Consider the following 71,196-nt stretch of genomic DNA (forward strand, 5'->3'; position numbering starts at 1 on the left):
AAGCTATAATAATAAAGACACTTGGGCACAGGGAAAAGGAAATAGATCAATGGAACAGATTCAGAGAGCCCAGAACAAACCCACACTATAAAGAAACTATAGATGTTGAGGTGGCAATGCAGAGAAAAGGGTAGTATATTCAATAAATGGGGCTGGGACAATTTTTTATATGCACAGAAAAAAAACCAAAATTGGATCTCCTTTTTTTTTTTTTTTTTAAAGATCTATTCATTTATTTATTTGAAAGAGAGAGAATACAGAAAGGGAAGGTCAGAGGGAGAAGCAGACTCCCGGCTGAGCCGGGAACCTGATGCAGGACTTGATCCTGGGACTCCAGGATCATGACCTGAGCCAAAGGCAGTCACTTAACCAACTGGATTGCCATCTTAAACCAAACAATCTCTTCTGGTGCATTTAAGATCTAAATGAGAAAGCCAAAAGCTAAAATTTTTAGAAGAAAATATAACAGAATATTTTTGTAACCTCATGATAAAGCAAAAATTTTTAAGCAAATTACAAAAACACAAGTTCTAAAGGAAAATATTTATGAATTTGATTTCATTAAAATAAGAAATACCACTTCTGATCACTGAAAAACATAAATATATTGAAAATACAGTTTCTCATAACCCGCAACTGTCAGAGGAGAGGTATCTAGAATATACTAGTAGGTGAGGGAAGTAATTTGGGAGTGGGCTTTCCTGTTTTTCAAATCCTGTTCGTGTACAGGTTTCTTATTGCTACTATTCTGCTTGAGTCTCTACCCAGAGAATTCCTTTGCTCTTTGGGAAACATAAAAGCTTGAACATGGTCTGCCAAATCCTGTCACTTCTCGGGGTCATCACAATCCATTCTTCAGGCTCTGCTCTTGGGGACTCTGTCCTGGAGCCCAAACGGTTGGCCTTCTCAGAGAAAGCGGTGTTTGTCCTGGTCAAGAGTGTAGTCCAGAAAAGTTCATAGAAAAGCCAAGTTCTGCAGTACACCCTTCCGCCCTCAAGTTTGAGAGCCAAGCTTGGAAGGCGCCTCTTTTCAAAGATGCTAGGTCTTTGCAGCCCCCAAACCTAACCCAGGCCTGTGCATTCCTGCCTTGGACTGTCTTCCTGCCTTGGCACTGCGTGGACCTCGAAAGAGAGGCGACCAGTCGGATGGGGTGTGCGCCGAGGGTCGGACCGGGAGGCGGGGAGGAAGCGGGTGAGACGGTGTGCTCCCGGGACCACAGCGCTCACGGGACGAGGCCGCCGCGGCGGGGAGAGCCAGCGCCGAGGAGCGAGGAAGCCAGCTCGGCCCCGTGAGCGCTGCCCGCACCCTGTGGCGCGCGGGGGACACAGACTGCCCGGCTGGCCCCTCGGGGCGAGGCTGGCTGGGGCGGGGCGGAGAGGGGCGGGGCGGGGCGCGGTGCCTGCGGCCCCGGCGCTCGGCAAGCTCTGAGTGTCCAACTTGGGAGCGCAGTGCACGGCGGCACCATGCGGTCCCACAATTTGGAGCCGATTTTTGACCGCGTGGGGCACTTCGGCAGGTAGGGAGCTGGGGGTGGGGAGGAGGAGGGACGACTGGCGGAGGGGAGCGGGAGCCACGTGGAGGAGGCGCCGGTGGGGTCTGTTTCTTTCCGTTGCGGTGGGGTTCTCGCGCGGCGCTAGCGATCCGAAAACCTGTCCCCCTGCTCTCGTGGGGAAGTCGGAACACCCGCGTCCAGACTGCTGACTCTGACCTGGCCTTGTCCTCTCGGGCTCTGGCGCGGAGACCTCCTCTACAGTGAGCAGAGGGGCCCCGGGGCTGGCCCTGCGGGTGGTGAGTGCGGCCCCGGCCGGCCCGCCTGCTGTGACAGGTGGGACCCGGGGCGCGTCGTCTGTGGGAGCCGGAGTCCCCAGGCCCGGCCGGAGACGCCCGGTCACCCTAGTAGAGGAGTGCCTGCCGGTCCCTGGCGGCCGGTTTCTCTGGTCCGCCAAACCGGCTCCTCTTTCACTTTCCCAGACAAGTGGCTGTCCAGCTCAGCCCTATAGGGTCTCCCTCTGTGCCTGGCAGGGAGTGCCCCAGGAACAACCGTTAGTCAGATTTTGTTGCCATTTATAGAAACCTAACAAGTGCCACGTACATTGTGTCGGGTGGTTGCACACAGTGCTTCATCTGATGCCCTTGCAGAGAAAATGTTTGCATCCTTAATGATTGGGAAACTGAGGCTGGTCCGGCCAGGGACCCACAGACACCCTACACTGGGACCCACATGGAGCCACTTGACAACCTCCTTTCATTTGTAAAATTGATTAAGACATTAAAATATTTCATTCACCCGTTCATGGAGAAACGCTCCTCTGTCTGACCCAGAAAGTTTTGGGGAGGAGAGGCAGCCTGGTCCGCGGCCATACAGCTTGATCATCCGAGATTGGAGCGGAGTCCAAATCCTGGCCTGCCTCTTACCTCTAATATGATTCTGGGAATACTGTGCCTCAGTTTCCTATCCCCAGAACAGGAATCACAGTCATTCCTGCCTTACCTCCCTCCCGGGCTTGTAGTGAGGAGATGATGCAGTGCTGCTCTCCAAGTTGGATGCTGCACAGAATTTGGTTATTCTTCTGTGTCCAGCCCCCAGAAAGGGGGTTGAGCGGTGAGCGGAGGGGCAAGAGGCCCCAGTTGTCCTCTGCTTCCTCCTGTTCTGCTGTGTCAGAAGCTCTTTGCACCTGTTACCTGCAGTCTTCACTACAGCTCCCTGAGATTGGTGGCATCCTTCATTTTACACAGGAGAAAGCTGGGGCTTGTGCCTCCCTCTTGGATCTGGTAATCCGAGGGTAGGGTTGGATGTCACCAGATGTCCATCAGTTTCCACAGCCCACGCTGTGAACTGTGATGCTCTCCTGAGCACTACAGATACCAACCCCAGGGCTCTACAGGGTCTTTATACATTATCTTGTTTTATCTTTCTTGAAGCAGAACAGCAGGGGGGTTACAAGATCGGCTCTGGGGTTGGATGTCTGAATTCCAGGCCTAGCTCTACCACATGCTAACTCTCTGGCTGTGAGCATTTTACTAACTATGTCCTCACCTGTAGAATGGGGATAATAATAGCACTCTAGGTATTAATTTCAAGGGTTCCACGGGCAGCCTCTCATTCATCCTTATAGTAGCCCTATGAGGTAAGAGGGACTAATACCATTCTCTCCCTCTGTATTTTAGGGATTAACTTGGGTCATTATATCAGTTGGTGTTTGGCTACCAAAGAGACCCCTCAGTTGGAAGTTTGTCCCTCTCCAGTAACTGTTCAGGGTAGGTTCTGTCCCATGGGATCATCCAGGGACCCAAGTGGCTGAGGCAGGTCTGTCGTCCACAGCATGGGGGCTCTCCCTCTGTGCTTGAAGCATCTGCCCTCATTGTCCTCACCCACGTGGGTCAGATGAAGGTCTGCATGGTGGGAGAAGAGGAGAATGGATTGGGGGAGACAACTCTTAGCCGGCCACGGTCATGTACATCAAAGTTTTAATATTCAGGATGTTCTCAGTAAGGCATGGCTGTTACTGTTACCTGGGTCCTCATCCTGGTGGGAACAGTTGGCTTGTGAAAGCAGCATGTAGCAAGGTAAGGGTAACAAGCTTACGGAAGAAGGTAAAAAAAAAAAACAAAACAGTGTGACCAGAGCACAGGACACCCCGTTTTCTCTGATATTTGCTCTAATTGTACTCTTTATTGTTTATAAATAGAAAGGGAAGTCATTGTGTTTTGTTATTAGCCTTCTTTTAAGGAAACCTAGTGACAATGTTAAGTAGAGAACCCTAATTATCTTTCATTTCTCATTAGTCATTTCTAGGGTGAGGAAGCACTATCCTAATCACCTTTAAGAGAGGAAAGCAGGGCACTTAAGAATTAAAAAGCCATTCCAGGTCTTGTCCTGCAGCCGTTAACTGAAGTTGCATAAATTTTGACTTCTGGCCCCTGTGAGAGGGAATTGAGGAATCACACTCAGGCATCTATGCTGGGATAGACGGAGAACGTGGACGCCCAAGTTGTCTTGATTTAAGGAGAGAAAGGATTTGACATATCAGAGTGGGAATGTGGAGTCTATAGCTGATTTACATCTATGGACATAGGTAGTTTTGTTTTGCTTTTTTTTTTTCTTCTTTTTCTTTTTCAGTATCTGAAGCTGTTTACGTTCTTCCCTTTTGACTTTGCCTTAGGAACATCATAGTTAGCTCTTCTATGCACTGACAGCATGCCATAATGCTGTACACGTATTAACTGTCTTCAGTCCCAGAACAACCCATTTTTCAGATAAGAAAACCGAGGCAGAGAAAGTTTAATGAGTAAGCTTAAGGAGTTTGTAAGTAACAGACACAAGATTCAAATCTTGGCAGTCTGGCTCTGAAGTCCCTACTCTTTTTTTTTTTTTTTTTTTTAAAGATTTTATTTATTTATTTGACAGACAGAAACCACAAGTAGGCAGAGAGGCAGGCAGAGAGAGAGGAGGAAGCAGGTTCCCTGCTGAGCAGAGAGCCTGATGTGGGGCTCGATCCCAGGACCCTGGGACCATGACCTGAGCCGAAGACAGAGGCTTTAACCCACTGAGCCACCCAGGCGCCCTGGAGTCCCTACTCTTAACCACACTGGGCTGGCACCCATTAGGCTTCTTTGTACAGAATAATATAAATCTAGGACTGACAGTCATTTCTTCACCTGTCACCAAAGTTATAGAGGTCCATTTTCTAAGGGTTCTGGTCATCTTTGTTATCCTTTGCTTCTGGGTTTTCTGCCCATTGTGTCTGTATGATTGTTTTTCCATTAGTGTGTCTCTCTAGCTGCGAACATGGTGGTGTGTTGTATCTGTTAGTATTATCCTGCAGGGGCCTTAGGTTGGGCCCATGGGTAACACCTGATGCACAACAGTCTTTGTAAGGGTGACAGTGATATGTCACAATGCTAGATGCCTAGGGAAGTAGGGTCTTGTTTTTTTTAAGAAGTTCTTCTTGCAACAGGGAAAGGGAAGTTTGAATTGAAAGGATACTCTGGATCTTTCTGGCACATAGAATGCATAGTTATGTGAACTAGCTTGGACTGTTCAGAGACTCCTAGGTGGTTTATTATTTCTGGATTAGGAAGTATGAGGCTGAGAGAAGGAAGGGGAGAGGTAAGCTCACAGTCATCCCCAAGAACGTTTTTGTGTGGCATGCTATGGAGTTCAGGTGTTAGGAAGGTCACCTTGCAGAATAGACAGTGCGTTGGAAGGGTGGGAGTTTGGGCAGAGCCCAGAGAAGACCTAGGGAAGAGCCCAGGGGAGATAAGGAGGGTCTGGACCGAGGCGGGGATGGGGGGATGTGAACAGGGAGGACTAGAAAGTCTTAACAGGTGGAATTGACAGGACCTCCTGCTTATGGAGGAGAAGTGGGAAGGCCCTCTTGGCCTTCCACCCCATGCCCCATATTTCTGCTTTGTGTAGATGATGGTGTCTGAAACTCAGAAACAGTTACACACTCCAGCTGGAGCAGGCTTGGGGCTGGGATCTATTTGAGAGTGTTCTGAGTTCCGCATGGGATTTCTGGGTTGAGACATTTAATAGGCATTTGGATAAATAATATATTGCTCAACAAGACGCCTCCTTGTCAGCATGGATTGGGTGGCCATTCAGGGCTGAAATCCAGCTGGTAGGCACCAGGTGGACAGACTGGGTGTGACTTGGTACCCATTCCAATCGTGCCTCGGCAGGGCGTTGGTGACTCCTTTTCCCGCTCTCTGGGGCTTGTAGATATAAAATGTTTAAGTTGATATATTACATATACACAGAAAAGTATACACTGTAATCTACAACCTGATGAATTACCATGAAGTACCACTGCTAGACCACCCATTCTCACACCCTTTCCCAAGCACTTCCCCCGCCCCCACTCACTACTGTCCTCATATCTGCTGCCATAGGCGAGTTTTGCCTGATTCTAAAGATTTTATTTATTTACTTGAGAGAGAGAGAGAGAGAGAGAGCATGAGCACAGATGGAGAGGGAGAGGCAGGGAGCCTGATGTGAGGCTCAATCCCAGAACACTGGGTTCATGACCTGAGCTGAAGGCAGATACTTAACCAGCTGAGGCACCCAGGTACCCCTAGTTTTACCTGTTTCCAAATATTATATAAATAGAGTAAAAAATCAGGTACTTTTGGTCTGGCTTCTTTTGTTCAACATCATATATGGAAGATTCACCCATACTGTATGTCACAGTACTTTGTTGATTTCCACTGGTGGACAGTGTGTCATGGCACGGATATTCCATGATTTATTCATCTGCTGTTAATAGACATCTAGATTGTCTCCAGGTTTGGCTTATCACATGTAGTTTGTCTTGTCTACATCGTTTAAGGTGTAGTATGAGGGTGAGAGAAGGAAGGGGAGACATAAGCTCACAATCATCCCCAAGAACGTTTTTTTATGGCATGCTAAGGAGTTCAGATATTAGGGAGGTCACTCTGCAGAACAGAAGGTGCGTTGTAAGGGCAGGAGTTTGTACCCACATTCTGTTGGGTGCCTACTGGGGAGAGGAATCACTCTGTTGCTGAGTGTGCCTGTGGTCAGCTGCCAAACAGAATCGCAAAGTAGTTATAACACATTATGCCTCACAGGCTGTTTGTGAGAGTTCCAGTGGCTCCACAACAGTTGTTAAGTATTTCAGATGTCAAACCTTGGATCAACAGATTGTTCAGCCAGAGAATTTGATTTCCTAGGGTAGTGTTTCTCATCCATATCAGGATCTCTTAGGAAACTTTTTAATCTTTATATAGAGTTCTGGATCCTACCTCAGACCTCCTGAAATACAGTCACTAGGGGTGGGAGAAGACAAATCCTAACTTCAGAGGCCTGCCAGGGTGGGTGGTATATGTGTGTGTGTGTGTGTGTGTGTGTGTGTGTGTGTGTGTGTGTGTGTGTAGGGAGTTTGAGTGTTGACTGTGGGGTTCAGGCTGCCAGGGGAAGGAGTTCAAACCAGGAAGGCAGCAATGAACTAGAGAAGCTGGTGGGATCCGAAGACCGGGCACCTGGTTGGTGCTGGGAATGGGGTCAACGGGAAGGACTAGAGGAGCTGGGAAGGGGGGAGGTGATGGTCAGTGGAATGTGAACTTTTCAATGGTGGAACCATTCGAGGGGATGAAACTATTTAGGTACCAACCCAGGTGCTAAAGTGCGTGAGCCAACACCCAGTGACCAGGACAAGGCCGAATAAAGTGTTATGCACATAGCGAGCTACAGGTGTAAACGGGGGGAGGGAAACGGGAAACCTCTGCTGTGCAAGAACAGGCCCATCTAGAATCTGCCTGACAGAAGCAGAACCACTCAGATGGGATTCTCGAATAGGCCCCTTCTAGCTAGTGATCAACCTTAACAGGCTGGGAAATGCTTCCTGAGAGATTGCCAGGGAGGGAAGAAAAACCTCCTGAATTCATCAGCCTGTTGCCTGGGGGCCGGTGACCTACCAGCCTTGCCAGGTGCTCACAGGCCAAGGGCAGAGCCTTGACCCTGGGACTCTACGTGACATCTAGGAACCTGTGCCTGGGGGTTAGTGACCTGGAGGGCTGGGGGGCTCCCACACTACCCTTTCAAGCTGTGGTCTTAGCCTCTCGGGATCTTTTGAGTCTCAACAAGTCAGGCTTGTCTTTCCAGCCTGCTGTTCCTATCCAGTCCCTCTATGTGGACTCAGTGAGGCGGATTTCTGATAGTCTTTCTTTGGGCAGGGGCACGTTTTCTGGAAAAACAGAGTTGGCTTCCCTCTAGCCCCAAGGACTCAAGCTTCGCTCTAGGCTCTTCTCTTGGTTGCCCATCCCCCAGAGACCCTGAGAATAGTATCTGTGTGTTCTCCCTCCCTTTCTGCTGCTAGAAAAAAGTCACTTGATTCTGGCTTACTTTTAGCTTTGTGTTTTTCTCTTCTGAACTAGCTGCCGGGGCCAGTGCCAGGTCCAGAGTTGAATTTTGAAATTGTGGCCAGCTCCGGCGTGTGGCGTCCTGATAGCTACAGCCCACTAAGTTGATTCCATTTTACTTTTTTTTTTTTTTTTAATCTACGCGGGGTTCTATGAGAAGTGAGGATGCCACGTACCATCTTGGCAGTGGTCCCTGAGGACTTGGGGGGTTGCCTGCTTGCTGACTTCACATCACCACTTCTGCGACTTTGCTTAGCCTTGCCAACTTGTGATAGCCTTCAGAGTGGGGTGTGTCCATCTCGTGGTGGGCCAAGATGATCTTTTGGAGAACCACAGAAAACACCCATTTTACATATGAACGTGTGTATACAAGTAAGTATATATGTGAAATTTTATTTCAATATGCATAAGGTGTTAATTCAGTATATAAATATTATATATCCATATATGTTCATTTTATACATCTCTGCACACACATACACACACTTTTTTTTTTTCTAATGGAGAACCCAGCCAAAAAAATACTTTCTCAAAATTCTTTATACACTGGCCTCTTGAGCACCTCTCTTTACCAGAGGCATTGAGGACACATTAACCTCAGTGCTGTTCACTTGAACCCTGAGGGATTCTGGGACATTCTACAGACACCGCACTACACACCAGGCAAGGTGCTATAGGAGATTCGAAAGTGGCTTCATTACAGTTTCTACCTTTATGGGACTTTCTTTCAACCTATTATGGGCCTTTTATTGTTATTGATTTGGTAGAGAAATAGAAAACATTCACCTGGTGTTCTCTAAAAACTCAACAGAAAGAACAGGAGTGCACTTGAGCTGTCTGTTGTGACCAGAGAAGAGAAAGCCATGGGAGAGAACATGAGTAAATGAATGACAGGTGTTTCATTTTAGGGGGATGAGAAGAGTGGAGAGAAAATACCGTAGGGGGAACAGGCAAGGCCAGCAATTCTCACAATGTGCCCTGTGCCATCTCGGGGTCTGCAAGGTCCAAACCACTGTCATGGTAACACAGAGACATTAGTTGCCATCTTTACTCTCATTTTTCATGAAGATACAGTAGACTTCCAGAGGCTAGCTGAAGTGTAAAAATGTATCAGATGGAATGCAGACACTGACTGGAGAAACTAGGGGTCTTCTTTTAATCTAAGTGGTGTGTGTATGTAGGGGGGTGTTGAAGATTTTATTTTTAAGCAACTTCCACACCCAATGTGTCTCAAACTCACAACCCCAAGATCCAGAGTCACACGTTCCACTGACTAAGCCAGCCAGGTGCCCCATTTTTATAAGTTTTAAATGCAAAATGCCACCATTCTTACTAATTTTGTTTCATTTTGTTTTGAAAACTATAGCTGTATGTTCTTTAATGTTAACATGTTTGAGCGGATGAATAAATATATAAAGTGTTCTCCATTTTAATTTCTAACACATACTGGCAACTCACATAAAGACAAAGCCCTTGGGATCCTCAAGATTTCTAAGAATATAAGGCCTCCTGAGAACAAAAAGTTTGAGAACAAGGGAGCTAAAGGATGGTTGGAAGCGCCTTCTAGGGAGGGGGAGCTCCAGGACCAGGTTGGGCAGCTCTGAGAAGTAGGCAGGGAGATGAAGATCATGGATGTCAACAGCGCCATTTGGCTTCGAAGTGCTCTGACGGCAGCAGTCTTTGTTTCCAGTTCAGTGGAATCGTTGTGTCTCCTGGTGGAAACATTCTTCCCTCTGGAGCTAAGATCTTTGGCTAGCAGAGCATAAGGATGTGGGAACAAGAAGCAACAATTTTGTTAACGGGTCCTTCGGTGTGACAGTGAGTGGTATAACTCCCATTTCCACCCCTTGATTCCTAGACTCATGGGTGCGAGAAATAGCACCATATATCGGAGCCTGATTCAGAGCATACACAGCTTTCTAGAGAATCTCTTCCTAGCCCTGCATGTTGTTGCCACCTAGCTGGCTTTGTAATTGAGTCTTCAAAAGGCTAGTCCACCATTCTCTCAAATCAACTGCTTCAGGATAGTAGGGAATGTGGTAACATCAGTAAGTGGTATGAGCAGGTTCCCGCTGCCGTTATTTCTTCTGCTGTGAAGTGAGTTTCTTCATCATAAGCAATGCTGTGTGGGATACCGCAGTGGTGGATAGAGCATTCTGTAAGTCTCGTAGTTTTGGCCGAAGCATTGTGCAGGGAAGGCAAGTCTATACCCAGTGTCTGTTCTAGTCAGGACGAAGTGTTGCCCACATGGTCTGCACAGTAAGCAGACACTCACCCCAGCCGTGGTGCCATATTGGGGCTCAGTGTTGGTCTCTGCTGCTGGCAGATGTGGTTCTCAGTGGTGTCTGAGCCAGATCAGCTCACCGAGATGCGGAGCCCATGCATGACCTGTGTCCCTGCCACCATAACCACTTTGTTCATGAGCCCAATGGGCAATGACAGGGTGGCTTGGGAAAGAGGCCAGCTAGTACCCGCAGGATGGATCATGCTATCTGCTGAGGAGGATTTTAATAATCCCTTTGGTGAGCATTCACATGGGACACCAATATCTTCACATTTCTTGCCTCTTCCTAGAGGTCTGCCCGCATACCTCCTCTTCAAATTTCTTTGACGCCCATTTTCTGGTCGTGTGCCCTCCAAGTCCTGACCATCCAGCCAAACCATCTGCCACAGCTTACATGTTGATATATGATCACATGTCTGGCTATTTCTCCTTCCAAGCAAAGTGTAACTAGGTGCATTGCTCGAAGTTCTGTTCACTGGGAGGGTTTCCTTTCACGACTGTCCTTCAGGCCTGTACCAGGGAGGGGCTGTCGTGCTTCAGCTGTCCACTTCCGGGCAGTGCCTGCATATGGTGTGGAACCATCTGTAAAATCAGGCCCAAGTCTTTTACTCCATCCTCTGACTTTAGGAGCTCCCATGAGTTGCACCATTGGTGCAAGCTGGGAGAGAGAAGGCCAAATATGCGAATAGTCAGTAGGTGTATGAAAAAGCTCCCTTTATCATTAATCACCAGGGAAATGCAAATCAAAAGCACAATGAGATATCACCTTATACCTGTCAGGGTGGTTATTATTAAAAAACAAACAAACAAAGGACAACACGTGTTGGTGAGGATGTGGAGAAGTTGGAACACTTGCGTGCTGCCAGTGGGAATGCAAACTGGTGTAGCCGCCAAGGAAAACAGTATGGAGGTTCCACAAAAAATTAAAAAATAGAACCACCATATGATCCAGCAATCCCACTTCTGGGTATATGTTTAAAAGAATTGAAAACAGGATCTCAAAGAGATATTAGCCCTTCCATGTTTATGGGTATCCCATGGGCAGCCCTAGTCACAATAGCTAAGATGTGGAAAGAACCTCCGTGTGTATCCACAAATGAGTGGGTAAGGAAAATGTGGTGTGTACCCTACAGTGGAATACTATTCAGCCTTAAGAGAAAGAAGGAAATTCTGCAATACACAGCAATATGGATGAACCTTGAGGACATTTTGCTAAGTAAAATTAGCCAGACACAAAAAGAATAACTATTGCATGACTCCAGTCATAGGAGGCATCTAAGATAGTAAAATTCATATAAAAAATATTTATGTATGTATGTATGTATGTATGTATTTAGTTGAAAGAGAGAGAGAGAGAGAGAGAGAGAAAGAGAGAGCATGAGAAGGGGGAGAGGCAAAGGGAAAAGCAGACTCCCTGCAGAGCAGGGAGCTTGATCTAGGACTCAGTCCTGGGTCTCCAGGATCATGACCTGAGCCAAAGGCAGTTGCTTAACCAACTTAGCTACCCAGGTTGTCCCCAGAAAGTTCATTCTTTAAATTCTATTCTGTTTAAAACTATGTTTAGTACCAAAATCTGTATTCATCAAGGTCCCCTAGAGAAACAGGACAAATAGGATATAGAGAGAGATACAGATGAGAGATGTATTATAGGAATTGACTTACACAGTTATGGAGTCACACAATGTGCTCTCTGGAGGCTGGGATCTAGGATAGCCGGTGTTGTACTTGTGAGGTCCAACTGAAGGCCTGAAAATCGGGGGGCTGATGATGTAAGTCGTGGTCTAGTTGCTACCAGGCTGGGTCTGAGGACCCCCAAGGGGTCCCGCAGGACCGGCCAAGAGAGTCCTTGACTGTGCACAGGATAGAAATCAAACCTGAGCCAGTGGGAGGGGAAAGCAGAGTTTATTTATTGAAAGTATAGAGAGAGTATAGACAGAACTTCTGGGAGATTCAGAAAGGAAAGGAGGAAATCTCGTCTTTGGTCAGGGTTCGGGGGTTTTTACTGAGGTTCGTGGTCTGGTGTACGTGTCCTCTTAGGCATCCAGGAACAAGTTAGTATGGAGACGAAAGGTGTTATTCCTTAGAGGCAGGGACCTTGGCGTTGAGATGGATGTCTAGCACCGGTGGTCTGAAATATGCCTATAACAGCTTCATCCGGTTGGTCGTTCTCACCTGGTTCTTCCTTGGATATTATCTGTTCTAAAGAAACCATTAACTCTGTGTTCCTTACAAGGAGGACCTACTGTCTGCCTTCTGAGGCATGTATAAAGTAGGCCCTAGCAAGAATAGAAGCAAGGGGGCACTTGGGTGGCTCAGTGGGTTGGGCCTCTGCCTTCGGCTCAGGTATGATATCAGGGTCCTGGGATGAAGCCCCACATTGGGCTTTCTGCTCAGCTGGGAGCCTGCATCCCCCCTCTCTCTCTGCCTGCCTCTGTGCCTACTTGTGATCTCTCTCCCTCTGTCAAATAAATGAATAAAATCTTAAAAAAAAAAAAAAGGAATAGAAGCAGGAAAAGGAGCAAAAGGCAGGTTTTTATGGAGTCCTTCACTTTCCCCGTTTGGGTCTGAGTCCAAAACCCTGAGAACCAAGAATTCCAATGTTCAAGGGTAGGAGAAGATGGATGTCTCAGCCCCAGCAGAGAGAATGAATTTGCCCTTCCCCCACCTTTTGCTATAGTCAGGCCCTCAGTGGGATCAGCATGCCCACCCACCAGTGAGAGTAATCTCCTTTACTCCATCTACCCATTCAAATGTTAATTTCACAGACACATCCAGAAATAATGTTTACCAGGTATCTGGGCTTAGCCCATTCTTGTTGACACATAAAATTAAACAAAACATCATAGACTTGTAGATTTATTTTACACCTTGGGATATACCATGCTATTTATTTCGTTGCTCAAATCGTGAGCTTTTTCAGATGGATTCCTGTGTCCCTGTGACATGCCCCCAACCTTTTGTATTTTTACATGCCTCTTTACTTTCTGATTCTATAAGATGCTTTAGCCATACTTTTAATTTTTCCTGTTCTGTCCTCAAATTAGCCATTTTTCCTGGTTCCTTTTAATGAAGAAATGGTATTTAGAAAACAAAATCTGGGCACTGGGTGTGCGTGCTGCTATTGGGATGTTGATGCGGATTGGCCAGGTTTGAGAACCCAGAGGATGTCCTGCAGGATCAACCAGGAGAGTCCTTGGCTTTGTGCAGTCTAGAAACCAAATGTGAGCCAAGAGGAAATGAGAGCAAGGTTTATTGAAGACATAGAGAGAGCAGATATAGACAGAGTCTCTGGGAAAGTCGGAAAGGAAAGGAGAATGAGTTTCATCTTTGCTTGGAGTCTGGGGTTTTTATTGGGGATTGTCTGGTGCAGCATCTTCTCAGGTATCTGGGAACAAAGATGAGTGTTTAGTTGTCCCCCATAAGTCACTTATGCCTTGCAGCCAGGGGTCTTGATGAGTTCGTGGTCTTGGAAAACATTCTTTATGACTCCACCTGGTCACTCCTTAGATGCTATCTACTATACTGGAAGTCTCCAAAGAAATCATGAACTCCTTGGCCTTTATAAGGAGGACATACATTATCTGTTCTGTAAGGCGTGTGTAAGGGGTGGGGTGTAGGTCCTAGGAAGACTAGAAGCAGGAAAAGTAGTTTTTCATGGGGTCCCTTTAGTTCCCCGTCTCAATGTCATTACTTGTGGGTTCACCTAACATAGTTATGTATATATGATAACAAATAACACATATATGTATGGAAACATCTAATTATTTCTGTATTTATCCATCTGTATATATATTAAGCTAAATGTGATGAATACCCTTCATATTTACTTATAGTCTTTTTGAACCTGTAGGCCAGATATAGTAACTTGCTTTTTTTCTCTTTGCAGATTTCAGAAATTCCTCTATTTTATATGTGCCTTCCAGAACATCTCTTGTGGTATCCACTACTTGGCATCTGTGTTCCTGACAGTGTCCCCCTACCATACTTGCAGGCCTCCAGGCAATGTGAGTCAGGTTCTTTTCGGCAATATCTCTATTTGGAGGTTGGAGGACATCTGGATCCTGTTTTTCACAGGCCGTAAAGATCAGATTATAGTGCAGCTGCAGAATGGTGAGGTCTGGGAGCTGACAAGTTGTCACCGATTCCGGAGGGATGACAAGTCTGCTTTGAACTCTGATTATAATGGCCAGAAGAGTAGCTTTCCTTGTTTGGATGGCTACATCTATGACAAGAGCAAGTGGGACAGCACCGTGGTGACTCAGTGGGATCTGGTCTGTAACCGAGAATGGTATGCAAGGATGGTCCAGCCCGTATTTATGGTGGGAGTCCTGCTGGGAGCGATGATTTTTGGCCACTTTTCTGACAGGTAAAATGCAGTATTTCGGTTTGTTGCATCAGTGTAAGGCTCATTTTCCTATCTGATTTTCTTAGAGGTCAGGAAATTATGTTGAAAATTTTAGTCATATTCACACCTCCTATCTAGATACCTACCTCTTTGCTGATCTGTTATTTAGGGACACACAAAAAACCTAGTAGTTAGAGCATGCGTTCTGATGATAGCCGACCTGGGTTCAGATCCTGGTTCTACCTTACTAGCCATGAGCCCTGGGAAAATTGTATGACCTGTGTTTCAGAAACTAGTTTGTAAGCTGGTGATGAAAATAATAGCACTCACTTCAAAGGGTTATTGCAAAATTAATGCAGAAAAATTACCTTGGACATATAGCAACTCAATAAATACTTGTTATTACTTGAATATATATATATATATATATATATATATATATATATATGTTTAAATAGACTTGCTTTTTAATAGATATAGCCTGGTTCTAAGCAGTAATATCTGTGAAATTGTGGATTTGATACACTAGCCATATTTAAAAAAAAACACACACACAAAAATGGGTACATAACATTTACATAAAGCAAAGTTCCTCCCTATGGACGTGGACTACACTTTAAGTACCTGTGCTAATACACAGAGATGAATTTATTTGGTCCCATAGTTGTGAATTCTATAGGCAGGTGCTGGGTCCTGGGAACCTGAAGGCAGCAGCTTAGGTCAAAATCCCTGCCATTGGGGTGAACTAGTCTAATGGGGCCAACAAACATGTCCAGAATAAAAGTATAGGCTTTGTTGTAGCCGGGGCCATACTAAAAGTGAAAGCCAATGGAGGCAGAGTCTATGGAAGCCTAAAGGGAAGAGTGCCCAGGTCTCCCCACTTCTCATTGACATCCCATGAGGTGCTGTTTGAATAATGAAATTAGGGAAGTGGAGTCTAGTTATTATTTGGTGGCTGAAGTTATGTTTCTATGATTAAGAATCTTCTGTTCTGTAACTGCCTTCCTGGTAGTTGTGTGGAAGGTGTGGAAATGAGGCCAGTCAGAGCCAAAACCTATGGTCAGAAGGCACCATGAGTAAGAGTCAGCAGAAGCAGTAGGCAGCAAAAGCAGCCCTCTGCACAAAGACTTCAAATACTAGAATTGTCCGGGGTAAGTCAAAAATCCACTATGTTCACTGCTCTTAAAGGAATAGATGACAAGCTTAAAATTATTGATAAAAACCTGGACATTGTATTTTAACAAAATGAGAAAAATTAACTAAATTTATTTATTTATTTACTTATTTATTTAAAGTAAGCTCTTTGCCCAACATGGGGCTTGAACTCATGACCTCAAGATCAAGAATCGCATGCTCCACCAACAGAGCCAGCTAGGCACCCCCTGGAAATTGTATTTTAAAATGTTATAAAATTGAAGAATAACTGCCTAGAACATCTAGAAATACAGACCAAAATAAGTGACTGACAAATTCCTGGTAGTTGTGACAACCTGTTATATACAAGTAAAGAAAGAATGAATAAAATGGATGAGAGCTCAGAAAAAAATTATTAATAATAAACATCAGAGAGCCAGATGGAAAATATGAGAGATTAAAATTCATGACGGTGGAGGGGTAAGGTCTGAAATATACTTAGTATTAGAAACTATTCAATGGAATTTACTACATTAACAGAGTAGAGGACAAAACTCATATTTGCAACTCAATAAATACAGGAAAAACATTTGATAAATTTCAAAATTAATTCATGACAAAAACTAAAAGTAGAAGAATGTCCTTAACCTGATAACAGGTATCTACAAAAAGATCTACCATGAACATCTTAATGTAAAATGTCAAAAGCTTTTGCTTTGGAATCAGGAACCTACAAAGATATATGAAACACTGCTTCTGCCTAGTTTTGTGCTAGAGATTCTAGTACTATAAAGCAAAACAGTGAAGGAAAAAAGAGGGAGAAACAGAAGGAGAGAGAAATGCCTAAGCAAAAAGAAGGAAAAAAGCCATTATTTTTAGCATACAATTGTGTATGAAGAAAATCCAACCGATGAATTGTTAGAATTAATGAACATTTAATGAGATTGCTCGATATGTTATCAATACATATAAATTAATTATGTTTATATCTACTAGTAGTAAATAGAAAAATTTTTAAATGCCATTGCAGAGTCCAGAAATGAATTAGTCAGTCAATTAATCTATAACAAAGGAGGCAAGAATATATGAAGGGGAAAAGACACTCTTTTCAATAAATAGTGCAGGGAAAACTGAACAGCTGCATGCAAAAAAATGGAACTGGACCACCTTCTTACATCATACATGAAAATAAATTCAAAACGACTTAAAAAACCTAAATATGAGACCTGAAACCATGAAATGCATAGAAGAAAACATAGGGAGTAATCTCTTTGACATTGGCCTTAGCAACGTTTTTCTAGCGATATCTCCTCAGGAGAGGGAAATAAAAAACAAAAATAAATTATCGGGGCTACCCAAGAATAAAAAGCTTTTGCATAGTGAAGGAAACGATCAACAGAATGAAAAGGCAGCCTATGGAATGGGAGAAGATATTTGCAAATGATATATACATAAGGGGTTAGTATTCAAAAGCTACAAAGAACTTATACAACTCAACATCAGAAAAACAATCTGATTAAAAAACGGGCAGAAGAAAAAAACTGGGCAGAAGACATGCAGATGGCCAACAGACATGAGAAGGTGCTCAACATCACTAAATGCAAATCAGAACTACAATGAGATACCACCTTACACCTGTCAGAATGGCTAAAATAAATTAAAAAAAAAACCACACAAGAAATAACAAGTGTTGGTGAAGTTGTGGAGAAAAGGCACCCTTATGCACTATTAGTGGGAATGTAAATTGGTGCAATCACTGTGAAAAAATAGTATGGAAGTTTCTCAAAAAATTAAAAATAGGAATATCATATGATCCAGTAATTCTACTACTGAGTAATTACCCAAAGAAAATGGAAACACTAATTTGAAAAGATATATGTATTCTTATGTTTACTGTAGCATTATTTACAATAGTCAAGATATGGAAGCAACTTAAGTGAAGGAAGGGAAGATCTTTTTTAAGACACAAAAAGCACTAACCATGAAGGAAAAAATGAATAAATTTTACTTCACTAGAATTTATGTCCATGAAAAGACACCATTAAGGGAAGAAAGACAAGCTAGAGAGAAAAAGAGAGAGAATATTTGCTTTACATATAACTAAAAGATTAGAATCCAGGATACTTAGAGGACTTTATATCAATAGGAAAAAGATAGACAAACCAAATAGAAAACTGGGAAAAAGATTTGAAGAGAAAATCCAGACAGCTAATGGAAAGAGGAAAAGGGTGTCAATGATCTATAACCATACTGTTTATTTTTGACCAGTTGTCAAAAGTAGAAAGTCTTGTAATGCCAAGTGTTGGTGAGGATAATGGGTAATAGGATATCTCGCCCTGCTGGTGTGAAGGCAAATTAAGACTGCCAATTAGGAAAACTTTGAAGAATCGTTTCTCATTATACAGAAAATTTGGAGATGTGCACAACTCACATGTCCCAGGGGTTGGGCCTTGGAGATGCCCTTGCATGTATCCACATGGGTATGTGCATCAGAAGTCTCTTACAGCATTGTTGCTACCAGCCTGGCCATGCAAGGAACCCAGATATGCTTCAGCCATGTTGTAGACACACGTATGGCAGTATTTCTTGCTGTGGGTTGTGTGGCCATGCAATGGATGAAACATTGCTCAGAGAGGAATCTCCAAAAATGGTATTGAGTGAGAGAAGCAAGACATAAAATAAGATGTACAGTACTGTTTGATGATAGAAAGTTCAAAAACTAGCAAAAGTAACCTATCTTGTTTTGGGCTGTCTATAAACATGGTAAAATGGAATGAAAAACAAGGAATTAATGGTTGCTGAAATTAGGATAATGGTCCCTCCAAAAAGGGTGCAAGGAGTTGGGTTTGGAAACACCAAGAGAGATGTGAGAAGCTATTGGGAGGGTGGCAATGGTCCCTTTCTTACTTTGGGTTGTGAAATCACAGATGTTTTAGTCTTTATTATTCTCCAAATTGTACATACGTTTTTGTAGGCGTTCTTTTGTATGTATGATGTAATAAAAAGGCAAGGAAATAAGATCTGATTCCATCGTTATAGAGCTAACAGTGGAGGAGAAAGACTTTTAAGTAGATAATTTCAATGAAATGTGACAAATGCTTTTAAAATAACAACTCACATTTATGCACCATTTACTATGCACTGGGTGCTATTTTAAATGTCTTGTGTATTATCTCATTTAATTATTTAAAGAAGTCTGGGAGGTAGGCAGTATTGGCCCTATTTAAAGTACCGGTGTAGAAAAGGAGGCACAGAAAGCTCATTTGGAGGGTAAGCAGTGGAGCTGGGATTTGAACCCAGGCCTGAACACCTGATTACTACAGTGCGTTGTCTCTTTATTTCTGCTGCAAGACCCCAAGGGGATGGTCAGAAAAGCCTACATGTTTGACCTGGGTTTTAGATGCTCACTGGGAATGCTTCTAAGGGGGAGGGAACAATTTTATGTCACAAGATAGCCTAGCACATTCAGGGAATTGTGGGGAGGCCCATTTGGCAGAAGCATAGGATGGATAAAGGTAGTGAAGTCAAACCACACCCAGGTTTGTTTTTATTTCTTGGAAGTGTGATTGGGGAGTGCGCTCGTTTGACATTAGGAGGGCTAGTTGGGAGGCCTTTGGAATGAAAGAGGTAGGAAATGGTGAAGGATGAAGGCAGGGGAGACAGAGAGGGTAAGATGGACACATATTGAAGAGGCTTTTTTTTTTTTAAGATTTTACTTATTTATTTCAAAGAGAGAGGGAGAGAGAGAGAAAGCACAAGCAGGGGGAGCAGGAGGCAGAGGGAGAATCAGTCTCCCCGCTGAGTAAGGAGCCCCACGTGGGACTCAATCTTAGGACCCCAGTATCTTGACCCAAGCCGAAGGCAGATGCTTAAATTGACGGAGCCACCCCAGTGACCAAAGGAGGCATTTTTAAACAGACATAATTTGGTGACCACTATGCAGGAGGGAGAGGATTTGGGGAGAATACCAACCAATTCAGGAAACATGAGGGAAAGAGCCACTTTAGACGAAAGGGAAACATGTTTGAGTATGTTTTCCAATGAGCATATCCGATCCCTAGATTAAGAAAAAAAGGGAGAATCAAAACATCACCACCAGCAATAATAAAAGGTGGCAGCTGTGCAGGACATGCAAATGGAGAAGAACCAATAGGAGCAGAAGGCAAGGGGGAAGTTAATCTTGTGTCTTTAGGAATCCAAGCCAGGCCAGCAGATGACAAGCAAGGGCAGAGAGCATGCAGGAGAGGACTTGAGGAAATGCCAGCATTGAGGCAGGTGGGCCCTCACAGCAAATGTGGAAAGCGGAGTTCTGCAAACTGATACAGGGAGTGGGCCTTCAGGAGCAAGAGGGTCAGTGACACTAGAGAGAAACATGTGAAGACTGAGGGAGGCAGCCTGGAGGTCTGTGGGGACTGGAGAGTGATCTCAGAAAAGCCAGTGGTGACCTGGCGGTCAGTGGCTAAGGAAATGTAGGAGTTGAGGAAGTAGGGATTTCTTAGGGAGAAGCCATCAATGGAAGAAAGGCAGGATGTAATGTGGCTGAAAGAGGGACGGGGTCCAGAGAAGGTTCTTGTCATTGGCTGGAAAAGACTTAAACTGAAAGGAAGGAGTCAGAGGAGAGAGAAAGAGAGAGGTAAACAAAGTATTTGTTAGAGGAAGTTCTCGGGAGGTGGGAAGAGGCATGATCCAATACAAAGATGGCAGACTGGTATTTGGAGAGGAAAGGGTGTGTGTCTCTAGAGCAGAGGGAGGAAGAGAGAGCTGAGTGCAGACACAGGATGTGTTGGCAAGTGGACAGAGCAGGAAGTTGTGGGGCTTTCTCTGATGGTCTCTGTTCTGTGCAGGAGATGGGTGGTAGAGACATTGTGGGTGGTAGATGGGTTGATGGGGGATGGGTAAAACATATGAAATGGCATTCAGGGCTCAGATGAGTTTGGAGAATGTGGGTGTGTAGGGCCAACCATCCCTGCTAGTATGTGTGGGAGCATAGAAGGCTGATGGTGTGCAGAGGATGGTTTTTTAAAATTTGCTTCCATATCCTCTGCTTTACCAGGCAGATGTCTTGGTTGGAATCTCAAAGCTATGTTCTTTTGCCTTGAAATGATCTCTCAGGGATAACTCACAAGGAGAAAATCTTTGAGAACCACATATCTAATAAGGGTTCAGTATCCTGAATATATAAAGAACTCTTACAAGTCAACAATGAAAAGACAAAGAACCCAATTCAAAAATGGGAAAAGGATTTGGATAGATATTTCTTTAAGGAATGTATACAAATGGCCAATAAGCACATACAAAAATGTTCACCATCATTAATCATTAAGGAAATGTAAATCAAAACCACAATGAGATACCCCGGCACATTCACTAGGATGACCATCCTCAAAAAGACAGACAACAACAGACAAGTGTTGCCAAGGATGTAGAGAAGTTGGTCCCCACATACACTGTGAGCAAGATCATAAAAATGGGGCAGCCACTTGGGAAGACAGTTTGGCAGTTTGTCCAATGGTTAAACATCGAGTTACCGCATGACCCAGCCATTCCACTCCTAGATATACACCCAAGAGAACTGAAAACATAAATTCACACAAAATTTTGCTTACAAGGTGTTCATGGCAGCATTATTTTCAAGAGCCAAAAAGTAGAAACAATCCAAATTTACATCAAGTGATGACTATGCAAACAAATGTGGAATAGCCATACGTCGGAGTGTTATTTAGATCCAAAAAGGGAGGAAGTGCTGCTGTACACTTTCAGCACCCAGGTACAGACAGCATACACGCCACAGCCATAGACGCTCCAAGACGAGACTTGAAGTCGCATAGAAGCCAGACGCAGCAGGTCAGATGTTCTGTGACTCTGTTCGCATAAAATCTCCAGAACAGGCAAATCTCTAGAGACAGAACTGTGGTTGCCAGGAACCGGAGGGAGCAGAAAAGGCAGAATGATGGCTCCTGGGTGCACAGTATCTTTTTTGCAGTGATGAAAATATCCTGGAATTAATTCGTCATGAGCGTGGTGCAACTTTGTAAATATACTACAAGCCACTGTAGTGTAAACTTTAAAAAAAAAGGTTGAATTTCATGGTCTGCGAATTATATCTCAATTTTAAAAAATCCGTCAGGAATGCAATTTGTTTGTTTGCTTTTTAGACAAAGAAATGCCCCCTCCCCGTTAGGAAAATATGTGGCAACTAAGCACCTTGTTCCAGGAGCAGAATGTAGCAAGACCTCTGTTTTTTTTTTGTTTTGTTTTAAAGATTGTATTTATTTATTTGACAGAGAGAGACAGGAAGAGAGGGAACACAAGCATCAGGAGAGGGAGAGGGAGAAGCAGGCTTCCCACTGAGCAGGGAGCCCAATGGGCTCATGCCAAGACCCTGGGTTCATGACCTGAGCCGAAGGCAGGCGCTTAACCACTGAGCACCCCAGGCGCCCCAATACATAAGCTATTAAATACACAGGTAGTATTCACCTTTCGTGAATTGGAGAGGATGTTTGAACTGTTACTAACCATACCTTGGTTTTCCTGCTGTGTGATTCTTATTTTTCAGGATAGGAAGGCGGTTTGTCTTGTGGATCACAAGCACTGGAATATTTTTCTTTGGCGTCGCCGTGGCGTTCTCATCTGATTTTTACACTTTCATGATCACACGCTTTCTTCTTGCTATGGTGAGTTGTGTGTGTGCTTTTTAAAACAAACAAACAAACAAACAAACAAAAAACATCTCATTAATTCTTCTGCTGTATTTTCATCTCGAGCCTTTCTCAGTTTGGGTCATTTAGAATGTGGTGAGAGAGAGCAAGGACTTGTCTTTGTTCACTCCAGTGGGACCTTTTTCTGTGCAATAGTAGTGCCCTGTATTTACAGTGAAATTCATTAACATGAAAAGTGGTTGCTTCCTAGGCAGACTTCCTGTCTGACGGCACACCTGGCACGTGATCCACATTCCATAATCACTAAGGCATTATTTCATTTCTGAGCAATTCTATTGGTCGAGTCAGGCCCCCTAGGCAGGAGCCAAACAGATGCTTAAGGTGTACTGTTAAGAAAGTCTTTTGTATACTGTGTGGTAGGAATGAACACTAGAAGGCCTCAGGCTCTTCTGTTACGAGGAACAGGGAAATATAGGGAAACGGGCATGAGTTTGCACACCAACTTTGTCAAATTTTGGCTTTCTCACTGTGTGGCCTTGGGCAAACAGATATTTTGGCTTTTTCACTGTGTGGCCTTGGGCAAACACTCTTTGGGCCTTAGTTTCTAAGCTGTAAACTGTAGAAAATACTCCCTGTTTCACTGGGTTGTTTTCAGGAGTCCGTGAGATTAAAGTTAAGTGCACGGTAGGGCGCCTGACACAGCATATGCCATCCTTCCGGTGGGGACTGTTACCGGAAGTGGATCAGCCAGTGACAAAGCATCCCCACACTTGGTGAGGCATCCAGACAGGGTCCAAATGGCCAAATGGCAGAAGCAGTGAGTCCTGTGGGAGGTCACCGGTCAAGGAGAGTGGAGTGAAGTTTCTACTGTGGGAGGAGCTTGTGACCTTGCTAAACCCAGGGACAGGCAAGCATCCCCTCTCACCGGGACGTATGAGCCAAGATTCCGGGGAGAGGCCAAGGAATGTGATCTCAGGAGAGGTCCTGGCCCTCACAAAGCAGGCGGGTGCGTAAGTTTTGGAGTCTTCCCTAATGGCTGGACAGGGTTCCTAGGAAGCCACGTGCATGCCCAAGGATGGGGACGATGCATAAAAAGAAAAAATTTAGGAGAATTGGAGGCGTAGCCCCCTTTTAATTTAATTTTATTTTATTTTTTAAAAGATTTTATTTATTTATTTGACAGGCAGAGATCAAGTAAGCAGATAGGCAGGCAGAGAGAGAGAGAGGAGGAAGCAGGCTCCCTGCAGAGCACAGAGCCCGATGTGGGGCTCAATCCCAGGACCCTGGGATCATGACCTGAGCCGAAGGCAGAGGCTTTAACCCACTGAGCCACCCAGGTGCCCCGCATAGCCCCTTTTAAAAAAGTACTTATATATATTTAGGAATGTAAAGAGTTTTTAACACAAAAGTTAACAACCAGCAGTCTGTGTCCATTAAGGACAGAATGAGAGGAGATGGCTCTAGGCTTGCAGAGTGAGATTTGATGAACACTTTGGTGGGAATGATGGCTCAGTGGAAGCACAGGTATGGAGAGACTGTGAAGGTCCTCTTTTGGAAGGCTTAAGAGGATGCATTCTGAAAATAGCTGTTTCAGTCTTGCAAACACCATGTGTTTATTTCCGGAACGGAGAAAATGAGACAGCCACTCTTTGAATGCATTTGTAAATGTAGCCTTAAATTTTTGTCTTCGATTTTCATGAGAAATGTAGTTGGGGTTGAATTCTGAGTAGGGAAGATGCAGACAGACTCATTTAGTCAACGTATTTATTAGAATCTGCCCGCAGAGTAAGCTGGACCAGACTATTTCAATGACCCTACAGCGTAGTGGAAAGGCGAGACACTCATGGGCCATCCTGGAAGATACAATGTTGACAATGGTGGCATGACAGTGGGGGGTCTTAAGCTGGGAAGGTGGAGAGTCTGGAGAGTCACAGGCTTTTTAGTTCTGAGGAATGGGTAAGAGAATGTTCCAGGCAGAGGCAGCAAGTAAGAAGGCCCTAAGATGAGAAGGAATTGAAAGTCCAGATGTCTGGAGAATAGAGAGGAGATAAAATACCTTGATGAGGCTGAAAGTGTCGGGGATGATTAGCCAGGGCCTCAGAGGATGATCAAGAGTTTGTGTCATTTCCTAGAGGCAATGGGAATGTCCTGAATGGGCTCAGGTGGGGCCAAGTAGCTACTCTGCCTGCTCTGTTGGGGGAGGGGAGGTGGTGTCCGGGGAGATGGGAAGAGCAGAGTGTTATCAGTGGAGGTGACGGGTGTGAATGGATCCAAAGAGTGTTTTGGGATTACATAGTTGTATGGATTGTCTGTACCCAGTGACAGAAGTAACCACTAAGAAGTGGGAGTGGACTCCGAATTAATATGGAAAAAAAAAACCCTGCTGGGCACTGGTGTTACCTCTTAACTTACTGGGGGAAATTTAGAGTATTTGACAGTAATCACCATCTTTGTGTACTGTAACAGCAGCAGTTACCAAACAACTAGATTTTTGGGTGTGGGAGTCCTCATGATCAGGGTTCGCTATCTGAGTCTTGCAATTACAAGGTTGTATGAAGAAATGGAAGCTGTTGTCACAAAAATATTAAACCAAGCATTCGTGCAGGAGAGGCCCCACCACGCACATCCCTGCTTACTGCTAGTGTCAGCCCCTCTGGCCCAGGAAATTGCTTGTAGGTTAGCCTCTTTCTGACTCTCTGATGCAAGGAGAAATTGCAGGTCTTACAAAAGATGTTTGATTACAAATGTCTTTGAGAGCAATGGGGAAAACCAAATCAACCTACCCAAATCCCTTGGCCTGTTGGGATGTGGCAGAACTAGACCAGTTAACTTTTGAAGAAATTAACATCCACAAGGATAATGACATGATGAGCCTTCAAAAGATTATGATTTGAATATCAAAGGATTAAGAGAGGCTTTTGGCTCTTAAATAATTTTGTAAAAATTAACTTTCTGATTTGCGCTATAGAAGTCAAATGTGAAATACTCTGGAAGGAAAAATTCTAATCCCCTCATCATCCACCCCCCTGCCACACACACAAAAGTCCATCATTTGATTCATTCTTTGTTTATTCCAAGAATGATCACCTATTGCCATTATAGTCTAAATTTTGTTAAAGATAGGCTTGTTTTCAAAATAAAGTTATTTTCCCCAATTTTAAAAATTGTGGTGAAATACACATAACATAAAATTTACCATCTTAGCCACTTTTAAGTATACATTTCAGTGATACTAAGCACATTCATATTGTTGTGCAGCCGTAATCACTATCTATCTCCAGAACACTTTTCATCTTGCAAAACTGGAACCCTGTACCCATTAAACACTAACTCTCATTTCCTTCTCTCCTCAGCCCTGAGCAACCACATTCTGCATTCTATCTCTATGATTTCAGCTACACTGTATACCTCATATAAGTGGAATCATACAGTATTTAATTTTTTTGTGATTGGCTTATTTCGCTTAGTATAATGTCCTTAAAGTTCAAGCCTGTTGTAACATGTGTCAGAATTTCCTTCGATTTTAAGGCTTAATAATAATCCATTATCTAGATAGACCACATTTTGCTTGTCTGTCCATCTGTCCATGGATGTTTGTGTTGCTTCCACATTTTAGCCATTGTGAATAATGCTGTTACAGACATGGGTATACAAATATTTCTTTGAGACCTAGCTTTCAATTATTTTGGGTATATATCCAAAGTGGGACTGCTGGGTCATATGGTAATTCTATTTTTAGTTTTTTTGGGGGAATCCCCATGCAGTTTCCCATAAGAGCTGTATCATTTTATATTCCCACCAATAGTGCACAAGAGGTCCAATTTCTCCATATCCTTGTTCAACACTTGTTATTTTTTGGGTGTTTTCTTTTTAATTAATAGCCATCCTAATGGTTATGAGGTGGTATCTCAATGTGGTTTTGATTTACATTTCCCTAATGGTTAGTGATGTTGAACATCTTTTCAGGTGCTTATAGGCCGTTCATATATCTTTTTGGAAAAATCCAAATTTCTTTGCTCATTTTGAATTGGATTGCTTGTTTTGTTGTTGAGTTTTAGGAGTCTTCTATATATGCTGGTTATTAATTTCTTATTACCAGATACATGATTTGTAAATATGTCATTCCATAAGTTGTCTTTTCACTCTGTTGGTAGCCTCCTTTGACGCACGGAATTCTAATTTTCATGAAGCCCAGTTTATTTTCTCTTTTGTTGCTTGTTAAAGTTTCAACCAAATCTTTTTCTTCACATTAGTTGTCAATTTTTTTGCCCCCATTTAACAGTTTAGGGTTTAATAATAAGGACCTGTTGTATGTAGAGTAATTGGTATGCACGTTTACAGTTACATTAACTGAGAAATAAACGCACGCTACAGAGGAATGCTTACATGAAACCCAAGGCAGAGTCTAACATATATCACACATATCCTGTCATCTCTATCATACTTAGCCTCTCGAGTTTGGCCTTTTGGGGTGGTGAGGGTGGGGGATGGGTGGAAAGAACCATTTAAAGAAGGATGGATTGACTTAACCACCATTTTACAAATGTGGTAAGGGTCTCAGAAAACAATTTTTGTCATTTTCCTTCTTGCCTATGTGTGATATGCAGAGAGATCAGACCCCTTAGCAGTTAATAAATGTGACCTTAAATCTGGACCACCCTCCCTGCTTTGTTTTTCAGTCTGGAAGTGGCTATCTCGTGGTGGTGTTTGTCTATGTGATGGAATTTATTGGCATGAAGTCTCGGACGTGGGCATGCATCCAGATGCATTCCTTTTTTGCCATTGGAACGATGGTGGTGGCTTTGACAGCCTACTTTGTCAGGACCTGGTGGATCTATCAGATAATCCTTTCCACAGTGACTGTCCCCTTTGTCCTGTGCTGTTGGATACTCCCAGAGACACCTTTTTGGCTTCTCTCACAGGGAAGACATGAAGAAGCACAGAGAGTAGTTGATACGATGGCCAAGTGGAATAGGGTGAGCTCCTGTAAACTGTCAGAACTTTTGTCACTGGATCTAAATGGTCCTGTTGGTAATGAACCCTCTGAAGTTAAGAAGCACAACCTGATAGATCTGTTTTCTAACTGGAATGTTGGAACAAGGACACTTATTGTTTGGCTGATTTGGTTCACTGGGTGTTTGGGATTCTACTTCTTCTCCTTGAATTCTGTTAATTTAGGAGGCAATGAATATTTAAACCTCTTCCTCATGGGTAAGTAGTTAAAGTATATTTAAGTGTGGCAATGAAGTGATGTTTCCACCATGTTTTTAGTATGTTTTTATTGTCTTTTCTCTACCAGGAACAATATTGCCAACTATATTATTATGGTCTCTTTTAGTGTTATTATGCTGGAGTACAGGTATATATTTCTCTTTTAAAGATTTTATGTATTTATTTGACAGAGAGAGAGAGAGATAGATAGATCACAAGTAGGCGGAGAGGCAGGCAGAGAGAGAGAGAGAGAGGAGGAAGCAGGCTCCCCACTGAGCAGAGAGCCCCATGTGGGTCTTGATCCCAGGACCCTGGGACCATGACCTGATCCAAAGGCAGAGGCTTTAACCCACTGAGCCACCCAGGCACGCCTATATTTCTCTTTTAGAACATGCCAGCACTTAAAAGAATTGAGTCCTTCCTTCCTCTTCTGCCTCTACTCTTTGCTTGCTTCCTTCCCATAAGCCCATCCCCATCTCAGAACTCTCTTTGAGAGGTGTTGTCTGTAATATCTGGCTTGTACCCTTTTAGACCTCTTTCTATGCATTTTCATACATTTGTGCAGATGAAGAGATCATTCACTAACTACTGTTCTTTGCAAGTGGCTTTTGTTTTTAAATTTAATACATCTTTGAGCTCTTCTGGTATCTTTCTACCTTCAAAAGTCCTTAATTTAGAAATTGTAGTCCGTAAGGTCACTTAAATACACGCAACTATAATTTCATTTTCATGCTTCTTTATTTCAGTAGCAGGTTAAAATGGCCCCAGATAGCATGACGTCTTGAGGCACGACTCCGAGGGTCAACCAAATTCACACCAGACATGAGAGAAACTTTAGAAGTTGATACGTGTCCATCTAGTCTTAACTCCTGGTCATTTTCACGAAGGCTGCCTGCTTTTGCTATTATCCTCAGAAAAATCTCGCTCTTACATTTTTACACAAAGACCGTGTCCCTTCTCATTAAGGGACTCTGATGATGCATCTGTTTTTGTTTATTATAGCTCAGCAGGAATTACCAGGGGAGTCATTTTAAGAAAAAATAAAAACCCATTCTTCTCTTTTTGGGGAAGCCAACAAGCTTGCAGACAGAGTCCGTGTTGGCTTCAAGACCCATTCTGGATGTCAGCTCGAGAAATGATGCAGAATTCCTAGAACAGAGTAGCAAGGGGCAGGAGGACTGGTGGGGTGGGGGGTGGGGGGGTATGTGTGACATGGGGAAGCTTAGGGAAGTTGGAATCTTAGTTCTCTATGATACAGTTTCTTTGTTTTAATGGAGTTATAAATTCCCAAGAAACTGGGACATCTCATAAATATAAAAATGTTTCTAAGATAAATATACATGGTTTTCTATTCTCTACTGTCTTGGATTTTTCATGTTTTTATCCTTCCCGGAAGTTCTCTTGCTGGCAGGTGCTTCCAGGCAGCATTTCTGTGCTGTGACATTTTGGAACGAGTTTCTATCTCTGGAGATGGGTCGGGGCTGGTGGGGATTTCAGTCCAGCTTCAAGACATACCCGTGGGGTCATGTGGGGATAGGAGCATAACTGGGTCTGGATGAATGGGGAGATTCTGTATTATAGACTGAAGAAAGTAATGGCTGATCGTCCGAATCCCAGGAGGCTTGGGCCTCATTGCTTGTACGTGTCTATCCCAGACACGGTCACACCAAAAACTAGAGGTGGTGTCAGTATCTTGAAGCGACAACTCAAGAAAAACCAGTTGTAGGATACTTTAAATGTCCCTTCAGCCATTTCACAGTTGCAGCTCTGCTTTGCTAGACCCCAGGAAGTTGCTTGGTGGCCGGGCACCCTGGCCTGAGGCACAGAGGGAGGCAGTGGGGGGAGGGAGGCTGCAGGAAAGGAGTCTTGGCTCCCGAAGACCTTGCTTCCCTGAGCTATCCCTTACTCATTCGGCTCAAAGCATTTACTCCCGGTTGGAAAGAGGGGACACGAAGCTGGTCTTACTCCCATGTGGCTCTTTTGTGGGTCATTATCTTAGTTGACCTTGAAAAGTGCCTGATAAACTCTTAAAAATAATTAAAAAAGAAGAAGAGTAGAGTAAGAGATGTACACCCTGATCTGGCCTAAAAGCATGGACTTTGCCACTTCAGGTCTGTGGAAGGGAGCATTTCCTTCAGAGCTGACTATGTTCCATGTCGATGGAAGGCAGCCTCAAAGACAGCTCGGAATGTTCTTTTTTGTCTTTGCCTGAGCCATTTTTTTTTTTTTTTTTTTTTTGAGCAGTGGCAGCTATGTAAATTTCTGATGTACTACTGAGAATGTTCACCCGGAGTGTAGGTTTCTACCCCCCTCCCTGCACCCCCCGAGGTGTGTTCAGAAGCTGTGGGAGACAGAGAGGCTGACCTGCCACTCCATGTGCTTGCAGTGTTCTGCAGTTGCGTGGACAAGGGCCTGTCACGCCTGAGCAGCGGGGGCGGGGCCCATCCTGAGATTAGGCAAGCTGCAGAGGGAGGGGAGAACCCCAAGACTGAATTACATGGAAGATCTGGCCTGGTAGACGATGGCAGTTTTCCTAAAGGACATCGTTGGGGCTGCTCAGTTTGGCCAAAAGGTTCTGCTTGCGCCCTGTTTCATTCTGGCTGGTAGGCATAGAGCTTTTAGGCTCTGGATCTCAGGTTCAAACTTTGGTTTTTCAAGAGAAGGGCTTTCCAGTCAGTTATGGACTCAGAGCTCCAGCCTTCACCTTCAAGGTGGGGCAGTAAAAAGAGGCCATTGGGGATTCATGTTAGATGTTTAGATGTTTACTTTCAGATTTAAAAATCCTTCGTGTGTTATCTTTGGTTTGTGTACCTAGCCGACAGTGAATTCTCTGCTTTAGTTCCTAACTTGGAAGTTACTGACCTAGAATTTTCCCTCGTTCTGCCAATCGTGAGAAACCAAAGATCAGAAATTTTCAATGTCGTCTATGAATTTACTCATGTAGTCGTCCAATACACCTGGCCTCTGGGTCCCATGTTGTGTACCGGGGAACTTACAGCCTAGTGGGGGGCGAGATCCCCAGGACAGGTGATAAGTGCCAGGAGGACTGTGGGGCTGTTAGTGCACTTCCGAGGACACATCCTCTTCATGCCAGGGAGTTTCAAAGGGGTTGGACTTGCAGGGCAGGCATTCGGTAGCCCTTAGGGGCCCCTGGTAATGGGAAGAGAGCTGATCTTTCCTTTTGGGTGGTGGATTAGAAGACGAGGTCCCCTTGTGTGGTTGTTGCCACGGCTTATAGAGAGCCCTTTCACTCAATGACAGGTGCAGTGGAAATTCCTGCCTACATCTTCATAGGCTGGGGGATGGACAGAATAGGGAGAAGAAACGTTCTGGTCTGCTCACTGATTTCCGGAGCACTGTTCTGTGGTGTGATTATGGTGATCCCCAAGGTGAGTTATTTTTATGTTTTATTGAAGGCACAGTTAGTTATACCGTGGCAGTAAGGACGAAGATCCATTCAGACACATGGACAGAGAAGATACATAATATTTAAAAAAAACTTTTTTTAAATATTCTTTTGAAACAGTCTTAAATTTTAAACATTTTTTAAAATATTTTTTAAAACATTCTTTCTCTGTGATGTAAGTAATACATGCTCATGGTAAAAAAAAAAAAAATTTAAGGAAAAAAATGTTTCCAAAAAAAAAAAAGCCCATAATCCCAGTTCCCAGGGATGACCAGTGTTGTTTTTTGTAAACACAGTGGTCCTGAATGAGGGAAGTTGATCACGTCCTCCAGTGATGATTGTTGTCATAAACATTAATTCGTTGAACAAATGTGTATCCAGCATCTATTATGTTGTTCTAGGGGCTGAAGACACACAGTGAATCAAGTTTCTACAAGTGTGAAGAAAACCAAAAGGGGATGAGGGGTGGAGTGTGTGTGTGTGTGTGTGTGTGTGTGATATGTGTTTATTTTATCCAGGGTGATCGAGGATGGTGTGCTTCTCAGAGAAGGTCACAGCTAATTAGAAACCAGAGGAGGGAGGAAGCCAATGGAGACATCTGAAGGATATAATGGGTTTTATATTCAGGACTGTTTCAATTTAAACAGTCTTGCTTTTCATTGCAGGCGTCTAGTGGTTTTCACTTTCAAGTGTGCCTAAATCCCTCAAGGAGCTCGTTCTTAAAAATGCAGTTTCCTGCTGAGAAACACTGCCAGAAACTACTGAAACCGCTTTCCCATTTCTATGGTTGGGCAAACACCATCCCCTAGAAGAACTCTCTTTTTTAAAAGATTTTATTTATTTATTTATTTATTTATTTAAGGGAGAGACACACAGCGAGAGAGGGAACACGAGCAGGGGGAGAAGGAGAGGGAGAAGCAGGCTTCCTGCCGAGGAGGGAGCCCGATGCGGGGCTCTATCCCAGGACACTGGGAAGACTGAGCCGCCCAGGCACTACCCCCCCCCCCCCCCCCAGAATAATTCTTGCATCCAGAAGTGCTCCTCCTCTTCCCCCTGCAAAATGTTATCAGAACTTGTGTTTTCCTTCTTGATTTGGAAAATATGGTTACTCTAACAGTACTTTAAAATACCTTCTATGGGGCACCTGGGTGGCTCAGTCATCTGCCTTCTGCTCAGGTCATGATCCCAGGGTCCTGGGCTCAAGCCCCAATTTGGGCTCCCTGCTCAGTAGGGAGCCTGCTTCTTCCTCTCCCTCTGACTCTCCGCCTGCATGTGCTCTCTCTGTCTCTCTCTCAAATGAATAAATAAAATCTTAAAAAAAATACTTTCTATAATTTTCTCTAGGATTATAAGAGTATCTCACCATTTAGAGCAAGGCATTTTAAGTTTTGCATATTGTTTGAAATTTTCTTTAAGTTAACCAGTGACTTTTTATAGTAATACTTCACTTAATTCTGAAGGATGGTGAATCAAATGTTTTATACAATTGAAGTTTCCCACTGATTGACGCACAACTATCACGAATGCCGTCAAACTACTCAGGACCAGGGGGTTGCTGCCAGTTTGAGGGAACTTCATTCACACCTTTTTTTGGTTTTGTCTTTTCAAGTAGTTTACAGGTACAGTAGTTGAGTTGATGGCAGCTGCCTTTGAGCTGGCTGGTGAAGATTTAGGGGAACCCCAAAACCTCTGAGTCCTATAATGATTACGCCTCTGCGATAATGGGGAAAACAGGAGAGTAGCTGATGGGGATTTCTAGAAACAGGGCACTAACATTTAACCACAAATTTCTTCCTTCTGATGAAGTTTCTCCCCAAACGGCAGTGTCAGCACCCATCAGTGTTTTCCAGGTTACATTAATTCATTCAGTAAACACTATCTACAACAGATACTGTCAACAGAGTCATCCAGCAAACACGCAGGGATCAGGATGACAAGGTGACATTCGTTGCTTCATTAGAGGCGAGTTCCATCAGGTTCCAGGGACTTCGCAGAATAGATACTTATTCTTGCCCATAGAAAGTCCGATGTGGGTATACCTGGGTAGTGGTGCTGGGAGGGGAGGGGGTGTTTGGCTTCACCGGGTCATTCAGGGATTGAGGTTGACCGAGGCACCGCCATCCTCAACACACGAACTCCAGGGTCCCCTGGGTCTCCACATCCAGCTGGCAGACAGGAAAGGAGAGCAAAGATGGAACGGGGGAGGGCTTTGCGAACCACAGCTGGAAGTGGAGGGACAGCAGAAACTGAGTTGGAGGCTCTGTTGAGAAGGGTCGCTGTTGAGAAATGCATCGACGAAAAGAAAAAAAGAAGAATCTGTTTTAATAATTCAGTTATCCATCTCAGATTATTTTCTAAAGATAATTTATAAGCTAGAGGATTACTGTTGCAAAGGGCACAATTTGTTTTTATGGCTCTTTGATTCATTCTGCTCTGCTCAATTCCAGGAGTGGGTCAATTACTAGGGAATGGGTACCATCTGGGCGTGTCTCGAGAGCAGTCTTTGCAAACGGCTTTTCTCATTTGTTCATTTGACATCTCCAAGGCCGAGGGGAGGTGCAATTAAACCTTTCTCTAAATTTTGGGAAGATGAAAAGCTTTCAGAGACCATGAGTAGAGATTACAAAATAAATTCAAACAGAGAAATGAAACTTTTCATTGTTCTGAACAGTGTTGGGTAATTAGAAATAATAGTAATAATAAATAATAATTTTAAAGATTTCACATTTTTCTTTTAAAAATGTTACTTCTGATGGCCTATTTTGCTAATATATGTTTTTTCAGGATTACTTTGTTTATACTGTGGTGGTGACTATGGCTGGAAAATTTGCCATAGGGGCCTCGTTTGGCCTCATTTACCTTTATACAGCAGAGCTGTATCCGACCGTGGTAAGGTAAGAATTATTTTTCTTTTGTTTTTTTGTTGTCCTTTGCTTACATGTCATTTCATTATATTTGACCTTTGAGTAGAAATGCTTTCTTTCTTTAGCAGTTACTGGAGCTCTGAGACATGGGAAAGTCAGACGATGATGCAAATTTTGAATCTGAGGCTTTGTCTATACCTCATTAGCAAGGATACTAAAGAAATTGTTGTGATATCACACTCTATTCTTCTAAAACCATTTTAAATCTCAAATACGATTGACTTATACTGACTCTCTGTATGATTCAAGGCTAATTTTCTCAGGATGTGTCTCTTGATGTTCTGATGTCCATTGTCTTAACTTTCAGGGCTTCCCTAACAAAACCCCAGAGGTTGGGTGCCTGAAACAGCAGAAATCTATTTTCTCACGTATCTGGAGGCTTGAGGTCCAGGATCAAACTGTTTGGCCGATTTGCTTTCTCCTGTGTGGGGCGTTTCTTCTTGGCTTAATTAGAGATACTTACTCACATTAAAAACACATTCTTTCCTTCTTACTACACATCCTATAAGGCTACCTTAAATAGCTTTTAAAGAGGAGCACATTAAGATACTGCTTGACTTTAAACAATTAAAATAGAATGTTCCACAGATATAAATCCGTTCTTCCCCATTCCTGTCCGTTCCCTGCCCCAACCAAATTCCTGCTCTAGAAGACCAATGTTATTCTCAATGTTAGACTGAATGAATACACATAAGGGCCTCATCTGCATAGCAAAGGAAGAATGGGTTATTTTTATTATTATATATTTTTTGGTCTTGAAGGGTCTTGAATTATCTGCTGTATGCCTGTATATACCACTGTTTCACAGAATGTGGATCTAAATCCCAAGTGATTCTCGAAACTTTAGTGTAAAATTATTTTCCAGTATATTAGGCCGAGCTGAAGTTTTATTACATTTGTTCTCTGCTGGAAGTGTGGCAGGGCAGGTGGGGGCGGGGGGCGCTGCAGGAGGTCTGCCCTCCCAGCACCCATGTGCACTTCCGGCTGCTGTCCTGATGCTCCTCCTGTTTGCAGGTCGCTGGCCGTGGGAAGCGGCAGCATGGTGAGCCGTTTGGGAAGCATCGTGGCCCCGTTCTGGGTTTATCTCTCCAGCGCTTGGACCTTCCTACCGCAGGTGTGCATCAGTTTAGAGAACCTCGCTGGGACAGCAGCGGGGAGGGGGAGCTAATTGCCTTCTGTATTTTTACTTCTTGGAAGCCAGTTTATAATGCAGTTCTGGAGGTTTATAGAAACCTTGTTAACGAGTCGGCAAGGAGAGTGGCGGTTGCTGTTTTATATTCCGTGATTGCCTTCCGCCTCTGGTGAGCCCATAATTGTATTTGTGTTCGCTGTGGATGGACCTCTCCCCACCCATCTCCTGAAGCTGCGTAGGGAGAGCTCTGTTCTCCGCCCACCCGGCCCTTGCCTCTGGGTTCCCACCAGGTGCCTGCCTGGCCAAGGTCAAGGTGAATTCTAGAGGCTGCCTGCTGCTTGGAAGGTTCTGTGGTACCTGATGGAGAGGTTTAGGGGTCTGGTTTTCAGCTTACCTGAAACTTGACATGTTCTTCACGGGGGAGGCTTCTGCTCAGGAGGAAGATGGGAGACAAGTGGGGTGGGGGCTTAGGGAGGCGGGGAGGGCTTGGGAGTGGGGGTTGGAGGTGGCCTGGGGCACTGTGAAACTTAGGGGAGGGCCCTGGGTCTCTGGCCCTCTCCCTCTTCCTCCAGATGCCCTCTCTTGAACTTATTTGCCACAGCTCACTCTAGGCTGCCCCTCTCGTCTTCAGTGCTCCTCATTCATTTTCTGGTTTTGCCTTAAATAGACTCATCCTCTGAGAGCCATCCTGGCTATCCTCCCCAGTCCCTGTGTGGAAAACCTCTTCTCCGTTCAGACTTCCCTTCCACACTGCAAACCCATCCTTTGCCTGGTCTCATGGATATTCTCCCGGGGGGGTCTCACAATGGAGTCAGGTTTTCCCGGACAGGACAGGGCCGTGCCTTAATGCCCTTCCCCTCTGCTCCCCACTTTGGGGGAGAAGTCAGCAGCCTCCAGCAGGACCCTTGAGCGTCCACATTTCAATGGCCCTGTTCTTCTATCCCCCTCGTGTCCCCATCCATGACACGAAACCTTCACCTTCCTTCTGGAAACCACCCCAGCTTGTCTGCTTCCGGTTCAATGGCCTCCGCCGTCTGCCTCCCAGATCTTCTCCCTGTGCTTCCCCCGACCCTGTCAGAAGAGTCCGCCACACCACAGCAACTCCTGACTGCCACGTCTCCTTCAGGGTTGGAGAAAGTCTGAGCTCTGCTGGGTATTGAAGTCCTTTCCAGATGGACCCCCTGCAGATACCCCCCTGCAGGGAAGCCTCCTCCCATCTCCCCTTGCTAAACTTGCCTGTATCCTTGAAGAAGCAGAGCAAACCCCACTTCTCTGAGGAAGACACCTGGATCCCACGACCCCGCGTCTCCCTTCCTCTAGTCTGCGTAGCTTTTCACGTGCGCTGCTTTTCGCGCCCACAGGGAGCCAAAGTCCAGCTTTATGGTTTGTGCATGTGTTTTTGTCCCTCTAGTTAAACCGCTGGACTCTGGCTGGATAGGGCACTTTGGATCCCCAGGACTGTATCCAGCAAAGCATTTCCCTCTCTCTGTGTGCCACTCATGTTATCCCTTAACTGGTATTTTAAATCAAATAGACTGGCTTTTTAAAATTAGCTTTGTCTTCAGCAATATCATCAGCAAAAGCATGGGTGTTAGGCTAGTCATATGTTTTTCTAAAATAAAGTAACGGGACCATTATCATTGAACCATTGAACAAAGTGTGTGGTGCTCCCTAAAATCACCTTGCACACAGAGATGGTGTGCACCTACTCTTTGGGAATCACTGGCTTAGCCTGGATCTCTCTCACGTCCCAGTAATGGGCACTCGTCAGGTTTGCGTAATTGTGGTGTTGGGATGCCAGCATCTCTTAGGGGCTGACTCTGAGGTTGAGAAATGATACGTGCTGTCTGGCCTGCATAGAGAAGTGTTTTGGAGAGTCCACCATCCTTTTTAGGGCATGGACTTTTCTAGAAGCATCTTCTTTGTGCTAGCACTCTGTGCTCCTCATTAAATAAATAGGAGATAAAAGCGGAAAAGGCATTTTTGAAACAAAAAAGCTGAAACACACAGAAAATACATCTATGAAAGCAAACTGCTCTAAAAATACTAAAACCAAATAAAGATTCAAAAAAAAAAAAAAAAAGAAAGAAAAGACATCCATAATAGTCCGTTAGGGGCTATGGAGTCAAAAGGGACTTTAAATTTTGTTTACCAGCTACTTAAATAGCACTTGTTATGCAAAACTAAAACAAAAACAAACAAAAAAAAAAAAACGGGTCTTCATAGATTACAGATACTGTTTGTTGCTATCCGCATTTTAAAGATGAGGAGACTGATGTTTAGAAAATAATTGGTAGCTCAAGGTCACCGGGGTGACAGAGCTTGGATTCAAACCCAAATACCCTACTTTTCACACAGGTTAAACAAACAGTGCAGAAGGGAATACAAAGAAATCAAGTCCTCCTCCCTAACCCTCAGTGCCCAGTCCTCTTTCCCCAAGACAACCTCTGTCAGGAGGGTCTTGTGTTCCTGGCAGAGATAGTCTGAATATGCTTCTTTTGGATGCAACAGCTGTTGCTGTTTTTTTTTTTTTTTTAAGATTTTATTTATTAGACAGATCACAAGTAGGCAGAGAGGCAGGCAAGGGGGTGGGGGAGAGCAGGCTTCCTGCTGAGCAGAGAGCCCCATGCGGGGCTCGATCCCAGGATCCTGGGATCATGACCTGAGCTGAAGGCAGAGGCTTTAACCCACTGAGCCACCCAGATGACCTTGCTGGTTGTTTTTAATGAGTAAGAAAATAAATTATAAAATTTCTCATTAAGCTTCTTTATGGGTGTCAAAGTGCCTAGGGAGCCAATATTTTCCTTTGGAGGAATGGAAATGCTGATCTAGAAGATGAGTTTGTGTTTTCTCTTCCAAAAAGAAGCACATGAAAATCACCTGTTCTGATGCTTTTATTATAGACCATTGTTTTCTAGTAGTCTAAGAAATAAGGGGACACTAATTCCTATCAGTTTTGTATTCTTCAGTTAGTTTGGCAAAGATTTGTTGAGTGTTGTATTTGAGCTAGCCTCCTTGTTAGGTGCTACGGAGCAGAGATGAAAGAAACAGCCTCGGTCCTGAGAGACGTCTGTCTGTCCAGTGCCTGGGGAAGGCAGAAGAACAAACCATCCCAAGCCCCAGAGATGAGGGCTGAACATGGGGAATGCCAGGGTCATGGGTTATAGGAGAGGGCTACCAACCCAGGCTAGGGCCAGAGGGGAGGCTTCCTGGAGGAGGGGTCCTCCAATCTATGTCTGGAAGGGCCAGTAGAAGTCAGCCAGAGGAGAAAGAGAGAAGGGAATTCTAGGTAGGGGGAACAGGAAGGCAAAGGCTTACAGAGAAAATAGAACATGACGAGTTTGGGTTTGGGGTCATGCTTACTGCTAACACCAGGGTGGGTTATGGAAGTCAGGAGAGCCTCTAGAAAAACAGGCAGGGATATCAAATGAGGTCGGAAGGGAACTGCATTTGTGCTAAGGGTGACTTAGAGACAATGGGATGAAAAAGTCACATCCACAGGACATGGTGAACAGTTGGGTGTGCTGGAGGTAGGGAGTGGGAGGGAAGCCAGAGCCATTCTTGGTGGCTGGAGGGAACCCGGGAGGAGGGACAGGTTGACATGGGGAAGGACAGTGCACTGGAATTGTGTGTGATGGGTGGGAAGCCCCCACAGGTCAGCCAGAGGAGTGGGTGTGGGAGTCAGTTTATGAAGAGGTGAGGGGAGGTGAGCAGACTGAGGGGCTCGGGTGATGTGGGCCAAGGCTGGGGGCCTCTCTGGCTTCTTTAAATGACATGATCCCATTTATGGACCGCTTACCGTGGACAGGCACTGTTTTAAGTGCGCCTTAGATGGGTCATTTAATTTAATTCGTTCAACCCTCCTTTGAGGCAGGTACTACTCTTATTTCCATCTTACAGATGAGGAAACTGAGGAGCAGGAAATTTAAGTAACCAAGACCACATGGGTAGCAGGAGCAAGTTCCCAGGCAGAGCGGGCACAGAGATTATAAGAGGCTTGAGAACGGTTATTTTTACTGAAGGAAAGTAACTGGGAGAAAGGAAAGGGTTGAAAACATGCAGAGAAGAGGGAGGCTGTTGATAGAGGAACCCTCCCTCACCCCCACCGGTCCCCCCTCCCCCAGCCATCTGAGGTAGGGGGCAGTGGGGTCTGGAGAGGGTGAAGCGGGAGGGAGAGATGAAGAACAAGTGATGGGGGCTTGTGATGAGGACGCCTGAGGGGGCGGAGGGAGTTGGCCCAGGTGGCAGGAGACCAGGTCTTATGTGAGAAAGGAGGGAGGTGACAGGTTATGGGGTTTGTGTCCTGCCTGGCGATCCTTCTCACGGCCAAGCCAAAAAAGAAAAATCCAGTCCTGGTTTGGATCTTCCAGTGACTCTTTTTAGACTTATCCAGTGGGTTCCCCTGCTATGTCTGGAGTCACCAGAAGATACCTTAAAGCGTCCTTTGGAAAGTCACGTTAAATTCTGTGACTGCTTCTAGGCTTGCTCAAGGACTTCGAAGAATTAGGTTATCAGCGTTCCGCAAAACAAAATAAAAACCCGCCTTCTTGGGTCCCACGTGTTATTGATGGGGCCTTGCCTCATGCCACCAAGGTACTGTGCACTGCGAGTTTCTCCTCCAAGGACGCAGACCTGTCAGGAAATCCATGCCTTCTTTTATTTTTATGAGTTCTTCCCAGGCAGTAATTTTGGCTGGAGGCGTTTAAATTATGTAAGGTTGAGACCCATTTTTATAGACTGTGTAGAGATTTAGTTCTAGAATCCACCCAGGATCTCTATAAGGATCAACTGAGAATAGATAGGCAGTCTTTAAATCTTAATGCGATTTGCTGTTTCTTAAATTGAGGTAAAATGGGTATAATGTGATTTGCATTTTTAAAGGCAAACCACCTTGGTGCTAATCTAAAAGCTTGCCTTTTGGGTGTGAAAATTTGGAAAGTAAAGAAATACTGAATTTTTTTAGGAAATCACATGGACCCTTACCCCGCAAAGTACCAGTTAGTTTCTATTTGCCTTTGTTTGGTTCTCTCTAAATTCTGTAGGTTTGGGTTCATTGAAACACTCATTTGTGGATTCATTCATTCATTCATTCATTCTGCCTCATCTATTGAATATTGATCATGTACCGATTTGGGGGGCAGGGACAACTTTGACTAAGACAGTCTCTGGCCATGAAGTCCCAACCCAGGGTTCAATTGCTGGGTTTCTCTAGGATCGGAGAAGATGGGACAGGGACTTTTTTCTCTGTGCAGCTCCTAGGACAGTGCCTGCAAGGGCACTAATGTAGACATTAACTGGGATTTGCTGAGTAGGTCTCCATGGTGGTCGAATGAACGAACCAGTGACTGGACCAACTCTGCGGACCGCATAAGTAACCGAAGTTTCCCCGGGGCATAAAAATGACAACTCTTCCCTCCAATTTAATGCTGTTGCCCTCTGTAAAAGGTTCAGAAATTACTGTTCTCTCTGAAGGGTACATTTCTTTCTTGATATGTCACTTACTATTGTTCTTTTAATTCCTTCTAGCTGGTTGTTGGGATTTTGGCGTTCGTCAGTGGCATGCTGTCGCTAATGCTTCCAGAAACCATGGGGAGGCCTCTGGCGACGACTTGGGAGGAGGCTGCCAAACAGGAGAGAGAAAAAGAGAGTTCAGGCAAATTATTTCCCACAGCCAGTAATACTGCGTTGGAAAAAGTAGAAGTCATTGATTCAGGGGCTTCTGGTCTTGGTGAATAAATGTGCCTTGTGCTGTCTGGCACCTGAACTCTTGTTTACTTCAATGACTTTGTATTAGGAGGAATATTATTCTCATCTCCCGAATGTCATTTGTATGTCTTTTAAAAATTTTTTGTAAGAAAATCTTAAAACAATTGTTTTGTAAAAGTAAAGGAAATAAAACCAAGATGAGAATTCTCATTTTTTTACACTGCTTTATCACTGCAATAAAATACTTCTCCCTGTTCTTATATGTTACTGATTCTCAACCGTCCCCCTGCCTCCAGCCATGTGGGCCTGAGGGAATGTCACACCCTCCCATCAGGACCAGCATCCCCTTGCCCCCCTGGGGACCGGGAAGAGAGGTCATGGGAGGTTTCAACAAAGCCCCTAGAAGATTCTATTTCTGATATTCCTTCTCCTCTTAGGAGAATCATAGCTCTAAATTCAGATTTTATTCAGAAATGCCCTGGGCGCACCTGAGTGGTGCAGTCCGTTAAGCTTCTGACTCTTTGTTGCAGCACAGGTCATGACCTCAGGGTCGTGGGATCGAGCCCCACTTTGGGCTCCACACTCAATGGGGAGTCTGCTTGAGATTCTCTCTCTCTCAATTAAATAAATCTTTTAAAAAATGCCCTGTCAAAAAATGTTGTCTTCCTAACTTAACCATAGAAACAATAGCTACAGAAAAAGGTGTCTGGCTTCTCAGCACACTGAGGCAAGAGGGCTTGAATGAGCAGACAAATGTGTTTTGTGTCAGGTCTAGTTAAAGGACAGCTGTCTGCTCAGGGCCAGGTGCAAGTTTTCTAGTCATTTCTAGACATTCTTATCTTTCCTAAATTTGCCAAATTCTCTCCCTAAGTCTCCTGCACAGTACAGAGAATCTGTGGCCTTGTAGTGCATTGCAAAATTTTTGTTTGCTGATCATCCAGGAAATTGACTTTAAGTACCATTTGGATGTTATCAATGTAAAAAAAAAAAAAATAAGTATTTTTGCCTTGAAAAATCTTTTTTACAGGAAGATTTCACTCTTGTTTTTTAAGTACTAAATTTTGTTTCCCCAGCTTCACCTAACACCATATTTTGCATGTATGTTCAGTTTAATATCCTTACTATTTCAACAGAAAAAAATAATACCTGTTAGAGGAACACATTTCAGACAAGTCTGCCATAGGTTTGGGATTTCTCTTTCCTATCGCTTCATCATTATTTTTTTCTATGCTCTTGAAATTTAGCGATTGGCTATACCTATGTCTAATATAGTAGAATTGGTGACGTTAGCAGCAGAGGCAAGTAGAAGGAGGATTAAGGGGAAAGGGCACAGGGTTTGAAACATGGCAGACGACGTAGACCAGCAACAACAGACCAGCACCGTAGAAGAGCCCTTGGATCTCATCAACCTCAGCCTAGATGAGCGAATTTATGTGAAAATGAGAAATGACAGAGAGCTTCGAGGCAGATTACATGCTTATGATCAGCATTTAAATATGATATTGGGAGATGTGGAAGAAACTGTGACTACCGTAGAAATTGAGGAGGAAACATACGAAGAGATCTATAAATCAACAAAACGGAATATTCCGATGCTTTTTGTCTGGGGAGATGGTGTTGTACTAGTTGCCCCTCCATTAACATTCAGCGGAAACAAAGAATTTATCGTGTTTGGAATATAGGAGTTTTTGTATGATTGCCTCTTTAAATGTAGAAGACGTTCAAAAGAGAAACCTGTGTAAATTTTGATAGTAAGAAATAACCAAGGATTCTTCCACTCCTGAAATGAGTTGATTTGCAGATAGCTCAAAAATTCTTAAGCTAACGGGTATTTTAATTTTTTTGCAACCCTTTCAACAAATGTGATCACCAAGATGCAGAACTCTTTTTTCAGGAATTAATTTGTTTTGTTGTTTCCTCAGACAATTTCTGTTTTTTTTTTCCCTTAAATTAAACTTGATATTTCCTTAAAAAAAATAAATAAAAGGAGGATTAAGACAACTACATAGATGCTATTGTTATTACTGGGCGCCTGGGTGGCTCAGTTGGTTAGGCGTCTGCCTTTGGCTCAGGTCATGATCATGGGGTCCTGGGATTGAGCCCCCTCCCACCATTGGGCTCCCTGCTCAGTGGGGAGCTTGGGTCCTGGTTCTCCCTCTCCCTCTATCTCTGCCTCTCCCCACCCTTTGTGCTCCCTTTCTGCTCTTTGTCTCTCTCTCAAATAAATGAAATCTTTTAAAAAATAAAATAAAAAACAAAAAAACATTAGTAAGAGGGAAAAAGGGATTTGATTTGAATTATTTAGGCTTTTTATATTAATTCCATTCCCTGGGTAAGTCCTCAGTTCTTCACTTGGCAAATAAAACATAACCCCCTAAACCTCTCTCCCTTTGTGAAAGAAAACAAAACAACAGGAGGATATGAGAGGGAGTTATTTCTTTATCCTTCTTCTCACCTCTTACTGTGTCGCTTTTTCTTTTTTTTCCTTCATCCTCAGCCTGTTTTTCTACAGGTATTTAGGTTTTTCCTCTTGGTTAATCTTTGATACTTTCTTGACTTTCTTTTTACTCTTGGTTTGCTCAGGCGGCCATTACAAGATACCATAGTCTGGGTGGCTTCCACCACATAAAACTTACTTCTCACGTTCTGGAAGCTTGAAGTCCAGGATCAGGATGCCTGCAAGGTAGACTTTATCCTGAGGCCTCTTCTCTTGGCTTGCGGGCAGCCAGGGTCTCACTGTGTGCTCACATGACCTCCTCTGTGTATCTCTGCCGGGAGAGAGAGAGTGCTCTGGTGTCTCAGAAGGGCACTAATCCCATCTGGAAAGCCCCGTTCTTTCTGTCTTGTCAGACCCTACAATCGTTCAGTCTAGCACTCATGTAGGTATTTCTGTATTAGCAAGAGCCCAGTCAGCAAAACAGGAACCCTCTGAGCTATTTCAGGCATAGAAAAATTTAATACAAGGAATTAGTTACCAAAGCGTGGGGAGGGCTCGTGGAACAAAATGGAGAAGGAGAAGTTAGCTAGAGGCCAGAAGACACTGTCCGCACTGGGCTGGGAGCCCCCACGCCTATACCCTCGGTTTCCACTGCTCACGCAGGTATCACATTTCTGCCACTGACCAGGGACCCAGGAGCCCACACTCCTACTGACGCTACAGAAACTGCCTGGCATGGTTTCAACTTGAATCGAATTGAATTTTTAGATTAATTTAGGGAAAATATACCTTATTCCTAGTATTGACTCTTCCATCCATTATCATGAGTTATGTCTTCCTCTACTTGGGATTTATTTATTTATTTGACAGAGAGACACAGAGAGAGTGGGAACACAAGCAGGGGGAGTGGGAGAGAGAGGAGCAGGCTTCCCTGCTGAGCAGGGAGCCCGATGTGGGGCTCTATCTCTGGATCCTGGGATCATGACCTGAGTGGAAGCAGACACTTAATGACTGAGCCATCAAGGTGCTCCAACTTGGGTTATCTCTAATGTCTTTCAACGAAGTGTAATTGTCTCCACAAATCATGCACATTTCTTGTCCCACTGATTCTTGGGTAAATATATTTATTACTAGCAGTGCTGAGTTTCTCATATATTTTCTACTGCTTATTACTGGCATCAAGGAAGGTAATTGGTTTTGGTATGTTGTTGTTATATTCCTCAACCTCGATAAAAAGTGTTTTTAAATCAGTAGGGGGATAAAAAGCTGTTTTGGGAGAAAATTTGGGCTTTTCATCGTAACGATTACAAATACAAGTCATACAGGAAGCCAAACATACTTTGTTCCTCCAGCGTTTCTCCATATGCACAGCCTTCTGATTTTATACCTGAAAAACAGTGATGTTAGATATCTTTAATAGTTGGAACGGAGTCCTGGCATGTCAGGTCTGTCTCTAGTTGTATTTCAAGGAGTACCTTACCGCAGCGCGGGAAAGCTCAGAGAACCAGCCACACACAAGTAGGTGACCTTGAGGCAGGTGACCTTGTCACAGAGACCTTGTCACATTCAGTGGAGGTCTGTGCGTCCAGCTGACTTCGACAGGCAGTTATTGTGAGCAGTGGTGGAGGCTAGTGGCGGGACAAAGGTCCTCCCACTTGGGCAAATCAACCTCTCTTCATCTCAGCCTTCTCATGGAAAAATTCAGAATGGTAATAAGATGTCCCTCATGGGACCGGGAAGATAAGCTACTACATCTACATCACATATCCACCGTGATTCAGCTCTGATGCTGGACGCGCTGTCTCTCTCCACTCCATAGATGATTCCATTGCTCTGTCAGAGAGAGTGGCAGGTGTCCTGCCCCTGCGACTGGTTTTGGCCCATGACCGCTGTAGGGAATGCCTCCTGCGAAGCCAACAGAACATGAACTTCAGATTGGCTTCCCTCCCTCACACAGGTTCCCGTGAGAGACCTCCATGATGGGTTCATTCAGCCAGATGTTTTTGTAAAATTCTGTAAATTTTGCAAAAGTTAAGATAAGTTCACTGCAATCAGTTAAGACTACTGTCTCCTTCCTTCTGTCATATTTCCTTTCTGTCAGATGATATCAAAATGACCAGAGGCACTTCTTCTCTCATGATTTTATAGATTTTTATCTTATAGAGGACTCTAAAAACTGTATAAGCTTCAAAACAAACAAACTGTAAAAACTTCAGCCCCCACAAAAGCTGAGTCTGTCCTGCCTCCCATCGCTGTGCTGTTAGGGAAGCTCATATTGAAAATCTACTCTCAATGTATTCTGTGGCCTTTCTCTCACGTCGATCAAATACTTACTGAAAGCAAGCCAAACACAAAGGGTTCATTCTCTAAAATGACATATCCAAAAGGGGCACTTCATAAATTCCTATAGATGGTGAAGAGGAACAGTTTCTTATTCAAGATTGTTTCAGCTGACTATGAAAGCCAGAGTCCATGGTAACTTACCCCAACAGAGATGAAGTATCTGAATTTGCCAGAAGCCAGTAACAGCTGCTTGTTTTATCTCTAAAGTCCACGTTGCACCAGTATTTACTGACAACTGCTAGATCCCCAAGTAAATTCATTCTCTTCGTCCATTCCTTGCTTCTCCTTACATTTGCCTACTCCATCAGGAGATTTTCACGGATGTTCCAGTAAGTGAATCTTGAAAGTCAAATTATTTTACAAAGAAGAAAGGTTCAATTATAGATTCTGCCCTTATCCTATGTCTCGAGTCAGGGCTAGCCAATATACCAGACAGTCAAGTCACTCTGCGCTCCCTCCTTCCCTGTTTCCTTACCTTGGTTTGTAGCCTATGAGGCTGAATCCCCGCCTCCCAGAGCCTTGCTTCCTTAACAGTGTCCTAAAACATTCAAGTTCTGTTGGTTTGAGGCTCTTTATTTACTGGCGGACGAACACACTAACAAGGCTGACACATCCCAAGCCACTGATGCCCACGGAGAGCAGAGCAGGTGGCGCTGGGGGACTCGGGAGGCCTCCGATGCGGAGCACAGGGGAGGCTCTGGGGACTTCCAGAGCCTGTGGTAAAAAGTCTCTGAAAAATCATTGGGGAGGAGGGTGACGCTGAGCTCACCTGCAATCTCAGGGGGTCTCTTCAGCTTTTTCGACCTCAGCCACTTGCCCATAAAATGATAACACAAGACCCCCCACTAGAGGACCCCTAATGCCACTTTTAACTCCTACCCTCAATGACACCTAAATCAGTTTTCCTTTCAGTTTTCTTTCCTTCTTTCTTTCTTTCTTTCTTTCTTTTTTTTTTTAAGATTTTATTTATTTATTTGACAGAGATCACAAGTAGGCAGAGAGGCAGGCAGAGAGAGAGGAGGAAGCAGGCTCCCTGCTGAGCAGAGAGCCTGATGTAGGGCTCCATCCCAGGACCCTGGGATCATGACCTGAGCTGAAGGCAGAGGCTTTAACCCACTGAGCCACGCAGGCACCCCTCCTTTCAGTTTTCTAAATGACCCCTCTTTCAAGCAACATGGCTAGAGTTCTGTGGAGCAAAAGAATAGAAGACGGATTAGCCCTTTACACACAACAGCTTGTGTTCCTGGTTTCATTTCTAAATGTTTCTTCTTCTTGCTTTCAGAAGAAAATGGAGTCCTGCCCTGGGCAGGGATTAAGGAGCCTTCTCAGGTATCCTCCATGGTTCTCATTGCTTTGAAAATGGTGGCCTCCATCTTAACCAGACATCACACTCTGCTCTCGCACACCTCCCCATGGACATACACGCTGTTTCCTCAGCTCTCTTGAAACGTCCTGCCTCTGTGACTTTGCTCGCCCTCTCCTCCCTCTAGATAATTCTCTCCCTCCTCTTCTTTGTCCATCCACATCCCTCTGATTCTTTGAAACCTTCCTCATTTCCCATCCTCCCTCCTGGACTGGCCATGTGGGTCCAGCACGCTTCCCTCTCTCTGAGCCCCCACATCACCTACAGTAACTGCTGCGTATCAGAGGACTGTCTTATTCTTCCTTGTTTCCCTTCTTGAGGGAGAAAACATCAGTTTAGAAATCCTTAAATCTCTCGTAGTCCCTGCAGCATGCTCGGACAGAGTGAGTGCTCCACGAATGTTCATTAATTTTATAGCACATGCTCGATAAAATATATATGCTACACTCACAAAGAATGTTACATATTTTAACTCAGCAGATGCTTACAATAACTTGTAAGAGGAATTAGCTCCCTCCCAATTTTCAAAGGGGGAAATTGAAACTTAGAAATTAGGTGACTTGCTCAGGTAAAGCAGACAGGTCTCGATGCCCAAGTGTGAACTTTGGTTAAGACCTTGAGCCTTGGAGTCTGACACTCAGACTGGGCTTTGCTATGTAGGAGAACTTGGGCTCTTCCTTATGCTCTTGGAGCCTCAACTTACCCATCTATAGAATGGGGATAATCATAGTATCTCACTACCTCGGAGGGTAGTTGTGCTATATGGTGTCGTACATGCACGTAACCCATGATTAATGCTAAATACGTATTAGTTATGATATTATTATTACTTTGGTTCATCTGACTGCTTCCTGGTCAACAACTTCTTGACTGTCAAGTGCCTACCACATGGTGGACACTCAACAAATATTCTGTGGGCTAAAGGATCATTTGGTTTTTATCCTTGATTATCTCCTGAGTAATTTTTCCAACTGCAATCGGGTCATCTTCTTAGACGATCCACAACATTATTCTACCCTCACCCTACCCCCACTCCTGCCCCAACCCTCTGACCCAGAAGAGACAAATGAGGCAACCAATGTGGCTTCTGGCCAGAACTTGCTGGAAGCTGGACAGGTTCACCTGTTATTTACCATGCCTACAAATCAGCTGGAGAAGTCCCAGACTGGTGGCGAGACAGAGGGGTTTGTAAACTAGAAAGAGGAGAGCTGCTGAGGGTGGACCAGCCCCCAGGGGTTCGGCAGAGCCACAGTTCCACGGAGCTTACAAAATGAAGTTAATCCCTCCTTTTCCCAGGGAAATAAGTTACAGAGACACAGGGGTGGGAGGGGTTATGGGCCAATGGAGAGGAAGAGTAGAGGGAATGTCCTTAATAAACTCCCCAATGGGAAGCAGTTTTACTTTCCCTCTGTCTCTCAGGGCACTAGACCAACCACTCACTGGGAAAACAAGTGTTGGTGCCAGGGCCTTCTGCGGACTCCAAGATCGCTTTCTCACAGACAGGTACTCGAATCCTTCTGTTTGCAGTTTGGGGGTCTTTCTGTACGTGCTCTGGGGGTTTGGGACTGTCTTAATAGGATCAGGTGACTGTGATTCACAAGTCACTGGGCCAGGATGTACCCACCTGGCTGGCTCACTTTTCTCTTCTCTGGCAGCTGGCTGTTCTCAGCCACGTTACTTTCCTTCTCAACTTAATTTATTAGAGCTATTTTGAGAAAGTTGCTGGGCAGGGGAGCCTGCGAAAAAGGAAAGTCAGCAAGGGGACATGCGGGTGCCTTCTACCCCCCCGGGACTTGAGCGGGGCTATGCTCTTCCAGCTTGCCCTGCCTCCACTGGTCTCTCCCTTGTCCCAGACCCTTCCCTCTGTCCTGGCAATCTGTTCCTTCTCAGCGAGCCCGCCTTTTGGGGAGGAAGCAGATTAACTAATGGCTGAGGAAATGCGTGTACTGCTTGAGAAATAGAAATAACACACCTTAAACCTCATTGGAGGACCTTATATGATCCTGGAGCCAGAGCCCGTCAGAACTGGAGGAAACCACTGACAGCTGAGCCCCGCCATGTTGGCCCCACTCATGGGAGAATTGCCCAACGCCCTCCCGGGGAAAGCTGAATTTTATGGGCAGGTGGCCATGATTTGAACCACGGGAACTGATGCCCTGCCTATTGCTGACTGGACAGGAAAGGCAGATGTGCCAAGAGGCACGTTTCTAGGCTGGCTTAGCCCAGTGAGCTCCCCTGGTGCTAGAACGTGGATAACGATGATAGTGAGCACCTGGAATGACTGCATTTTCTCTCTCTGGAGTTTCAGCCTAAGACCTACAGAGAGAGGGGGTGGGGAACGAAAGTAGAAAGACAAGCAGGAGAGCAACAGTGGTTGGGGAGGCTGACAGCTGAGAGAGAGGCTCTGTGGGCTCCTGCTGCTCAGCGGTAAGGAGTGGGGTGGGTGTTGGGCCACCAACCCTTTCGTTCCCACGCTGGGTGCCTGTCTCAGGCTCCTGGATGTCTGCCTCCTGCATTTCCATGCCAGAGCTGCCTTTGTGCGATAACCTCTGTGGGTCTTTCTTTTTTCCAACTCAAAGGAGCTAATAAAGAATTCACATGGCCTGGTTTGCTGATGAGGGAGTTGAGGCTGGGAGGACATGGGTTGCCCTGCGCTGAACAAATCCAGGTTCCTTTTCGAGAAAGCCTGCTCTCAGAGGGTGAGGTTTCAGGCACAGGGGTTGGGGGGCGGGGTGATGACGAGCGGCGGGTGGGAAAGCAGTGCCAGAGGCAGGGAAGGGGAGACGAGAATTGGTTTCCAGTTAGAGGGGCAGGAGAGGGAAGAAGAGAGTTTCAGTTGTTCAGACTTTTGTCTTGTCATCGTAACTAAAAACCAGTTTGTAAAGAGCTGAGTTCTAAATTTGCCCCATGGGTCCTGTCCTCTCAGTGGCCACTCCTCAGGAGGTTTCTGGGGGTAGAGAAGGTATCTCCGCTCCTCTTGTCTACCTTGCAAACCTGACCAGCCTTTCCTAGGCTGCGCCCACAGGAAAAGTGGCTTAGGAAGGGAGCCGAAGGAGTAGAAATCTCCCCCCAGATGCAAACCCATTTACCTGTAGTGTGCTCTAAAGGCAACTTCAGGCTGATGTCTAAAACTCCATCGAGACCTTGTTGCCCAATACTCCAACATCTACCAGAAAAAGAGTTTATGGGGGGCTCTCTTTATCCCATGAGAACTGCTGATGGGAAAGACCTTATTTGGAGAAACTGTGGACCTAAGGAAGGAGTCATCAGGGCCAGGCTTTGTACTGGATGGAAGAACACTTAACCAAGGTTTCTAGCTCACACTCTCTCCTCCCAGGCCCATGGACCCAGTACGGATCGCAGTTGTGGGGGCAGGCGTGGTGGGGCTCTCTACCGCCCTGTGCGTTTCCAAGCTGGTCCCGGGATGCTCCATTACAGTCATATCAGACAAGTTCTCTCCTGATACCACGAGCGATGTGGCAGCCGGCATGCTTATCCCTCATGTCTATGCAGGTAAGAGAGGGATTTTAGCTCCTCTGTCAGATATGATTGACATTAGGAGGCTCTGAGTGGAATTCTGTGGACAAGAACAGCTGGATGTGCATGTCCCTATAATGCTAAATTTTAACATCTTATTGGTTCCTCTGTTAGGAATTTTTGAGTTACACTGCAGGACAAACATAACCTCCAAGTCTTAGCAGCTTAAAAAACAAAGCTTCGTCTCTGGCTCAAACTGTGTCTACTGAGCATCAACAAGGGCTCTGCTCATCACCTCGGGACCTAAGTGGCTGGGTAGCTGCTGTCTTGGATGTCGTCAGAACCTGTGTCCGGGGGGAGGCAGTTTTGCGGGGGGGCAGGGTCTCACCCTAGCAATGAAAGGCTCTGGACAGGAAGCAACTTTCATCCCTTCTGATGATAGGTCATGGGCCAGCACTAGTCACCTGCTCCCACCTCTCTGACGGTGGCCAGGAAGTCCAATTCTCTAAGGCTCCCAGGAAGTAGCCAGCCAGAAGTATTTGGAGAAGAGCACTCATGACTACCACAACTGGTAACTCCAAGGCTTATTTGTAATGGGACTAAAACTATCCCCAGTTCTTGTTCCTCTTCCTCTTCTTCAATTTATTTATTTGACAGAGAGACAGTGAGAGAAGGAACACTGCCCCTAAAACTACCCTCGCTTCTGAGCCAGTATACAAACAGTCCGTTGTATGTATTCAGGCCTACAGATGCCTTGATTTTTTAAAAACACATTCACATATCCTTTCCATTCTGTATTCTCCACATGAAATAGAAGGAGAAGGGAAACAGCATTAAATAAAAACCAAAATCATTTTGCAGCCAATGACGTTTATACTCACCATCTCCACTTCCTCATTTCTACCCCACGCCCCCCTTTAATTTTAGCTTTTATTTATTTATTTTTTGTAAAATCAGTGTTACACGTGCATGGGAATATGCTCAGGAACCTGGAGCGTTTTGCAGAATGAGAGTTCACACTTTCTGAGCACCTTTCCTGTCACCAGAGTTCTTGTCCTGGAGCTCCTTGGCTTGCACCAGGCCTGGGGGAGCGGTCAGAAGGCTGAATGGGAGTCTGGAATCATCGGTAGAGGAGGCTCATCTAAGAGTCCATGCAGGCCGTGGAGGCCCGAGCTTACCCCTTGGCTGGGTGGTTGGGGGCCCCTGGATCAGAGGGCGCTTCTCCCTGGTGCTTCCGGATAAGGACCTCAGTCTTCTCTTTGTGCTTCTTTCAGACCAGCCCCAGCGATACTTCTGTGCTTAGAAATGTCAGTTCCATCTGGGAACCACATTGGTCCTACGGGGTTGCTGAGGGATTAATGACTTCCTACATGGAAAGCGGTTAGAACAGCGCCCGGAAGTGCTGTAGCAACGATCGCCATTATTACCACTGCACCAGCTACAGTTTTCTCTTACCAGCCCTTGAACGTGACTTAGATCACCAGGCTGGCCTGTGCTGTCCGCCGCTGAACTGGAATCGGCCATTCTTTGGGGATGACTCCTACAGCATGTGAGGTGCAGCCACTGTTTTGTTGTTAAGGTTTGAAATGGAATCAAGGAGATGCGTTTCAATACAGCCCCAGACACCGGCTTGGACGGTTGGGGTATAATCTGTGCAAGGCCTAGTTTAGCTCTTTTTACAGCTTATGATTCTTCTCTTATTTCCAAGCCAGTGGCCCAGGCTGCCACTTTGGAAGACCGTGTTGAGTTCACATGGGCTGTGTTTAAAGACGATGGCATAGATCTACTATTAAAGACATATTTATTGGCACTCTGACAAGAGAATTGTTATAAAACTCTGCTACCTGGAATGGCCGCATTGACCTGGGGACTTTGGGGGAGTAGGATGTCTCTGCAGGTTTTTTCATCTCTACCGTGAACTCTAGGGACATCTCTCCAAGCAGAGCCTATCCAGTGTCCTCTCTGCCTCAGTTCCCTAGCCTCCCCTGTGGCTCCTGCCATAGCGGCCCCTCAGGATTATTGTTCTCCAGTCCCTACCCTGACCTTGGATTCTCCCTCATAACCTTCCCTAGGGATCAGATGTCCCAATTCTTCACCCCGTTTGGATTTCTCAGCACCCCCAGATTGTGCTCGCTCTCTATGCCTACACTGGACCCTATTATTTGGGGGCTTGAACCATGACCCTTATTTCTTCTCTGTTAGGATCTGGGTCCAGTCTCTTGTGTTCTGGCAGGGACGATGCCTGGCTGACAGGGAGCACTGATCCCCAGGACTCTGCCAGAGAGGTGGTGCCTCGTGTGCTCCCTGCATGCCCTACTGACCTGGGGAACGCTACCCTAAGCTATCACGTGATTCCAGGGAGTGGAGGGGGATGGAGGCAATGGCAGCCTAGGACGGGGCTGCAGCAAGTCCTTCCTGAGGCGCTCAGCTCCATAATGCTGACCTTGTCTCCTTGCATCAGAGTATAAGGACCCTGGGCTTCTGATCGATGTGTAGTCTGTTCTCTGTTCTGGTTGCCTTGGGCCCCACAGATTTTTCCCTTACTACCCACCATGTTTTCAGACCCCAGGAAAGAGGTTCTAGGTTCTTCTATTGTCTCAACTGTGTGGCCATCTGGGTATACCTCCCTCAGCCTGAACTAACTTCTGCAGATTGGCTATGGACCTCTCAAGGTCTGGAATATATCTAGGGCCAAAGACTACCTTCCAGATGGCTTCTATGTCAGATTTTGTTCTGATCGGCCAATTTACCCTCTGATGATTAATCTTTACATGAACAGGAGTCAATAGCTGGTGTCAACATTTGATACTCTGGTTGCTGATGGATTCTCTACCCCAATGTGGTGCCTTATCTAAATGTTCCTCCCTGCCTCTGTATTTTCTCCCAGTGTCTAGGAAGGGGCTAGTTGGAAGCATGGTCATCATCACCACTTCCTTTCTGTTCTGCTTTGCTTTCCCCCATTATTACAGACACACCCATTACCAAGCAGAAGCAGTGGTTTAGAGAGACCTTTGACCACCTCTTTGCAATTGCCAATTCTGCAGAAGCTGAAGATGCTGGTGTTCACCTGGTATCTGGGTAAGAGAGGAAATCTGGAGTTATTTTAGAATTTAGAATGATCTTAGCGGACTTGAGGATTCATCATGAAATATTGCTGAGCATCTACTGAGTGGAGGGCTGAACTGGATGTGGGAGGATTTTGAAGAACATTCTAGGCTTTACTCCCAAGAACTCAAGAAAGACAAGTTATTAGTACATTAATCATATATTATATATTAGTATATATAGTATTAGACTTCTAAAAAATAGATTTTTAAAATTTATTTTTAGAGTGAGAGAGGGTGAGTGACTGAGCAGGGGGAGGGACAGAGGCAAAAGGAGAGAGAGGATCCCAAGTAGACTCTGCACTGAGCACAGAGTTGAATGCCAGACCTGATCCCATGCCCCAGAGCTGAAATCAAGAGTTGGTCGCCTAACCAACTGAGCCACCCAGGCCACTTATAGTATTAGACTTTTAAACAACCGTTACAGTTTCTTGTCATGAATACTACTTTGGGTTTCCTCAGGGATTATGCAGTGATTTGCAAATATGTCTAAAAAAACTTGGGTGCCTGGGTGGCTCAGTCATTGGGCATCTGCCTTTGGCTCAGGTCATGATCCCAGAGTCCTGGGATCGAGTCTCACATCGGGCTCCCTGCTCTGCAGGGAGCCTGCTTCTCACTCTCCCACTCCCTCTGCTGTGTTCTCCCTCTCGCTGTGTCTCTCTCTGTCAAATAAATAAATAAAATCTTAAGAAAAAACAAAAACCAAACTTATAGCAAGTAAATACTGAACTTGGGCTATGTGGGGATCATGTGGCTGATGGAAAGCCAACAGGTGTGATATTGGAGAATGAGATGTCCCAAAAAAGGATATATTGGGGGTAACTAAAGTTACCCACAATATTTTAAAGTGGCATTTAGGAGGCATATTTTTGAAATGGTTAGGACATTTCTATTTTATTTATTTATTTTTTTAGAGAGAGAGAGTGCATGAACAGTGTTGGGTGGGTTGGGGAGGGGCAGAGAGAGAGTGTGAGAGAGAGAATCTTAAGCAGCCTCCACACCCAACGTGGAGCCAGATGCAGGACTTGATCTCATGACCCTGAGATCATGACCTGAGCTGAAACCGAGAGTCGGACACTTAACTGACTGAGCCATCCAGGTGCCCCTCTATTTGATTCTCAATATCTTCAGGATATGCATAATTCAGGAGATATGCATAATTAAATGAACAACTTAAAGTCCTACTTGGCATTACTAGTGTGGATTAGCACCTAGAGTATGATAATATCTTGCTATAGCTTCTTAAAAAGAGATCACTAACCATTCTTTCACTTCTAATTTATGTCTTTAATTTATGACATAACACATATGTCATCTGTGATGTCCTTTGTGATAACACAGTAATACCCCATAGCTTCCTGAAGAGTAGAGGGATGCTTGCTTTTTACTAAGTTCTCAAAACCGCTGCATCTTTTGTGAAATTTAGAAAAGCCTGCCCTCTCTCCTACTTTGTGATCAGGCTGTCGCTGACATTTTCTGCCAGTGAACACACCCGCTTCAGGCAGATTTCTACCCTTTTCCTCTTCTTGCCCTCCCTCACCATCATGACTGGTGTTGATGTCCCTGATTTCCCACAGTCTACACAAGCAGCAACTTTTACTTCTTTTCGATCTCCTGAAGATGAATTGATACTGTAACTCCAAATCCAGCTGATGAATCACATAGAAAAATTGTTCTCCTTGATTTATGGCCACAATTTGTTTTTGTCCAAAACCCATGTGACCATATTTTACTCACAAACTTTGTCTCTAAGTAATTTTTGAAAACAGTTGCGTCTAAAATTCAAGCGTCCTTTCAAGACTGAGATTTTGCCACCATCGACGGTATTAAGAAGAATGTACATCTACCTGGTCTAAAAGAGAGTTATTTATTTCTCTCACATGAGTGATTCTTGTCCCACTTGCTTATCTAAAAAAAGAAAATAATAAAAAAATAAAGATTTGAATCAGTCAAGTGAAGATAAGGGCACAAATGTCCGGAGCATCTTTAGCATAAGTGTGTAGCCTTGTTCATTATTCATCTATGTATTTCTTCAAAACAATTTCTTCAGCATTCACCAGTATAGGCACTCTCTTTGGTATTAGTGACAGAATAAGGAGCCATTTAATACACACTGCTTGGCGTATAGTAAACGCTCAATAAATGTATGTTGAATGAATTATTGAGAAAAAAAAGACACAGTCCTGCCCTCCTATAGCTTATGGTCTGTCCTAAGTCTAACTAATTGCAAATAAGACCCAAGTTACCAAGGGAAGAATATAGGGTACTATGGAAGTGTATCACTGGAGAATAAACTTGCTCTGGGAAGTTTGAGAAGCCACCTGGAACAGAGTGATGTTTCAACAGAGACCATCTGGATGAGTGTAGGTTAGTCTGGTGACACTGCAGAAGTGAAGGGAGCGGGGCAGAGACAGGGTCAGGATCACAAGGGGCGTCATTCCAGGTAGAAGGAACAGCATTCACATAGACCTGAGTCTAGGACAACTGTGGTGTGTTGAAGGGACTGAAAAACCACCAGGGTAATGGGAAGCCATTGAGATTTTACACATTGAAATGTTTATCATGTTTATGTGTGAAAACTATCCCACCTGTAGTATGGAGAACAGATGTGTGGAGAGAGAGACGGTGGTACAACCCTTTAGGTGTTGACCATGGGGACAGAGAATAGATGGATTTGAGAAACGCTGAGAAAGAGAGTTGATGGGACTTGAGACTTGGCAGTTGATGGCATGTGGATGGGGGGAGAGAGAAAGTCAACATGGGTCTTGGTCTGGTTGTGGAGCTCAGGAGAGAAGAGAGGGCTGGAGCTGTAGCCCCCTGAGCGTCTGGCGTGTAGATGATGGTGAAGATATGAAGGGGCCATCTAGCCGAGGGAGAGTGTGCAGAATGAGACAGCAAGAAGGCCCAGCATGGAGCCCTGCAGCAAACAGTGTTCACACCTTCCCCGGGCGCCCCTTTGAATGAACTACTTAGAGATGTATTAATTCTGACGTGTGAATGACCACATCATGAGGAACTATGTACAGCACTCAAGTGATTTTCCTTGCTATTTTAGAGTAGCCATGATTTACAACCCTTATATCTATTGATGAAAACAACCCAAGACTTGCAAATCCAAACACATGCCTAGCAGCTCTTAGTAGCGTTCTTGCCAGCTTGTTAACAACCAGTATCATTCCAGCCTCATCCACCCTGGTAGTGCTGGTGGCCCGACGGTAACCGGGCTCCTCCTGACGACTCAGCATGAGGGGATGACCCACAACTTACCCCATAATTCACACTCATCCTCCCGTTCACCAATCATGGCTCGCTCCAATTTAGATATTTTGTTCGGAATGGAGGGCAACCTTTAAGCTTCTGATGGACGCTTGCAACTTACGTAAAATGTACTACAAGACACCAAAACCTTTCCTCAAAAGTGCATAGTCACAAGTCAATGAAGAAAGTCTGAGAGGAGCTTTTTAGAAAAAAAGAGTTAAGTCCAATTTTTAAAACACAACTTTTCAAACATCTTATTCCCCCCTAGTCATGAACATTTCAAACATAACTGCTAAATTATCCGAACCCAAGAGAATGGAAGAGTAGATCGTTTTCTTTTTAGGGGGATAGGAAGTATGTTTTTATATTTATGTATTTATTTTTAAATATTTTGTTTATTTATTTGAGAGAGAGCACAAGCAGGGGAGAGGGGTAGAAGGAGAAACAGACTCCCTGCTGAGCAGGGAGCCCGATGCGGGGCTCGATCCCAGGACCCTGGGATCATGACCAGAGCTGACTGAACCACCCAGGTGCCCCAGGAAGTGTGTTTTTTAAAATGCTTTAGAGAATGTCATGTGGGGGTTCACGGGAAACATATTTCACAAAATTTCAGGAAATTTTTCCACTTATGTGTTTCAGTTGGCAAATATTTCGGAGCATTCCTACGGAGGAAGTGCCATTCTGGGCTGATGTGGTTCTGGGGTTTCGAAAGATGACCGAGGCTGAACTGAAGAAATTCCCCCAACATGTGTTCGGTCACGCTTTCACGACTCTGAAATGTGAAAGCCCTACTTACCTCCCGTGGTTGGAGAAGAGGTCAGTTGAAATGGCTCCTTGCTGCTTCCTTTATCTGTCCTAGCCATAAATAATTTCATAGCTTCTCATACAATAGAGAGGAAAAATTCCCTGTTGGGCCCCCAGAGTTCTTCTGCCATGTGTCCTGTTCGTTGCTCACAATGGCTGGGGCTGGGTCAAACAATCCGAAGACGGTGTGTGCATCACGAGCAGTAAGGGACACTACACTGCTAGTAACACATTCATCTTCTTCTAGCTCATGGTGCCTGATTCTTCTTCAGGCTGTATGATTTATTTGATCCCCCGCCCACCAGTAAGTAAAACCCACTCACTGACACAGCATCTGAGATTTCCTCATTTGTAAAATGGAAACATTTGGAGAGTAGCTTCCGGCTATAGAATTAGATGATTTGCTTCAGTTCTTTAGATGGAGAATCTTAAGCTTATTATAAATTGTTTTTGAAATTTTTGTTCTCATTAGTGATGAAGAAAATCACTCTCTTATTCTCTCTGTCATAATTAAGACCTCTACCCCTGAGAGGTCTTATCTTATCTAGATTAGGTAATTGCTTCCTTACCAAGTTCAGTCCAGAATACCTTGAACTTGCATTTTGGCTTGGTTTTCAGGACTTCCTGATGCCACTTAGGAAATACATCAAGAGCTTCATTATTTGAGACGCATCAATAAATCGCCCTTAGTTTAGTCTGGAAATTGTAAGTGTATCGAGGGTTGTGAAACATTGGCCTTTTCAGTCCCCAAATCTGTATATATGGTAGATAAGTAGGGACAAGGTAAATTATTGTGTAAACGTTGGAAAAATGACTCAAGATAAGCAGTGGCAACGATGATCTGGTCCCAGGTGTGGTCTATAGGATAATTGATTCCCACATTCATGAATCCCACAATTTTGTGTTCAACATCTGTGTCTGAACCTGGCACTGTGTTAGAAGCCATTCCAAAAAAAAAAAAAAAGGATAAAATATGATCACTTCTCTTAAGGAATTCAGAGTCTGACGGGGGTGATGGTATGCATGTATGTGTGTGTGTGGGTACCCATGTGTGTTTATACATATTAATTAACAATTATAGTAACTCACATGGTAAAGGGTGTACAGATTTTGAGGGTAGGTTGGGAGCACAGAGGAGGGAACCTGTCAGCCTCATGTCAGCATCACAGTACATTTTTGCAGCTTTATAAGTGCTCTTCTCATTTTTACCTATTAGCAATTTATATGGGACATTTTCCTTTGTAAGTTCCAGTTTTCATTAAACCCACCCTTTCATGCCTTGTTCACTGGGCTTTAAACCATGTTTGCATGCCATCAGCCAATAAATGAACATTTTGGGCCATCACGTGATCAAGTTGCCCATCGGTCAACAGTCAAGTTTCAGCAACATCACCATCTTTCCCTCTGTGACATTGTTGTACAGATTTCATTTTTGTCTTTATATTACAAAAATGACTGGAAATAGAAAATTGGAAGTGTTAATGCCAGTGATTTGATTTGAAGGTATCATCTACTTTATCTTAATCACATTCAGATAAAGGGGAAATTATTGGGCATGCCACAAGAGGCAGAGCTTTACTGTCATTATGGTACATAATTTTGTTTGATTATGATAAAAAAATGGAAGAACGTATATAAAACATTGAGTCTAAGAAGTGAGGTGTCATTAGAGAGTTTTATAATTTGGAGCTGAAGTTTCATGATTACACCCGTGTCTGTTGTTTGGCTCCCTGATCCTGGACTTCTTTTCTCCATGTTCAGGAAGGTCAATAGAAAACCTGACTGGATCCCTGTGGTCTTCAGCAGATCAGGCAGAAGCAGGGAAGGGAGAGTCCCTCAGAGTGTTGGTTCCCCAGCACAGAGACTGGCAAGGGCTGGCTTCTCTGTGTGGAAATGGCAGGGGGTCAGGGATGGTAAAGGACATAGAGATAAAGGAAGTGGATGAACTCATACAACCCTTTGCCCAGACTCCTAACAGTTTCTTTGTCATTTTCACTCTCTCATGCATATCTATACGCAGATATATAATACACACACACAGACATACACACACACACACACACACACACACACATGTGTTTTTCCCAGAACCATTTAAGAGTGCATTGCACACGTGATACCCCATGATTTCTAAATATTGCTGTGTAGGAACAAGGATATTCTTACATAAACAGTACTATGATAAAAATCTAGATATTTATGTTGATACTGTAATCTATGGACCTCATTCATACGTTGCCCCCAGAAGGACCCAGTAAGGTCGTTTATATAGAGACACCTGGTCTCCAATCCAATCCATGGCCACACTTACATTTACTTGTCATGTCTCTTCAGTCTGTAGTCTATCTCTGTCCCTTGTGACCTTTATAACTTTGAAGAGTACAAACCAAACCAGCTGGATTTTAAACCCCTCTCACTTGGGGTTTGTCAGAGATTTCTTCATGATCAAATTGAGATTATATGTTTTTGGTGGAGCCCCACAGAAGGAATGTTGACTCCTTAGCAGGTCATATTAGGAAGCAAATGGTGTCGGTCTGTTCCCTTCTGGGGACGTTAACTCTGATCACCTGGCCTGCCAGTTATCTCCAGTGTGAAGTCACTACATTTTCCCTTTGTGATTACTAAGTGCTTTGTCAAGGTACACCTGAGGTTGTAAGTACCTTTCTCCTCATCATACTTGTGCATACTAGCTTTAGCTCTCACTCATGATTCTTGACTTGATCACTACTATAATGTTTGCCAAGTGATCATTTCATTTTTTAAAAGATTTCATTTATTTACTCGAGGCAGGAGGAACTAGAGGGGAAAGCAGGGGGGTGTGGAGAGGGAAGGGGAAAGAATCTTAAGCAGGCTCCCTGGATGCAGGGCTTGATCTCACGACCCATGGGATCATGACCTGAGCTGAATGAAACCAAGAGTCAGAGGCCTAACGGACTGAGCCACCCCAGGTGCCCTGCCAAGTGATAAATTTCCAACTCCTTCCACATTTAGTTTGCTTTCTCCTATAAGGAAAAACTTTTCCCCCCTATATTTATTCAGTTACTTATTTATGTCAGTATGGGCTCGGGGATTCCTATTTTATTCAATGAATTATAATCTATTACTCTTATTATTTATTTTGATGTTCAAATGGCCCAAGATTTGGCCAGTGAGAGCCCCTTCAAGCAGCTCTTATGTCTTTTTGACATTTCTGCATCTCTCTCTCTCTCTTTAGCACTTTCTTACTTTCGGGCACAACAGCATTCCACACACTCCAATTTTGAGAAGAAAAATGATTTCTTTTCATGAATATTTCTTTCCATCTTTTCCTTAAAACCAACCTGATGCAATGCTACATTTTAAATTTATATATTCAATGCAGAAATAAACTGCCTTTACTCTGTCTCCCTTCTACTTCCCTTTTTACCCCGGAGTTTCCTTCTGTTGTGATTTTGGAATGTAGAGAACACACCCAACATCGACCTTCCTCTACCACATCCAGCCTGGGACAAGAATACATATAGAAGCCCATACGGTATGTGTACGTATTTAAATGTTCCAAATCAAGCTAACAAACCATTAAATAAAATATCATTTATCCCTTTATTTTAACAACTAATGTGCAACCACCCAAAGGTCAAGTTTACATATAGCCATCTTGGATTCTCAGGAGTGCTGCACAGTAACATGGTGGCAGGGGACACTAGGTGCATGCCAGGAGACACCCTAGTCCATATTTTCAAGCTCACTTTGCCCCAATAGCCGTCCTTTGGCTACCCCTTGGGCAAGGGTGCATGAAGTGACATGATCTGCCTCTCAGAGGAAGACGATGCAGGCCCTGGAAGTAGGGGGAAAATATGGGGATCGTGGGTTCCCAGCTCATGGACTGGATGTGAAGGAGGGGGGCTCTCGCTGGGTCCGTCCCTTGGCCCCACATTCTAATTTCTCATGCACAGCTGGAGAAGATCCAGAGTGGGGTCTTCTAAGAGGCCCAGTGGAAGGGAGGCACAGCTCAGATTAGCCAGGGTAAGTACCAAGTCCTAGAAAGAGTCTTGAGCTTATGGTAATCACGTGTGTTTATGTGTATGTGTGTGTGTGCATGTCCGTGTAGTTTCTCCTAACATTTCAATGAAGCATTGGATATAAAGTCTAGACAGAAAACCTAAACAGAAATTCTTCCTGGAAGAGAGGGCACAATGCTTCATTTTGTTTTAAGAGATGAATAGTCAATAAGGCCCTTGGAAGATGAGGAGTTTTGGGGGGCAGAGGAAGCATGAGGGCCCGGGCTACCTGAACAGGTGACATTGCTATGGGAGGGGGCCAGGGCAGGGAAGCCAGCATCACCCACAGTATATGTGTCTCTTCTCTGGGGAGTCTTCCTAAGCCTCCCAGTTGGCCTGGGGCTGCCCTGGGCGGTGGGAAGCTTCCCCCTCCGTGGGGGAGGGGCACCCCCAGGCTGACAGTGAGGGAAGGCCAATCCCCAGTGTGGCCCCTATCCCAGCTGCCCTCCCACTCTGGCTAAGAATAAATGTCAGCTCTGGGAGCCACCCCCAACCACTTTCCTATGGAAACAAATATTACCTGAATGATTTGTTCTACCTGCTTCTAAAGTATCACCTTATGGAAAACAGGCCCCTTATTTCCAAAATAACCTTATTTTCAGGACTAATCTCTAACTGTGGGATGAAGACTTGGGGGAAATCCTGCTACTTTCTCATTAGCCGGAAGCCTGCTATCAGCATTTCAGTCTACTTAAAATAACCTGGAGTCAAGTGGTACTTTGTGCCTGTGGGAACCACCTCCTGACAGCAGTGCCATTGGCCTGATGACCAGTCAGCTAGGGTTCATGCCTTGGAGCACACTGCTTCCTGTCTGTTTTTAGGTGACAGAGTTAGGGAGAAGAGGCCTGAGTGGCTGCTCTTTCCCCACCCTTGAGTCCTGGGGAAGTCTTCGTCAGTCCGTTTGTTTGATATACATATCCGCCATGATAGTGGGCTGGGACATGGGTGCTTCAGACAGAGAGTACACACACCCTTGTCCCACCAACCCCCCTTCCATCTTTTCAGCACTGTCTTGTGCCCCTGATACCTTCCTCTTCCTCCTACTCCCTGCCCACCACCCAAGCAACGTCTACACAGACAGCATACAGGGCCTCCTCTCTGTGGACATTAGCTGTCTTCTTCTCTTCCCTCAGGGCCTGACATCTGGCGGGAAAGCCAACATGGAAGAGGAAGAGAGCCACATGTCTCCTCTCCTCCTAAGGGAGGCTTTGTAGGGCAGGGACTCCTCCATGCCCAAGGCAAGCCTATCAGGCAAGGATTTCAAGCCAAGTGAGAGGCAGAGTGGCATTGTCCTGAGGGGGTGGGACCCATGGGGCTCACTCTGTGGGCTGCACCTGCTCTTCACCAGGGCAAACCCAGCTGGGAAGCCACACAATCTTTGCTTGTTCCTCACACCCAGGGTCTGTTGTGTTGCCTCCTACACCCCTTCCACACAATGTGAGTGTTCAGCCTACAGTGTTCTGACTCAAAAACAGGCTTTTCATTCAGCAAGCCACACAAAAATGTCTCCAACCTCAGCTCTAACCTTCTGAAATAATATAAACTTCCAGAAAAGACCCCCCCAAAATGTTTTTAACCACAATTGAGATCTTTAGCTTTTTTCAAAGAACTGAAGGGATCATCTCCCTCTCAAAAAAGAAAAAAAAAAAAAAAAAAGTGATGCCCAACGATAACCAGAACAAGAAAAAGAACAAAAACCCCTCAGAGGTTTAATCAGCCCGGATCATGTTTTATATCCTCAGCCGGTGGAGTCATATTCTGCTGCTTTTCACTTGCGCCGTCCAGGAAATGAATCATAGAGGCAGTAAGTCAACCGAGCCTGTCTCTTTGCCAGACATCCTACCTAAATATATCATCCTGGCTGGATCAGAATCATCCTGCCTGTGACAACATCCGGAAAGCTGGATGCCTCATTTCTGTGCTAGGGACCCTGTAAGTTCGGTGCATTGCTTTCTTTCAGAAGCCATGCTTTATATTGTGGTCCTGATAAGGTCTGCACTGACCAGAGCACTGATCATACTAAGCTGCTCTCTGTATTTCCTTTCCACTGGTACAACAATGCCTCACAGTTACTTTCTCTGTCTCCCATCTCCTATAGCTTCTGTTCTCCCATGTGGCCTCACTCACAGCAGTGCCTCAAAAAAACAAAAAAACAAAACAAAACCAAAAAAACCCCCAAAACTCATATGGCTCCCTTAGGAGTTGGACAGAAATATGGATCGTACATCAGGAACATGACAGATTGACTCTGTTGTAGCCTTAGAGGTTCCCCCTGGGGCTTCAGTAGCTATCCCAAGGCAGCTCCACGGGTGATCTGTTCCTTGAAACTCCACCCACTGGTCTGACTCGGGGTGCCCAGGGGCTCCCCTCCAGGACCACCCAGCCCATAGAAACCCTGAGCCTCATCCACACAAGGAACCAGAGAACGCTGTGCCCCTGAAAGGAACTGAGAGACGTTCAATGAACTTGAATACAAGTTCATGGAGTGGTCAGAGCAGGGATGGATATTTTGAGAAGTGGGAAATAGAAAGCAGTTGATTTTATTAGAATATGCATTAGATTTATTAGAATATGCAAATAGGAAATGACTGAGGAATATGGCCATCAGATGAGATCATGTTGCCAGAACAAAATTAGACTTTATATAAAATGCAAGAAATCCCATGTATTCTTCATCCAGATTTCCCAACTCTTAAACTTACCATATTTGCTTTATCCTTTTCTCTCCAAATATATGTCTTTTTTTCTGAACCATTTGAGAGTAAGCTGCAGATGTGATGCCCTATTGCCCCCCAAATACTGAATATGTATTTCTTAAACCCAAGGCTATTCTCTTACATAACTAAGGTCAGAATTAGGGCATTAAATTAACATGGGTACATTTCTGAATTCTACAGACCTTATTCAGATTTTGCCAATTGTCCCAATAATATATGTTATAGCAAAAGAAAATCCAGGATCATATATCATATGCTGCAAAAACAAATATATATATTTGTTTTATATATTTATATCTATGTATATATATGTGTCTGTGTGTATATATGATATATACATTCATTAGAAGCAAGTGACTAGGTTCAGCCAACATTCAAGGGGAGGGGAATTAGGCTTCACCCTGGAAGCGTTCAAAGAATTTGTGGATATATTTTGAAAATATCACCATTGACCTTCTGAATACAAATTATTTACCACATGCAAAATATGCATATATATATGTAAATGTATATATGTATATTTAAAATCTAAGTATTATAAGCTATTTTAGGTATAGCCACACTCAGTGTCAAAGCAGCCTCGTCCCTCCTACTAGAGCTCACAGAGCCCTGTCTTTCGCTGTGCCCCCTTTCCCCCAGGGGGTCTCCACACTGAACCCCCACCTCCCTATTTCTTTTTTTTTTTTTTACTCTTTTTTTTTTGTTTTTTTTTTAGATTTTATTTATTTGACAGAGAGAGAGAGAGAAAGAGTACAAGTAGGCAGAGTGGCAGGCAGAGGGAGAGAGAGAAGCAGGCTTCCCACTAAGCAGGGAGCCCAAAGCAGGGCTCAATCTCAAGACCCAGGGATCATGACCTGATCCAAAGGCAGACGCCCAATGGACTGAGACACCCAGGCACCCCACTCACCTCCTTATTTCATGCTGCCCAGGATTATTCCTCTCTTACATGGCTTAGTCTGTGCTGTGTGATGGGAGTTGGGGTACAGGGATGCCTCTAGTCCTATGAGAAGGGAGAGGATGAGGGGACTCCCCTTTGCTTCTGGGATGTGGAGTGTGTGTGTGTGTGTGTGTGTGTGTGTGTGTGTATGTATGTATGAAGAAGTGCTTCGTGGAACTCCATCCCTCTCAGGGCCACACCTGCTCAATTTCCCTCTTGCTGAACACCCCCCCACACACACCCCAATTTTATGCATCAGGCTGACATGGTCTTTCAGAGGGCTGACTTTTAGGCTTGGTGAAAATGGGCACTCTTGGGTTTTAACGTGATGACCAGGAGACACTGGTCTGGTGCTATTTAGTGAACTCAACTTCTTGAGTTTCCCGTCCCCACATTTCCTCAGGGGAGGTTGGGACAACGCATTCTCCCTGTCTAGAATGAGGTCTTGCTCAGTTGCAGGAAACCTTATGGGGAAAGTCACCAAGCTTATACCCCCAACCATGTCATTCAAAACCCTCCGAATAAAATAACTACTTCATATGGTTGTACAAGTGCTTGGTCAACCAACATGCAGCTTCCGGTATGGTTTCCTCCTACATCCTGCTGCCCACCGACACGTTGCCCGTGGGATAACAAGAGTGAAGGAGCATCACACGAGGTTGTATTGCAACAGTGCAAGGATGACAGGTCCCTGGCACATTCAGTAAGTTCCCTCCTGGGGTCAAGGCCAGGGAGGCACTCAGCACCCCAAGCCTGCTATGGGGGAAGAAGGGGGTGCTGGGGGATGAGGGGGTGTTTCCAGTCGCTTTGATGATTTCAGTAGTCTCCAGGGAGAGAGTGGACTTCCATCCGTAGCAACCAGTGGGGGACCCTTGAGAAGGACATTTGCATTTGTTGAATTCATGCATAATCTTTACAAAAACCCTGTGGACTTACAACATTCCTTTTTTTTTTTTTAAAGATTTTATTTATTTGACAGACAGAGAACACAAGTAGGCAGAGAGACAGGCAGAGAGAGAGAGAGGAGGAAGCAGGCTCCCTGCTGAGCAGAGAGCCCGATGTGGGGCTCGATCCCAGGACCCTGGGATCATGTCCTGAGCCGAAGACAGAGGCTTAACCCACTGAGCCACCCAGGCGCCCCGACTTACAACATTCTTATCCTTAGGTGACAGTTGAGGAAACAAGTTCAGTTCAGTCAAGTCCTCAGGCTGGTAAAATTCTTTTATTTCTCTGAATTAGGAGAATAACTCTGAGTTTTAATTAGAAGAGTTGGAACCCAGAGCACAGTGTTAACTAGCAACATGTGGAATCCACAATCTGTTAAAAGCAAAACCAAGATAATGTTCAAATAATAATCAATGTAAAACATTTTCTGAAGACCAAATGTCATTCTTACAGGCTATTAAACCATTGAATGTGAGTGATAGATGGGTGTGGGGAGCAGGCAAACCCTGACTGCATTTTAGAGTAGCATAGCAGCTATGGGGGTGGGTGGGGCTCAATCCCAGGACCCTGAGGTCACAACCCCAGTGGAAACCAGGAATCCCACACCCAACCTACTGAGCCACCCAGGTGCCCCCAGCCATTTCTTTTTGTTATGGATGTACTTGGTCCAAAATATCGTTATCAACAGCAACTGTCAGTCTATCAGCTGCAAATACTTTGCATTTGTCTCATGCAAACATTCCTGTGGTAGACATAAAATGGGGGGTGTGACTCCTGTTCCAAACATCTAGTTAGGGAGATCAGAACAATGCAAAGGAACATGCACGAGTTCACAACACAAGACAACATGTCTCAGGCTTCAAATTTAGGTTCTAAATAGAGGGCATAAAAAGAAAGGTTAGGGGATTTAAAATACAAATTGATTTAGTGTTTATTGAGTAGCTAGTATGATATAGGAACTTTATAAAACACCGAAAGGACAAGACATTTCTTTTGTTTTGAATCTTTGAAACAGGTTTCCATTTAGCTTCCAGTTTAGGAATCTCTAGTTTCCAAGGATGCGGGGCAGCTGATGGCTAGAATTTGGCCCGCTCGGACCCTGGCCACGGTGGTCTTGTCCGTCATTTCCCATGAGGGCTTGCACAGGAAGCCACTGAGCCTTCCCTAACAGTCTCTCTCATTCTTCCCAGGTTAAAAGGAAGTGGGGTCCCGATACTCACCCGACGAATAGGAGACCTGTGGGAGCTCCATCCATCCTTTGACATCGTGATCAACTGCTCAGGCCTTGGAAGCAGACAGCTAGCAGGAGACTCGAAGCTATTCCCCGTGCGGGGCCAAGTACTCAGAGTTCAGGCTCCCTGGGTGAAGCATTTCATCCGGGATGGGAATGGGCTGACATATATTTATCCTGGCATAGCCAACGTAATCCTGGGAGGAACGAGGCAGAAAGGAGACTGGAATCTGTCCCCAGATGCAGAAATTAGCAGAGATATTTTTTCCCGTTGTTGTACTCTTGAGCCATCCCTCCGTGGAGCCTGCGACATCAGGGAGAAGGTGGGCTTAAGGCCCTTCCGGCCAGGCTTGCGGCTGCAGACAGAGCTCCTCGCCCAGGATGGTAGGAGGCTGCCCGTGGTCCACCACTACGGCCACGGGAGCGGGGGCATCTCCGTGCACTGGGGCACTGCTCTGGAGGCCGCCAGGCTGGTGGGCGAGTGTGTCCGAGCCCTCAGGAGCCCCAAGTCAAAGCTGTAGGTCACATGCAAATGGCCCCGGAGACTATGATCAAAATACGATCTAAGCAGCACAACTGATTCCACTAACTTCTCCATTGCATGGAAGTTTAGTTAGTGGTATCCTTCTTTTCAAAATGAGAAATGATGCAATATGAAGCCCTAGTAGCCTTAGGACTAGTTCTAACCTAATCTAGGACCGATGCAGAACTAGGCTGAAGTCCAGTACTAATGACATAGGGCACAAAACTATTTTTGTTAAAAATACTTGTGGGAGAGTAAGATTTCTTCTAGATCCAGTGTTCAAAGCTCTGCGCTAATTTACATGGATGCTGGGAACGATAAGGATTTTGACATCTTTTGGCTAATAAATCCACAGCGAGAGATGATGTATGGAAAACACTTAACTCACTGTTAGTTACGGAGCTGCCCATGTTTGCGGGCTGTGCTCAGGGGAGCATTATAATCCCTTTAAATAAAATACACGGTGATCACGCAACACAGGCTTATTACACTTAACAGAAAACAAAGCATGATTCCTCCAAGTACTAGTGGCAACCTCTTCCTCCCCTCAGCTGGTTATGGTGGTTAGAAGACAGGGATGGGGGCGCTGGGTGGCTCAGTGGGTTAAGCCTCTGCCTTCGGCTCGGGTCATGATCTCAGGGTCCTGGGATCAAGCCCCGCATCAGGCTCTCCGCTCAGAAGGGAGCCTGCTTCCCCCTCTCACTCTGCCTCTCTGCCTACTTGTAATCTCTCTCTCTGTCAAATAAATAAATAAAATCTTAAAAAAAAAAAAGAAGAAGACAGGGATGAAGTTGCCTATGGACAGGGCGTCAACTCAGTAACTGTCTGGGGTCAGTCCCCTAAGGGCGGTACTCTCCATTACCACAGGCACTCGCTTGTAGCGTGATTGACTTTGCCTACGCGTCTTTGAAGATTGAGTAGCAAGCAGGTGCAGCCAAAGAGCTAATTTGCTGATTAGGATGGAACAGTCATTCCGAATGCAATATATCCAAAGAGTTTTCTGCAAGTTGTTAAAACAAAACAAAAAACCTACCGGGAATGAGGGAGAAATGTGTTATGGTAAAAATGAGTTTGGGAATCACTGAAATAAATTGATCTAACCTGGTTTCCTGACTCAGGTTTACTCAGAGTTATTCTTTCCTGTGTATCGTGAATGCTCAGGAGGGTTTTGGCTTTAGTGAAGGGTGAAGGAGATGCCATTCACTGAGGTAAGGACGCTTTGCAGAACTAGCTGTAATTTTAATTTTAGTTTTAGTTTTAATTTTGGAAGGAGATGGCTTGTGTTTACTGATAATAAGTTCTATTTTGGACATCCTGGGGTTGTGGCGGGGCGGGGGGAGGGTATGAGGTTGGAAATGGGGAGGTGGGAAAGAGAAGGCCCCCGGCATAGCTTCATTTTACTGTTTTGTTCCCTGAGTTTTTGCATAAGGTTTTTTAAAAAGAGAACACTTGGCTGGAAGAGGGAGAGAGATAGAGAGATAGAGAGAAGAGAATGAGACAGACAGAGAGAAAAGCAGTGTACTAGATGCTCTTCATTTTCTTCTTGAATTAAAACTCCTCCCGTGAGCATCTTCCCCATGGGTTCCCACCAGGGGGTGGTATTGTATCAAATTCGGATAAATTGGGAAATCCGAAAATTTAGAAATGACTGGAAATTTAAAAAAAAAAAATGGACACCCGCTGTGTGGAGTGAGTGTGTGATTGTTCTCAGGTTTTGGAGTTTATATGCCCCGAACGTAATTGTTCTGCATAACGTATTTGAGAAACGTGCAAACTCAGAAAGGCTGACCCCACGTGCACGTGCCTGTCCTCATCACAGTCTGGAAGAAATACCAACTCGGGATCAAACAGCATTTTTTTTTTTTTAAGATTTTATTTATTTATTTGACAGAGAGAGATCACAAGCAGGCAGAGAGGCAGGCAGAGAGGAGGAAGCAAGCTCCCTGCTAAGGAGAGAGCCCGATGTGGGTCTTGATCCCAGGACCCTGAGATCGTGACCTGAGCCGAAGGCAGCGGCTTAACCCACTGAGCCACCCAGGCGCCCCTCAAACGGCATTTTAAAGAGAGGGAATAAAACATTTAATGGTTACAGGGAAAATCCAGACGGCCGCTCAAAGTAGGAACGGTTCAGTTGTGTTTACAGTGGTTTGAAGTGCACTGGTTTGCCCCTTATACCCACGGTTTAGATCCCGCAGCATTTCCATTTTGGGGACGTAGGCTCACACTCTGTGCTGCTAGTCTGTTTGCTACTCTAGGTCAGTCTGCTTTTTTCCCCCCCTAGTCCAATGGAAAGACTGAAAGATTGAAGGCTTCTTGATCATGGCTCCATGCCCTGATTTCATGTTCACTGATTGCTAAATGTTTGCTCCCCATGTCTCTTAAAGGTTTATTCGTTTTGGTCAACAGCTGCCAGCCTGGTCTGCCCACTGGAAATCAACTAGAATCACCTGCGAGGTTTTGAAAAAAAGACCCATTTCCGGCTTGCTAGGTTAAATTAGAATCTTGGGTGGGTGGTGTGGGTGGGTGGTGTGGACCCCCCCCGCCCCGCCCCCATCAGTATTTGCACAAACCTTCCCACAGCATTCTAACCTATAACTGTTGGCAGCTGAGAACTAGGAAGCGTCCTTCCCTCCTCTCCCCCTAGGACCCCAGAGCTACCATAACCGTGACCTCTCCCTTCGTCCTTCGCCATCTTGGCACATGGAGCTAGGAGGGACCTGCTCATGTAGGCACTTCTGGGCAAGGTGGCCTATGGAATTAGCTATCTCCATCAGTGGCTCCCTAGAAATGCTGGGAATTACTTGTTGGCTCTGGGTCAGCTGCCTAGAGTCAGCTGTCTTTGAAAGATGAAAAACTGAATAGACAAACGGATGATGGCCCGACCGTATATAAAAATACAACTCTGGGGGCGCCTGGGTGGCTCAGAGGGTTAAAGCCTCTGCCTTCCGCTCAGGTCATGATCCCAGGGTCCTGGGATCAAGACCCACATCGGGCTCTCTCCTTAGCAGGGAGCCTGCTTCCTCCTCTCTCTCTGCCTGCCTCTCTGCCTACTTATGATCTCTCTCTGTCAAATAAATAAATAAAATCTTTTAAAAAAAAAATACAACTCTGACCCACAACCCGCGGCAACCGACTCAGGAAACCAACCCTCTCGTCTCCAACGAGGCGCCCAGGGTGCCTGCCTGCTCCCCGTCAGAGGTGCAGAAAGCCAGACCGCTGTCTCTAGTAACAATCCAGAGAGCTGAACAGTCGATTCCAAAACAATTGGCCCCACATGGCCAGGATTTGATTAATAACTGACAGCTGCCCTAATTGGTGGTCCGAGTTCAACTTAG

The 71,196-nt window shown here is 44.8% G+C and overlaps 2 protein-coding genes, 1 long non-coding RNA gene and 1 pseudogene across 3 annotated transcripts; 3 read left to right on the forward strand and 1 right to left on the reverse strand.

Annotated features, from left to right (window-relative positions):
* The first annotated feature begins 1,425 nt into the window (after positions 1-1,425).
* LOC111158289 (solute carrier family 22 member 16) lies at positions 1,426-40,843 on the forward strand. The gene is made up of 8 exons (XM_022520225.1): positions 1,426-1,516; positions 14,052-14,531; positions 22,201-22,318; positions 26,983-27,514; positions 30,776-30,903; positions 33,705-33,814; positions 34,859-34,958; positions 40,503-40,843. The coding sequence occupies exons 1-8, from the start codon at positions 1,464-1,466 to the stop codon at positions 40,710-40,712; spliced, it is 1,731 nt and encodes a 576-aa protein (XP_022375933.1). The 5' UTR covers positions 1,426-1,463; the 3' UTR covers positions 40,713-40,843.
* LOC111158291 lies at positions 32,257-43,358 on the reverse strand. Its single transcript, XR_002641345.1, has 3 exons — positions 43,319-43,358; positions 40,479-40,596; positions 32,257-33,196 (listed from the first exon to the last, which is right to left on the reverse strand). It is a non-coding gene; the product is annotated as an uncharacterized LOC111158291 (long non-coding RNA).
* Positions 42,026-42,555, forward strand: LOC111158290 (annotated as a pseudogene).
* A 6,808-nt stretch (positions 43,359-50,166) lies between the features above and the next one.
* Positions 50,167-68,463, forward strand: LOC111158305 (D-aspartate oxidase). Its single transcript, XM_022520258.1, has 4 exons — positions 50,167-50,338; positions 53,272-53,380; positions 57,304-57,480; positions 67,298-68,463. Exons 1-4 carry the CDS (start codon positions 50,167-50,169, stop codon positions 67,857-67,859), a joined length of 1,020 nt encoding a protein of 339 aa, XP_022375966.1. The 3' UTR covers positions 67,860-68,463.
* Positions 68,464-71,196: the final 2,733 nt, after the last annotated feature.

The sequence above is a fragment of the Enhydra lutris genome, unplaced genomic scaffold, assembly GCF_002288905.1.
Source record: "Enhydra lutris kenyoni isolate GAN:26980312 unplaced genomic scaffold, ASM228890v2 scaffoldscaffold58, whole genome shotgun sequence".
Taxonomy (NCBI): Eukaryota; Metazoa; Chordata; class Mammalia; order Carnivora; family Mustelidae; genus Enhydra; species Enhydra lutris.

Bases quoted from the DNA above. Each gene is read 5' to 3' on its own strand.
- LOC111158289 (XM_022520225.1), top strand. From the start codon at position 1,464: ATGCGGTCCCACAATTTGGAGCCGATTTTTGACCGCGTGGGGCACTTC. The intron at 22,319-26,982 runs GTGAGTTGTGTG...TTTGTTTTTCAG, and splicing joins CACGCTTTCTTCTTGCTATG to TCTGGAAGTGGCTATCTCGT. The intron at 27,515-30,775 runs GTAAGTAGTTAA...ACTCAATGACAG, and splicing joins TTTAAACCTCTTCCTCATGG to GTGCAGTGGAAATTCCTGCC.
- LOC111158305 (XM_022520258.1), top strand. From the start codon at position 50,167: ATGGACCCAGTACGGATCGCAGTTGTGGGGGCAGGCGTGGTGGGGCTC. The intron at 50,339-53,271 runs GTAAGAGAGGGA...CCATTATTACAG, and splicing joins TATCCCTCATGTCTATGCAG to ACACACCCATTACCAAGCAG. The intron at 57,481-67,297 runs GTCAGTTGAAAT...CATTCTTCCCAG, and splicing joins CTCCCGTGGTTGGAGAAGAG to GTTAAAAGGAAGTGGGGTCC.